Source organism: Aplidium turbinatum, chromosome 4 (genome assembly GCF_918807975.1).
Source record: "Aplidium turbinatum chromosome 4, kaAplTurb1.1, whole genome shotgun sequence".
Classification (NCBI taxonomy): domain Eukaryota; kingdom Metazoa; phylum Chordata; class Ascidiacea; order Aplousobranchia; family Polyclinidae; genus Aplidium; species Aplidium turbinatum.
The window spans coordinates 25,728,609-25,800,697 of NC_137475.1; the positions used below are offsets into that span (position 1 = coordinate 25,728,609).

General features: G+C 38.7%; 2 protein-coding genes and 1 pseudogene across 2 annotated transcripts; all 3 read right to left on the reverse strand.

Annotated features, from left to right (window-relative positions):
• Positions 1-10,351: 10,351 nt before the first annotated feature.
• Positions 10,352-38,665, reverse strand: LOC145769011 (P-selectin-like). The gene is made up of 14 exons (XM_082580610.1): positions 38,547-38,665; positions 30,111-30,293; positions 26,967-27,164; positions 26,559-26,612; positions 25,871-26,064; positions 23,738-23,963; positions 23,174-23,323; positions 22,355-22,565; positions 20,885-21,099; positions 19,584-19,778; positions 16,729-16,967; positions 11,343-11,565; positions 11,086-11,241; positions 10,352-10,618 (listed from the first exon to the last, which is right to left on the reverse strand). Exons 2-14 carry the CDS (start codon positions 30,211-30,213, stop codon positions 10,551-10,553), a joined length of 2,232 nt encoding a protein of 743 aa, XP_082436736.1. The 5' UTR covers positions 30,214-30,293; positions 38,547-38,665; the 3' UTR covers positions 10,352-10,550.
• On the reverse strand, positions 18,638-19,535 carry LOC145768248 (uncharacterized; annotated as a pseudogene).
• Positions 33,645-35,486, reverse strand: LOC145769012 (uncharacterized). The gene has a single exon (XM_082580611.1). The coding sequence runs from the start codon at positions 35,484-35,486 to the stop codon at positions 33,645-33,647; it is 1,842 nt and encodes a 613-aa protein (XP_082436737.1).
• Positions 38,666-72,089: the final 33,424 nt, after the last annotated feature.

The window sequence follows — 72,089 nt, forward strand, 5'->3', positions numbered from 1 at the left end:
TACATCAAGTTGAAATACAAAATCAAGTCTCATAAATGTTCAGCAACTACCTTCTCCTTTAGCTTGGGGTTGGAAACATAATGATGCAAATCAGCTTGTTCCGTTTTGTCAGTCTACTTGTGGCTCTCGATGTTCCTGTAAGAAAAAATCCATAAAATGCACAAGTCTTTGTTTATGCGAGTACGAAACATGCAATTCGACCACAAAATATCCAATCCTTTCTGATGTTTCATCTTCAATCCACATTGACGTTTCATCTCCAATCCACACTGATTGTTCCAGACAATTATTCACCAAATCAAACGTCATATAAAAACTGTTATGGTCTACTTAACCTAGCTGGCATTTTACGTCATGGAAATTGCTAGAAAATGTCCAAATATTGCACCATCGTTCGTAAGACCTGATGAAACGTTACATCACCACCTTTGAACACCTGTTTGAATTGCGTGACAATGTCTTTCATTATTGCGTCACAGTTACTGTTTACGTGAGTTTGAGATGTCGTAAAATTATTCTAGTCATTCGTAAGGTTGTTGCTTGAAAGTTGGTCGCATATTTAACTGTTTGCTTAGTGCTTGACAGCTGGACGAAAATTCCGTCTTTTATCCAAGTAATCTGTATTGCAGTGACAAGTTTTAGTGGCGTACCGTGTTGCGTCCCAATTTCGACAGCCGTGGGCTATTTTTTACAGAAATACAATTCTCGAATAGACGTTTCCTGAAGAGTGTTTCTTTTCGGTCATTACATACAGACGAACGGATCCGGGAACTTTATGTTACAATTTTCCCACGAAGAGATTATGGTTTACCGCTGTGACCACTGATCATTCAAGAAATGCTTTTAACTTTCTAAACTCTATCTTGTAACTTGAAAAAACTTGTCGTACACGAATTTTTTTAACATCAAATTACGTATGGTAGGAATTTAACATCGAAAACCGCTAGTTTTTTCATCTTGAATTAATAGTGTTAAGACTCTGACATTGCATCATCTGGGGTCGTGTATTAATTTGATTTGTAGATCATAATTAGGCCTACATATTATTTTAAATTTTAAAGTGGCATGACCAAAAGGGAAATTCACCCTTGGTAGCTGCTCTTCTGGTTATTCCCTTGATGACGTCGTTATTGCGTCATACTGTACTGGAATTATTGTTATTGCTTGCAATTGTAAAATTTTAAGCATTTGCAAAACTTATAATGAGAGTATTTGATCGCTTTTTTCGGAATAAACTTACCTTTGGTTCCTGAATTTGAAGTAACAACACTACATTTAACATTATAAAAACAAAAAACAACAAGCGAACGTTTTCGGCTAGTCATATAGCCCTTTTCAAGCCTATAAGAAAAAATACATTATTAAAAGAAATGCTAAAGAATCATATAGTATCACAGCAAAAACATGGTCAAATCTAAACATTTGAGAAACTGCCTCGCTCAAACAAAATGATAACTGAAAATTACACAGCACAACGGGTCAAGTATTTCAGAGGTAAAATTAATTGATTGTTCAGACAAGGACTCAGGCAGATTACGCAAGAAAGACAGAAGTACAAGAGATAGTGGCACAAAACAAAGTAATGCGAAAAGTACATGACGTGATAATTCAATCAAAAAACTGTTAAAAGGTAAGAAGCTCCGCAAGCAAATAATTGTCTGTTGAGCCCTGGGTTTAAAGATTTGATGATCAATGCCTCATGAATTTTGGTTTCGAATTTGGACAAACACTTACGTACAATTTTTAAAGACTGCAATGACGGTTTATTATTTGAGCTTTGAGCTATTATTTCAGTTAAAGTCCGAAACTCCTTTCCGCTTATGTTCGAACGTCGTGTATAAGTTCACTTGCTCGCATGATGCGAGATCGTCATACATTGATATGACCACGCGACATTTGGTGACGAGAGTGGGAGAGCATTTGAATTTAGCTAATTTTAGTAAAAACAGTGCAATTAAAGACCATGTTAGAAACTGCCAATCGTGCTCAAATAATAAACCGTCATTGCAGTTCAATCAAATTATTTTGTGTTTATTTTGTCTCACTTATTTGTATGTGCTTTTTAAGTTAAAATATACAAAAATCAAATATGTAATTGCACAAAAATGACGTAAAAAGAGCTGAAACGTGATTTCTGGGGAAATCCCCGATTTGGGGGTGATCACGTGACCCAAAAAGTTGCGGCACCCACTAAAATCAAAGTTGGGTTGATCAACTGCAAAAAAACAACGTGTAACACGTTTAGCCTAAAGATTCCCCTAAGGGCCTGAACTATTGGGTTTCCTGAGATTTCACTGATTCCACATCATCGTCACTTACAGTGTCTGGTGATACGTGTACAGATATATCACTTTCAGCTGCTGGAAGATACAGCTCTGGGTGTTTCACCCGCAGCTTTTTGCGACGGGAAAGACTAGTTTCTTTTTCTGGAATATTTGTAGCCTAATTACCGTATTGCCCTCTTGCATCTTATTTATGGGAACGTTTTCGAGCAACGTTAGCTTTAGGAAACGGTGTGATTGCGGTGAGAATTACTTCATCACATAATTCGTTTCAGATGGCTGGGCTTGTAGGTGTTATAGATGCAGACAGACCACCTGTCGATGGAACAGAGAACGAATCTTCATCTGCATTCCCATGAAAAGAAATATCCATAACAGCAGCAGGTAGAAGCACATTGTCAGTGAAGATGTCAAGATTGTAAGGGTAAATGTCGCTGGACTGGAGAAGTTATATTTTCGATAGTAAATGCTTTTTGAAAAACCTGGCCTGACAATTTTGCAACGTCATAAATGGAGCATGGTTTTCCTGGATTGGATGTCATCCATGAATCGCATAGTGTAGACTAGTAGTGTTTGAACGGCCCATACACATCAATATCAAGCGGTTGTAGCTTATGGCGGAAATGTAAGCACGCATAACTCGTTCTCTTTGGCCATGTCAATTGCATCCACAAAAGGTGACTGATGTGGTTATCCATTAGTAGCCTGGCACACCAGGGTTGGTTTTGCTTACCTTCATGAATTCAATAAAATGACCCAACGCTTTGAGAAAAAGTTCACTGGTCATCCAGATGGATAGGCTAAACCAAAGCTTCCTGAAGGAGCACCCTTCATCTGCCCCGATAGCTCAGTTGGTTAGCGCGTTGCTTCTGGAAGAAGCTTCTAGTTCAGTAGTTCTTAAACTGGGGGGCGCGTGAGGCTCAAAAGGGGGGCGCAAAAATTGAAAAACTCTGCATGAATTATGACTAAACAAAGTAAACATGTCTTCACAACTACGCTGGACAGTCGATTGTTGAAAATGAACTTTGTGTTAGTGGCACAGTGTTAGTACCCACCAGATTGATACCGCCATCAACGACGCACTGCGTACTGTGACTGGATGCCTGCGTCCCACTCCAACGGACTGCCTACCCATCTTAGCAGGCATCCAACCCGCTGAGCTACGCCGTAAAGGAGCCACGATTTCTCTCGCTCGCCGCGCTTTGGACCCCGGCCATCTCCTCCATGCAACATTCGGGCGACCACCACATATAAAGCAGCGGCTGAAATCAAGACGCCCCTTTGTGCCTGCCGCACAACAACTACTTAAGAACGCAGAAGAACTTGGTTTAAGTGCGGCACACTGGACGAACCACATGTGGAACACGGAGTGGCAAAATCACACCTCCACGCTCCGTGACTTCATACCCGACGCCGATCCCCGCCCACCAGGGATGTCCCTCACAAGGCTTGCCTGGGTCAGACTTAACCGCCTTCGAACTGGCGTCGGCCGCTTTTGTTCGGACATGCACAAGTGGGGCCTGGCTCCTTCATCAGAATGCAAGTGTGGTGCCACGGAACAGACCGCAGACCATGTCATCCACCACTGCCTAACCCACCGGCCTCCACACGGTGCGCATGGTCTGAGTGTCCTGGACGACGAGACTGCTGAGTGGCTGAAGATTTCCTGCCCTCCAATCTAGCCTGGAAAGATCGCTCATACGCCATCATCATCATCAGTGTTAGTAGAGCGTGTTGTTGTCACATCTCGCATTCTTTGTGATGTTTTAGACGTTGCTAAATTTTTGCGCGACACCTTAACTCTCGCAACACAACGATTTTCTGACACAGCAGCCTCGAGCTTTAGTTGTAATAATAATGACAACGACTGACCAACAAGTGACAGAGGCTAGAAGTACAACAGTATCCCCAACTCTACAATAGTACCATGAGTAAACTATTTTTTTTAATTTAAGCATTGATTTAGGTTTATTTTTAATTTATCAGTTCTATTGACATAAAATGAGTGGGGAAAAATAGAAAGTGTGACAAAAATTATCTGGAGTTTGGCTTTATAGATGCCACGGTAAATGACCAAGTTGTAGCCTACCACAATGCGTCATATGTTTTTAAAATCTGAGCAATAACGGTTTGAGACCAACTTGTTTGCAGCGTCATCTTGACCACCAACGTAAACCTTTAACTTTTTTTCCAATGCAAGAAAGACGCTTTAAAAAAAAATGAAGATTGCAAGTAGCGAGTGCTTTCACCAATCGCTGTCGGCGGAAATTGTAGAAGCGTCTTTCGGAATTTGGCATCGTCGAGTTGGTCTATCTCGTGGACATTTTCGAAGCCGTTAATAATTTTAATCTGCTCCTGCAGGGCAAGCATACTAATCGCATCAAACATGCCATCCATGCTTTCATAGCAGAACTGGGGCTGTGGCATCGTCGAGTTCAAAAAGGGAAACGCAGCTTCATTTTCCAATCTTGATACTGTCCTTGAGAAAAACCAAATTGAACTGAAGGGCGAGCTTTAGTTCGAAGTAGAGTGCCACGTTCAGTTTTGGAAAGAAGAATTTCAACGCTATTTTCCAGAATTTGGTGACACCGAACTTCCAGAATGGCACATGACAAGGAATCCCTTTCGTCTAAATAAGAAAATTCTTCCCAACAATTTACAAAAGGAATTCTTAAAGCTAAAATGAAATTCTACTGCAAGGGACAACCTTGAAGCAATGCCACTAACAGAGTTCTGGGAGAAATATGTGCACATTTACAAGAGTGTGGGTGCTGTGGCTATACGCACACTTCTTCCATTTTCATCCACTTAGTTGTGCGCAGGGCCCACAAGAGGGGGGGACAACCGGTGCATTGCACCGGGGCCCGGTGAGTTCAAGGGGGCCCGACAAAATGTCTAAATTCACGCGTTAAAATAGATTTCAACAATTTTGCATAAAATATTGTTTTTTATATTAGTTTCGTATGTCGATTGGGCCCCCTCATGTGTTTTTTAATTTTTTGGGTTCAAGGGGCCCGACAAAATGTTTAAATTTGCGTGCTCAGGTCGATTTTGCATAAAATATTGTTTTTTATGTTAGTTTTGTATTTCGATTGGGCCCCCTCATGGGTAGCCTATAGATGCCCTTTTTCAAAACTACAAAATTTTCAATTTTTCGAGTTCATGGGGCCCACAAAATGTTTAAATTTGCGTGCTCAGGTCGATTTTGCATAAAATATTGTTTTTTATATTAGTTTCGTGTTTCGATTGGGCCCCCTCATGGGTATGCCCTTTTTCAAAACTACAGAATTTTCAATTTTTTGAATTCAAAGGGCCCGACAAAATGTTTAAATTTGCGTGCTCAGGTCGATTTTGCATAAAATATTGTTTTTTATATTAGCGGTAGTGTCATATTTCAATTGGGCCCCCCTCATAGGTATGCCCTTTTTCAAAACTACAGAATTTTCAATTTTTTTAGTTGAAAGGGTCCGACAAAATGTTTAAATTTGCATGCTCAGGTCGATTTTCCATAAAATATTGTTTTTTATATTACCGGTAGTTTCATATTTTGATTGGGCCCCCTCATGAGTATGCCCTTTTTCAAAACTACAAAATTTTCAATTTGTTGAGTTCAAGGGGCCCGACAAAATGTTTAAATTTGCGTGCTCAGGTCGATTTTGCATTAAATATTGTTTTTTACTTCATATTATATTAGTTTCGTATTTTGATTGGGCCCCCTCATGGGTATGCTCTTTTTTACGACCACAGAATTTTCAATTTTTTACTTTCAGGGGGGCCTGAAAAAATGTTTAAATTTGCGTGCCAAGGTCGATTTTGCATGAAATATTATTTTTTATGTTAGTGTCGTATTTCGATTGGGCCCATCATGGGCATTCTTTTTTAAAAAACTCCAGAAAACCCATATAATATTGCAGTGTGAATGAATATTTCAGTTTATTTCAATGTTTTAATCTCAGTGTTAGTGTTTTAAGTTCAGTGCTGTTTTAATGTGAATATTTGGGTGTGTACGGTATGTTTTAATAAGCAATTGATTGATCAGGTTAGGTTACAGTCATTACACAGAAGGTATTCCATGCATTTATCTGACATCTTGTCAATTTATGACACAAGCAAGCAGTGACAGTTATGTGTAATCATGTTGAACTGGTACAATTTTAGTTGTAGATAATCTTGTTTAGTGTGATATTTTAAGAGTTCAGAAAATAGTAAAAAATACTGGTATTGAAAAGGAGTAAAAATAAGAAGCAGCCTATTGATCCTGAAATGAAGTTGGTATATATCATATATATATTTCTTAATGTCATGAACAATAGCAATGCATTCATCCAAGTTTGGTCTCCTAGTCTCTGCTGATTTTAAGGTCAGATATAATATTGTACGGTATGTTAATGTAAAGCTGTATGCACACATATGCAATGCTACATATGTATTAGTGATGCAAGCCGCGCCGCGCCGCGTACGCGGCCGCTTTTGACTTTTTCGCCGCGTGCCGCGCCGCGTGGAAGGTTGAAATGACAAAGCCGCGCCGCTTGCCGCGTAAACTTTCAAGAAATTAATTTTTCGTAAACGTAAACTTTCAAGAAATTAAACTTTCGTAAACGTAAACTTTCAACTTTTCAAGAATCAGCTATGAAACTTCAAATTTAAATTGGAAACACGGATCAGTTATTTTTCCCTTCGGAAACCCTAAGATGGAAAGCTATGCAAATGCAAATTGCAAATGGCTTGCAGTTGACAGGGTTTTAGGGCTTGCTTGTCAGGGAAGCTGTACGAATGTTTTTGGTTAGTAGCCTAGCTGATAAGCTCAGTTACCAGGCTATAGGCCTAGCGCAACTACCGCATTATTTACTATATCAGTTAGCCCAGTGAGTTCAGGCTATAAGTTTTACTCTTGTGTGTGTAGTTCATATAGCCACTGGCATTATAATTGCATTATTGCTTACAAAAAGTGTTCAAAAGTCCTGATACTGGATCCAGGAACATTCTATTTGTCTTAGTTTGTATTATGTCTTAGAACTTAGATGCATTGCTGATAAGAGAATATGATCTGGTTAGCCTGGCCAATTAGTGCACAACTGTATTGGTACTAGGTTACCAGTTATATGCCATGGATGCTTTTTCCTACAATTGACTTTCTAAACAATAACTCGTTAAAATATTTTTTTTAAATTTTGTAATTTGCGGTGTGCGGTGCGGTGCAGTGTCAAAGTTCCAGATAAATTGCGGTGTGCGGTGCGCGGATAGATGAGTCAGTTGCGGTGCGGTGTGCAGATAAAAATTTTGGGTTCGCTGCATCTCTAATATGTATGTCAGCCATGCCGGATAGTGTTGCCATTTTTATCTTCAAAGTGGATATTTTTACCCACTTTTTGCCATGGTTACAATCAGGTGTTGCCAGAGTTAGGATTAAAGTTAGGAAGGGTTAAGGTAAGGGTTTGAGTTAGGAATAAGGTTAGGGTTTTGATCTTTGCCCAGGACTAAAAAAAATTTCCAAAATATGATACCGTACAAGTTTTTGTTTTCAACAGCTATAAACTTTTCCTCAAATTTGGGCAGAATTCCTTATCTGGCAACACTATTGAGGCTATATTTACACTACATAGTGTAACTATAGCCACAGCCTTTTATCTTTGTGTATAACTAGTGTGTATCTGTGAATATAAAGTCATAAACACCAGTACAATACTGCATTCTTTGTGAAATGGTGGAGTGTTTATACTTTAACCTAATGTATTCTTTGTATTATTTTTTAAACAGGTCTGGTTTTAAAATAAAAACACTGTGCGGAACACCATGTATGCATTGGCCTTGTGGATTAACGCGCACCGCAAATTTTGCTTGTGATTAGTGAGATATCATGCGACATGTCGCGCTGGGGGGCCCGGCAGCAACATCTGCACCGGGGCCCGGCAGGGCTCTTGGAGGCCCTGGTTGTGCGAAAATGTTTTTTGTACTCTCGTTAACATTAAGACAAAATCTAGAAACAAACTTGAATGTGAAGCTGATCTGAGATGTGCATTATCTGCTACTAATCCCCAAATTAAATATTTGATATCCAAAAGAGTTACATCCAATCAATCATTAATCATTTTATATTTTGTCATTAACGCGTCAGGGACGAAAAAGATACTAACTACAAAAATCGATATAGACCTACCAGCACGTTAATGAATGGGAAAAGGTGGTAAAACCTTGAAAGGTTTAAAACGTGCCTGAATTAAAAATTATGTAGTAGGCTATATATCAGTAGTTAGCACAGCCACAAAACCCAAAACAAAAACAGAGAGAAGCACACATGTAGTAATGAATGACAGCCTAATGAATAGTGTTGTGGATTGAATTTACTTACCTGGAAATGAAATGCTGTTCTGCTTAATGTTTTTGATTTTGAAACTTGGTGGGGCGCGAATTTTATTAGAATTGTAAAAGGGAGGCGTGTCTCAAAAAGTTTAAGAACCACTGGTCTACACGTTAATGCAACAGCACATTGCCACCATCACTCCTCGTTCAGCTGACGAAATGCGCCCTATCTTATTTCATTCTCTTTTCTGCAAGGATTTTACGACGGTAAATATACCAGTCTCGTCAAAGTTCCAGATGTTTTGCGGTGATATAAGCTTTCTCAAAGAACAGCTTCTTTTAAGTTGCTAAAGAAGGTATTCACCTAAATCTTATTAATTTGGCCAGGCTTGTAGAGTAGATTTGAGCAGTTTGATGTAAGAATTATTCAGATTTAAACAATTTCATATTTTGTGCCTTACAACATTGATAAAATTTTGTTAGCATGTGGGAAACTGAATTGTGTCAATTCGGGAAGTTTCATTTAAGGACTAAGTTGATTCGAATAATTTCATAATTTGTGATTGTCCAAATCAACCAGTTGCAGTTGTATGAATAAACAAATTTGTTTTTTGGGCAACTGATGAATAATGTTGATTTGGAAAGTTTCATAAAAGGATTAATCAGATTGAAACATTTGCAAATGTTGCAGCTGCTCGAAACATGTCCCAGTTGCATGAGCAACGAATTAATAAAAAATGTTAGTTTTGGGGCGATTGGATTATGTCAATTGGGGCAGTTTCATTATTCAAATTAAGGACAGTGGAATACCGGAAGAACCCACTTCATTGATTTTTCTTGCGATATGGACAGCTGGAGGGTAACTGCAAAATTTAAAATTTGGCAGAAATGCAAAAATTTTTCTTTGCTTTTCCTTAAATTCATGATATCACGTATTTCCATAGATTTATTTTGGCAATATACACTTTGTTCACAGGGCATATACGCTGCACCTGAGTATGCAATATGTGGTGGAAGACTTCAAGCTGCAGTTACAGACTCTCCAGTGGTCCACCTTCTTTTGAAGTGACCAATCCCCTACTTTTACCATCCTAATTCCAATATTTTCATATTTTGTGAATGCAAAATTAACATGTAAGCTAGCAGTTGCATGAATAAAGCAAATTAATTTTGAAAAAACTGAACAATGTTGATATGGTCAGTTTCATAGAAGGATTAATCAGATTGAAATACATGTAAATCAATATTTTATGGCATATAGCTGCCCAAATCAACCTGTTCCAGTTACACAAATAAACAAAAATACTTCGTCGATCACTATTCCAATAACATGTCAATATCAGTGCGCAAACGAAAATTTTACGGTAGGATACATACTTGATGCAAGTTTTTATTTTTTTTTTTATTTAAAGACATAATTAAGACAATTAACGGTTTTCTATTTAGCAGTTACTTCCATGCCCCGTATCCCCTGCCTGAATGCAGTTTTCCAGTGTCAGCTCACAACAGTAGCACGTCGAAGCAATGGGAGCACACGCTATTTTTGATCTGGCGTAGCGGAAGCGCGCTATAATAGCGAATACCCACCTCTGGTAATCGAACATGGCCAATCATTAACCGTCCGTGTTGAAAAACATCAACCTGGGGGCATTGACAGCGGTGCCCTCTTCTGTAGCCCAAGTATGGTACGTGGAACAATCACACCGATTGGAACGTCGTTGATTGAATGGATATCTTACTTAGACAATTTTTTGTTAGTTTATTGCGAATCATTATGGAAACCCGTGAATAACAACATTTATTTTTTGTAAATTTAAGTCATAAAATCAAAGCTGGCCTACTGAAAATGATAGTTAGCCTACACAGTGTTAAAGGGAACTTAATAATTTTAAAGTACGACTAATTGGACACCTTCACAGTCAATCCGCCTTATGCCATATCGACATCGGTTCTTTGTTGAAGAGTTCTTCAAAGTGTCATGATGGGTCCGAGCAAAGTTATAAGAACGACACGGATCCAAGAGACGCAATGAAAGCCTGTTGAAACATTCAGACTAGAATAAACGCTGGTATTAATTGACAAAGTTGGTGTCACTTGCAAGCTATATGTGACGTTACTTAAAAGCGCTACACACCAGCATATTTGCGATCTGTCTTGCTACTTTTGTATCTGTGTATCTTTTTGTACCTAAATATCCAAACCGTACAGCTTACCACAATGATAAAAGAAGTTAGCCTACTAGGCTACCATGTAGGCCGAGCGCCTAAACAGATTTTTTTTAAATTAAAAACAGATTGGTTGAAAATTACAAAAAATCCTGAGCAGTAAATGTCTACATGTCAATTCAGTCCATGGTTCAGTTTGTTTTCATGTCAGATGTGAATGACCGAACAAACAACAACTAACAAGGCAAAACAACAAAACCACTGAGATGACAGCTGACGAATTACAGCAACTTATATCGAATCAAATTTTCAGCCTACTGAAAATAATAAAAACCAACCTGATGCCCCACCACGGATAGCGGCAGAGATCACAGGGTTGGCTTCGTGAAGATCGTCGTAGGAGTTGACGACCACGTACTTGCCAGTCGGGCCTGAGATGTCCCTCAATTTCACATCATTACTTCCTCCTACCCCAACCGGAATGACGACGATGTCTGAAGAATGAATATCAAAGATGCGTAAAATCTATAGCCTATTAGGCTACGTTGTAAAACACAAAGGAATATTTCTTTTGTTCAACTCAGTGGTGACTCACTGTTATCCCGCACGCACTTTGCCTCCACCACCACGTCATTAAGCAAAGTATTGTGAGTCACTAGCACGAGAATACGCCGAGCAAATTTTCTTCCTACAGCAAGCATGTATTGGGCCCCTCGCTTTAACCCATGTGCAGGGGTAGGGCATCCACTCATTTGCTTATATGAGTTAATTCGTGATTCAATAACATCGATATCACGAACACCCATTCCCATAATAATCTAAAAGAATAGGTATGAGGTAAAAGATTTGCTTCCGCTTTATTGATCAAGTGGGCTATCACTGCAAATAACCAAGATAAAGCGGTGGTGGTTCGTATCTCGGGTGTGCGCTTAAGCAACGCATTTCACGGGCTGCTCTCCATTCAGCGGGATCTAGTGGATGAAATAATTCTCCAACAATTGAAAACTTCACTCTGCCAATATCGGTAACCGCCCTGCGCCAATGTTTAAAGTCTCTACAAGTAGCCTATGCGAAACTGCCAAGAAAAACTCTGTCAATCCGAAAATAAAGATTCAAAACCAATCAACCCAGCCCACCTCATCTGCTTTAACAGCTTTACATAGGCTTTATCAGCAGCGACTTTTCATGATGAACTTTCTCGATTTTGTTCCAAGCTACGTTTTTTTTTTAATAATTCCGCCATTATTTTCAGCCATGTAATTTGCTAGGCGTTGTCAAAATATTTCATTTTTGTCGTCCTCAGTTCGTTTGCCTTGTGCCAATCCAGTTTCTAATGACTTGCTTCTTGCAAATGTCTGAAGTACCGTTATTTTCTGAGGTTGATGTTGTTAATTAGAATATGTGTGGGGTAATGTAGGGCGTAGGCTTATTATCATATATTCGTTCGATACCTGATTTATTTGTTTTTCTTCCCCCCAGCACCTATTCGCTATTGCCCAGAAGAATAAACAAGTTTCTACAGCATGTCTGCACACTAGTGCACAGTTAAATCCCTGTAATTTTTAACTAAGCATAGCCTGTACCGGTAATGTACTCATAAAGTTGAGTTTTGATCGTTTACGGAAATCTTTATCCTCGGTCTGAGAAAGTTTAATCTTGGCAATTTTGCATAGCTGCTTGTGGAAGCTTTAAACCACTGACGCGGACTCGATCACCGAGTTACATCAAAACTATTTGACACAAATATTTTATTGTCATTCATGCTCTTTTTGTGTGTGTTCTAATTTGTTTGTTGCTTCCACATGCCTATGGTTTACACCTCATGTGATCTGTTCCCCCCCCCTCGTATAATTTACTCGCAATCATTCTTGTATCACTTGTTTAGTTTGTGCTTGTCAGTCTAGACTCTAGAATGTTGTTACAGTTATAGGGCATAGTGAGATTTACCTTACAATTTTTATTTTATATATATACAGTCAGTGCTGTGTTAAACCCTTTGTGGGCCCCGGGGCCAAAATAATTTTGAGCCCTCTGTCGTCAAGCAGACCTATAGTATTGTGTATACTTCACTGTACTGATATGGAAATGTGGTTCACTTCAATAGACTTTCTCACCAGTTTAGAAAACAACACAAGTGTAAGTAACCGCAAACACAGGTCTATCATTTCTTAACTACACCTTTGCTCGGAATGAAAGCCAAAAGTGCTAACAATTTCTAATAAAAAAAATACTGGCAATGGAGTATAGTGATTAGTGACGACGCGGTAATACCACTGTACCGCGCAGAATTTTGACTGTTTGAACTTTGCGTCGCGGTACCGCGATAAAATTTGGGAATAAAACCAAAACTGAAGAAATTGTTAATTTTCATTCAGATTTGGTCATCTGGTCTGGTAACATTATTGTTTTTCACCATTTTTATGGTTTATCTGGCAACACTACTTGTTCAGTCAACCAAGGTAAAAACATTGTGATTGTAAATTTTAATTTTTAAACAAAAGCCAGTGTCAAGAGTTTTGAGAATCAGGTGTTTAATTATTTTTATTTAACATTATTTCATTCCAAGGCAAAGCTTTCATTATTTTATGCAGGCATTCACGTTAATTAAAGTTTTTAGGGTATGGTAGCCTTGGTTAGTGTCAAGAATAAACACTCAAACAGGTCACTTGTGAAAGAATGATTTTTATTTTGGATCAAAGCAATTTCAGTGGGCTTACTGGGCTACCATACAACATGTGATATACCAGGCCTATAAGGTATTTGAAGATAAGAGAAATTTTAAGTTACATGCATATACTGTATTCAGAAAAAAGTAAATACAGAAGAACGTTTCTGCTAAAAGTATCCAGCATTCAATAAAAAGCAACAGATGAGCTATAAAAGATGGATAACAAGTGGTGCAAGTTCCTCAATTGCCTAAATAGGCCCTAAATTTTTTCCAAAATTTGCTTTTGTTTAATAGATTCCCTTGCATTTGATGTGCACTTGCACAAGTGCACTCTTATTCTTCATGGTGCAGACTGCAGAGGCAGTATGACATTTCGAGATGTTTTGCGTTGTAGTGTACGGGAAGACATGTGCAGTGCGGCAGCGGACAGGTTTTTTCTGCTCGTGACATCACTAGTCAAGGATATTTATAATTACGGTAGTGTAAATGTTAAAAATGAAATGATAAATCATAAAATAAATTGAATATATAGGTATGTGAATTCACAAAGGGCCCAACTCCATTTTTTTTCATTTCACTTTTTGTGCTTTCCTATTTCTTTTAATCAAAAGAAATTGAATACTGGTATGTGAATTCACAAAGGGCCCTCTAGTATTTTTTTTCATTTTACTATTTGTGCTTTCCAATTTCTTTTAATGTCTTGTAAATTATACTAAAAAAACAGCCAAATTTTTCAAACATATCGGTAAACACATAAAAAATACCCTATCAATATTTCCATTGATTTTGAAATGGGCCCAACTACATCAATTACACTTCAACTTCTAAATAGTTTCTCAACAGAATCTTCACCGAGTGAACTTATTAGGTATGATGCTTCTTACCAGTAAGCATAAAATCATTATCGAAGTTTCACCACAAAAGTAAATGACCAAAATAATTAAAACGGTTGTGCAAAAACACTTTGTGGCAATTGGGCCCTTCTTGAATTCAATATTCAATTGCATCCCACCTGTTATATATATGTTAAATATATTTCTGCAGATCATGTTACCGGAACTAACATTGTCGCATTTTAACTTTTTTTAAAGATAGTAATGGTGCTTTTAGAGAAGTTTCAGTGTAGTAAGGGCCCAAATTTGAGATGTTTTAGTATAATAAGACCTAAATCATCTTTATAATGGACAAGTACATGCAGTAAACTTTAGAAAATCAAAAACAGTTCACTTAAACGCAAATGTCTGTTATTTGTGGGCCCCCTGAGATGGTGGGCCCGGGGGCCGGGCCCCCCTTGGCCCTCCCCTTAACACAGCACTGTATACAGTAGAATTCGCCTATAACGGCACCTGTAGGGGATTGCAAAAACGGATGTTATAGCCGAATTGACGTTATAGACGAACTACCGCAAACTATTCCAAAACTGTCTTTTGATTAAAGAAAGAGGTGTATAATCCAGTCAGGTTTACTGTGTACCACCAAACTGACAAAAGTCACGCAGAAAATACAGTAAACAAAGAAATTGTTTAAAAAAAAAACCTACAGTGAAAGGTACAAGTAATTTGCGCAATACGGCTCGTTATATACAGTAGTATATAACAAGATCTCTTTCGACAACTGTACTGTGTAACACTGCGGCTGCTAGTTTACATTATACAGTACTGCACGTACAACTGTTGCTTTGAGTTGTTTAACCCTCTGTCTACCGAAAAAAAAAATATGCAAGTTTTACCGTTGGGGTCCATTGGACCCCAAAGTTAAAAGTACCGTACTTGTTTTGAAGAAAAAAAATCAGCTCTGATGGTGAAATTAAAGCTCAATAGGAAAGGACGTAACAGACGACAAAAATCATAACTTATAAACACTGTAGAAAAATCAAAAATACTCGAAATTTAACAAACAAATCATACAGTAGCCCTTGCACAAAGCAAACTGATACGGAATTGGTCTATTCTTGAGCAATGGCCACACTACTGAGTGATTTGGCTAAAAAACGCATATTAGGCCTACATATTAGTTCACAAGAAATATTGTGAATTTATATATTATCGCATTTATTACAAATGAATTGCGAGTGTTCTTGGCAAACGTTGAGTTTGCAAGTAGCACAGAATTGTCTGCACTTTTGATGTTTGTAGGCCTATCTTTCGCAAAGATAGCATCTTGCCTTCTTTGATTTTAGCGCCTGATCTTCAACAGCTGTTTCTTTTATTTTTTTGCGGATTTAGATGTCTTGTTGATATTGAAGTCGAAGCTGGTAATCCAGCAAGCTCTTTTCCTAGTTGGATCTAAAAGTTTCTTCTCTTTCATGCATGCATGCTTGCTTCAGTGTTGTGCTGCTATTTTGGCCTTTCAATTGATGCCATATCACAAAGCATTGACAGCAGTGACATCGATTATATTGTAAAATAAAGCTATCGGCTATCTTCTCGTCATTATTTTGGAAGCGTATTTCCTAACCATTCTGTCAATAGTGTCGAGTACACTTTTAGTGCTGTTGTAATGCAAGATTACTTCGAATGCAGCAGGCTTGGGGTCCATTGGACCCCACGGTACAAGGTGCTAGTATTTTTTTCTAGGCTACCAATTTTTGCTTCAGATCAATAATTATTATATTGTCCTAAAGATCAAGCAAAGCTGTGAAAAGTCAAGGTATATCAATATCGCATCTGCTATATGTCTTGAGAAATCGCAGAACAAAATTTGTTTTGGGGTCCATTGGACCCCACGGTAGACAGAGGGTTAAAGGTCAGCTGTGGAGCTGCTTTTTGCATGTGATAGTTTTTCACGCGGGAAAAAGTTAATTCAGTTAATTAAAGTCCCTGCTGCGAACGACGCAGCAAAATAAAGGGAAGACATTTTGTAAGCAGCAGCGATAACTGGATTAAAAGACTGACCGTTCGTGGTGAAGGTGATGGCTTAAAGTGACGTTATAAACGAACAAAAGACGTCTGGGGACCAATAAAGGGTGCTGTTACATGCGAATTGACGTTATAGGCGATGCTGTTGTAGCCGAACTACAATGTACGTAAAAGATAGGAATTCTGCCGGGACCGAGCGAAATGTGACGTTATAGGCGAATTGACGTTATAAACGAAGCCGTTATAGGCGAATTCTACTGTATTGCAGATTTAAGTAATTCCTGATGAGGACACACGTATGTGTCGAAAACGTTTGGGTTGATTTTTTTAATTATGTTATATTTCTTTGTAAGAAAACATGTTAAACCCACTAAAGTTACTTTGTGTTGTTTGTCTATGGTTCAACAAAGTAAACTCTCTACCAAAGCTTTATCATTCATGTTTATTTCACATACATGAGTTAAAAACGAAACCTTTATTTCTTTCTTTATTTGTCCACTGTAACAAGTGACAGTCGCCCTTCCCCCGTACTGGATGAGACCTACGTTGGTGTTTCTCTGTTCAATACCACCCCGATGAAACTTGATCAGCGACAAGGACCACCTCAACGCTTTTCGGAATTGATCTGACGTCAAGCGGCCAGATCCATCGATGGCTATCAAGACATCCGCCTCACATGGTGTCGCGTTACAAGCTGCAAGCCAGTATCAGTTTAGAACTTGTAACGAGTTATGATCGCTACGTTCTTTCAACCCATGCATTTGATTAACTTTAACAATAGCCTAACTTTCATTGAATCAAGTAGAAAAAGATGGGTTTGAATAGTCTTTAGTTGGGCATTTCAAGCATTGTCAAGTTCGTCCTTATGTAACATTCTTTGAATTTTCGTATTAAGGAATTGAAAGTTTTGATGAAGGGCGCAAATAATAATGCTAATCTAGGTTATACCTTTAAAGCAGGTCACTATCATGACAAAAATCCTGTAGAGTTACTGCTTGGCAGTAGACGAAATATCTTCTGACAGGTGTCAAACCCACTAGCCTACAATGCTTGATATAAACGACTTAGTTACATGTCTTGTAATTCAAACAAATTTATTTTCACATGAGTCAGTTCAATCATAAACAGCTAAAAATCTATTTTGATCAGAATCATCTTCAGTTAAGCTTAAAGCAAACAGCACAAATAATGAAATAATAAAAATGCGAAAAAGTGAAAAACGTTCCACTCTTGCTACCTTAAAGAATTGATAGAAATGACCAACAGCCAATTTGTGCTGTTTGCTTTCAATGAACACACTCGTTTTTTTCGTGATTTCGTGTTTTTTTCTACAATTATCTGTATTTTTACTCCTACTAGACGGAGAGATATCTTGATGTGTCTTTGATGCCAATAGTCTAATTTTTTCTTAGTTACCGGCTCTCACCACAAGGAGGCTGAACTTAAGCCATCTATATACCGTCTCTCTCCATTTTGCTTCAAAGAAGGTCTTCATCCTGAAACATCAGAGGTCGACCAGTTGTCTGTGTGACTCCTCCATTTCTCTTCAGAGTTGGTGTTCTCAGTTTTTTTGTCAGATTACACTGGTCTACACGATTTTTGCTGAATAAACTTTGAAAACTGATTTAGAGTAGTTTTGGGGTGCTGAATCCGAATCTGACCTCAGATTTGGCTATCACGTCAGGTTTGTGAGATATGACAACAACAAATTGACACTTTTGTCAAAATTGAAAAATTTGACGTTGCGTTTATCATACGTACACATTGTGCTATGTCCAGAAATCCAGGCCATAAGGTGCATAATTATCTGAAATACACCCACAAACTACAATTTTGATACCAATTTGTTTTCTAAGCAACACTATTAACAAGGCAGTAATAACACGCTAAAAGTACAACTGACTCTCTCCCCCCATCAATGTTTTGCATGAAACCACAAAGATTTAAACAGGCCTGTGGCGATGGTTGTCCAGTAATTTTATTGAGCTGTTTTGGCTTGTCTTACACTAACTTTTCGTTATAGCACTGCATATGTTGGTAGTAAACGCAAAGCCAAATCTTTCACTTTTGGCAAAAATGAAGTATTTTTGTTATCATATCTCAAAAATTTGATGTGATAGTGAAAATCTGAGTTCCGATTCGGATTCAGCACCCCAAAATTACCTGAAATCAGTTGTCAAAGTCCAAACAGCAGAACAAAAATATTTTTTTGTAGACCAGTGTTATTCTTCACTGTATCTTCCTATGTTATCTTCAGTCTTCTTTTTCCGCCACCACTACCTTATTTCAAACTCGCATTGTTAAATTATTCTTATCTATTTGTTTAAGATATCCAACCCATCTAGAATGATGTCCACGCAATCCTCACTCTTTCAAGATATCATTTATAATTTTGTTGAGAAGTGTTTTGCCACACATCATTCGAACGATTCTTCTTTCTGTCGTTTGCATTCGCTTGATATACATCTTCTTCATCGCCCAGCATTCACCTCCAAAACACAACTCTTTTTACACACGCCTTGTATAACATTCCTTTTAATCTGCGAAAAAGCATTCTGCCACAAAGTGTCTCTGACAATTCTTTCCAACCTACACATATCCTTGCCTTAACTGCTCTGCTGGTGCAATTGTTTTCTACTAGTATATCCAAGGTAGCAAAACTCTGTAACAACTTCTATCTCATCAAATTCCAATTTCACATATTTCTCGTACGTTTTATCAACTACAATACCTTTACATCTTCCATACTCATATCGCATCCCACTCATCAATCTTCCATGAAACCTTGAACATATCTTGTGCACCCAACACTTGCATTTAATACAATGAATAGAATTAATCATTACTCTTCTGGAAAATATTGCGCATGGATCCATACTTCACAGTAGCCTACTGCGTCTTCGTGATTATACAGCAAAAACTGTAGGCAAATTTTAATAGATAGTCTTTCACAACCCGTTTGCCGAATTTAGAAAAATCAAGAATCCCTGGTTGAACTGCGCATTTGTCTTCATTTTTTTCCGTTATGAGTCGTTTTCGTGTTGTACGCACGAGCTTGCAAATAGACCAATTCAAAAAAGTGAAACTGGCAGATTTTATCACAATTGCATTTGTTGGATAATGGTTAAAATTTCGAATTTTGTAAGCTAAAAATTGTTTTTGGCTAAATTTTCAGGTTAAATATTTGTGCTTCTCGAGTGTCTCCTTCCCCAATCTTCCTCCTTCCCCAATCACGCTACGCCACCGATTCTAACCCTACCATAACCCTAATTATTACAAAAACTTCACAACAGCTAGAAACACTTCTTACCTACACAATGCGGGGCAATCGAATTCCAAGTCGCTCCCCCATCAGGCAAAGGAGTGTTGCACTTAATCTTCACACTGCTCAAAGCTAGGTATCCTCTGTTGCACGTGACTGTGCACTGGGTGTTGAAGTGGTTTCCATGAGGACAGCTAAGTGTTCCATGCTTTGGAGCAACCAACGGTGGAAAACAGAGAAGATCTGAAACGTACAGTCTCTACAAAACCAAAAGTTTAGTCTTTTTACAATTTACGTTTGATAGTTTTGTTCAATTTGGTTGCTTGAAGAACCGGAGTGGCCATGCATGATCCCGTCATTTAATGCTATTGATCACAGGTGTAAAATAATGGCAAAACTTGTCTGCCATATTGGATTACTACAACACATGACCTGGTCCTATGTGAAACATCAATTTGCGACTCTTCGGTATCACGACCATTTCAGGGCAGATCTAAATATTTTTCTAAAACACCATCTCAGACCACTTAATCTAACACAAACTTTCACCAGGTTTGTCACCGATCTGACCCACTGGGTAATGATATAATCTTCAGTGTACACCACTTGGCTGTCTATTATGTCAGCAAAGGAAAACCAGCTTATCACTACAAGCACTGAGTGGTCATTTTTGACAGTTTTTAATTTTCAAGTGAATAGTATTTTGTCCGTTTTAAAATCTACACTGAGAGTTTCCACGACTTACAATCAATATCATTGAAGTTTATGTTGGTAGGTTTACGCATACAAAACATATTAGACGGAATAAATAAAATCGGTATTTCGAAACAGCCCCAATAAGTGGCCGCTTGTATTTTTTATTTTATGAAAAGTATTGATATTAAACAAAAACGTGTTTTTAAAACAATTAAAAATGTCAGCTGAATCACTTGCTCGGTGCCATTGTGAAATTTCATTGGGAACAAAGTGCGACAATATCACATTGTGATTCACTTTGGTCTCAGTGAAGCGTATCACTCTATGTCTGTGCAATGTGCTTGCTATCCCAACTAGTAATCAATTTTTAAAATAAATTCATTTCGCTTACCGAGGACGTATTAGGACTCTATGCGCCGACAAGGGATCGGGATTACCAAATTAAACTATTGCCAAAACCCAAGTTTACCTCCATATCTTCAAACGATCATATAGTGCCGGTGTGGATCAAACACGAAGATTTATCATGTCGTTCTCATCATTAACATGCATCGATTAACTTTTAACTTAAAATTCAAATCATGCAATTGATTCATTGCAAATAATTTTCGAAAATACAAGTGTAAAAAAAAGCAAGGACAATAATAATTTACCTTTACTACAAACGGGAAAAGTTTTACTCCATTCTCCCTTTCCAATTCCAAAATCTTCGCACTCTGTTGTGTCCGGTCCGTGAAGAAACATTCCCTTGTTGCACCGGAACACACACGTCGAACCGATGAAATTTCCGTCGGAACAGGAGATAGTTCCATCTTCTAGTGGGGAAACTGGGCTGCATTGACCACCAATGCTAGCTGCTCTGCAAAATCAAAATCACTCAAGTACGATTGTACTTGCAGAATAAGAAGACAAATACAAGGTAAAGTTATAAATAAAACCTAAAGATCACTTTCAAGTTTGTTAGAAGCAATAGTATACATGTATAGAAGTAACTACTGTAATATACTCAACCCAATCAACAAATATGTTGCTCAGAAAAGGTCCACTTTCCATTGGGCCAGGACCCTTCTCTATTTTTTTTCAAACAATTGAGATAACGTGGGTAAGAGATATTTTCATTAACTGGCAGTCATTTATTGCATTTTTGTTCGGAGGCAAAACAAAACGCACATAAAGAAAACGAAAATACACAGTGCGCATCCCGAAAGAGAGCTCGAAAGACCGTAACTTCAAGGTAGACAGCACTCCAAAACTTCACTCTGTCAATCTCAGTGACCGACCTGTGTTGGTGGTTCAAAACCTCTACAGTCTACACTCTACAGTCTACAAGTATGCGAAACTACCAGAATTGAATGCTGTAGTAAGTGTAGCATCAGCCATGATTGAGTACACACATTCTTGAGATACAATAGGCTACTCGTTAAGCTAATTTCCTCAGTGATGGTAATATAAATTAATTCTGCAGTAATCGATATTGTTCTCAAAATGATTTTGAGAAGTATGACATTATCACACTGCTCAAACTTGTTATTTAAAAACTGACCTAAAAATAGGCTACACAATGATTCACTTTGTCAATTACTCTTCTGTCATAGCACAACTGCAGCTTGGTGCAGATTTACAACAGACGGTGAAGTAGCTGATCTGCCTATGGACGTATAAATTTATCTTTTAAAAATTTAATAAAAAAACAATTTTATTTTACAACTTTTTTATCTAATGCAGAGTGCAGATACGTCTTTCGACTCTTAGAAGTGGTTATAGGAAATAATCTCTTTTGCGCATTTTGACACCAGTTTTATCATTCTATAATATGTAGTTACTAAAATTCAAATAACTTCAAAGTTCATGCCCATATTTTTATGACGGCATAATGGCCTCACGTTTGTGTGGTCAGTTTTTACTAAAACCCCTTTATATGAGACTTCAGGCTTTTTAAAAATTAAAAATGATGAAAATATGAAACACCCCATCATCACTTATAGAAGAGAAGGTCAATTTATCAACTGAATCGGAAATTGAATCATCGTTGCTTGATCTTTTATTTCTCTGTTTACAAGCTTGAGGTGGGCAATGCATGCAGCTATCAGGGTGGCTAAGTTTGCCATCTGTATGAAAATTACACCAATAAAAAATACAGACTTTGGCACGAAGGAACGGGAAGCGTCCACTCTGTGGCTGACCGACCATCGACCTCCAGGCATCTTATTATGCGGCTCCCAACTAAGCTGAAGCCCTCCTTGCACGAAAATTCACAAACTGTGCCGCTACCTTTCATGTACCGGCATGCCGAAGTTCCGCGTCGAAAATTACTCACGTCTGAGCAGCCGATCGCTGTGAAAAGTGCCACTGTTATCAAGTTTCCCCAAGCAATTATTGTCAGTTTTTGTTTTTGAGGTCACAGCAGTTACAGACAGATATAACCAGGGTTGCCATCAACATGGAGCCCAAAATAAGGACAACCGAAAAATTAAATTTTCATACGAAACAAACGTTTTTGAACATATCTTGGCATCTATACGAGATATGACATATCACATGCCATATTTTTTTGCCAGAAACATGTGTTCCAACCACTTCTTGTTCATAAAAAATACTTCGTGCATCTCACAACTCATATCTAGGTTTACCTTTACTTGCAGCAAGGATCCCACTGTCATTTCACTAATCCTGTTCACTAATTGTTGAAAATAAAACAAAATAAGAACTCAAATCTAAAACAAGGACATTTCTTACAAACAAGAAAACTAATATTTTCTAAGATAAAGTTCTCCATAATAAGGACAACGTGGCAACCCTGGATATAACAGGCTACAGAAAAAGCATAATGTGAGTTGAAATAAAATAACACAAAAGACAGTCTCAACTAGTCAATGACAAATGTTATAAACTGAAACTAGCAATTGAGTTCTCTTGCATGACACTAGTACAAGCATCCCCACCTGGACAGCCAATATTTTTAAGGGTGCTTGCTATCTTGGAAGCTTGAGATTTCAACCCAGCAAAACTAGATGCCCCGAACGCGAGATGCTCATTCCCAGAAATCTTCGCAATTTGATCACTGTTTACGCCCAAAGCAACAATCTTGATTCCTGAAGCAGTTTCACAAAATTTGTTGATTTGTTAAAACAAATGTGTTAGGACTAAAATTAAACAATTAACTTAATGAACCTTTCGTATGAACAGTTGCCAACAAAAGCTACGGAATTTATAAACAGTAGATTCATGTTTGTTACTGCAGCACATATCACTGTACCGGTACGTTAACTTTTTACTTGCCTTGCGGGGCAAAACGAGCATTCGATATGTTACGCAAACTTTCAAAAACAATCCCCTTTGTTTTCCATCTTCTAAAACTATTGTGGTTGATCGTTCCACAATAAATATGGGAAAATCCAGCCGCACTTCGCGGCAACAAAAATAAAATCAAGACGAATTTTCACCAAGCTGAGCAAAAGATCTTGTTCAACATTAATTGTGAATTTGTGAAATCCAAATCCAAATACCTTGATCAAGAGTATTTTTGACCTGGACCAGTGCTTTATCATTGAACGGCGAGGTTACAAACACAACAAGCGTCTGCATGGCAAGCCTTCTGCCACGGGTGCTAATGTATACACGGCTTTTAAACAATGCTTCGTCAAGCTTGGAGCAGCTGCTTCCGTCCACAGACCACCCAGCGACCTCATCGTTGAACTTAGATACGTTTTGTGAGTTTAGTTCAATATGAATCTGCAACAGACATAACTTTGACAAAACGTTGAAATCATTCCGTGTGCTGGGGCTACAAATATGACAAATGACCAGACTACAATGGTTCCATCTGAATAACTTAAAAACTCCAAACAGCAGTGGCGTATATTCAAGGTGTTCACTGAAAACCAGCAAAAATCAATGCAATAAGCATTTGTATTTTGCTTATCCAACGTTGATTTTATGATCGTTTAAATCCCCTTTTCAAGCTGATTTAGCTTGATCTTGCGACGTCTTCACAAACTTGTTCTTTACGATTGACTAACTTCGGGTATTCTCTTTTGGAGTTCAAAGTGAAATATACTTTTCTCAACTCGAAATATTTTCATCTTTGTTTTTAATTTTAATAGGTTCGGTAAACATCGCAAAATAATAAATGAAGAAGCTTTAAAATAGATGAAAGTTGAAACAGCAAGAAGTGTGCACCTTGAAAATCGAATGAAGCTATTCACCAGGCATTTAGTTAAATAAAATCATGCTTCAGTAGAATGCATCATGGTATTTAAGTGTGCGCCTTATCACGGAGTTAGGCGTTCACGTGAGTGTTTATACAATCCATTAAAGGCACACTAAATGAAATTTTCAAACGGGAATTAAGCATTAAAATGCGTAAACTGAACACTCAAGAATACATTTCATAAAAAATTACTGAAAAAAAATTGTTTTCAATGGCGCTGGCAAAGCGCAAAGTCCAATGTTTCATCTATTTTCTATTTTTTGCAAAATGACCAAAAAGTGGAAACCCTGCTCGAGAATACGTCACCGGCGACTAGCAGCAGCACAGCAATATCAAGTGTTTTCGCGCGCTGGGTTGGAAAGTTCAGACCCGTTGCGTTCCAAGAATTTCACATTGATTCAAGGCCTAGACACGTTGAATCCATGTAAAAAATGGCGATTACTCCACGCCTGCTGAATTGCCTAGCTGAAATTGTATCACATGCCTTTGTGGAGTTTGCCTTCAAAAAATTGTTTTTTTACATTTTCTTTTTACATTAATTGAAGGCCTAAATACGTTGAATCTATGTAAAAGAGGCTGATTAACTGTTTGAAGAACAAGATCTGCTATTGGAAACTCACGCAGTAAAAAGTCTTGCCCAGTCAGCTGATTGCTAGTCGCTGGTGACGTAGACTGCATAATCGCACGCTTCGCTGCTCACGCCCATTTCCGTTTCGAAAGCTCTGACAAAAGCAAGCGCGCAATGGTGGTCAGACCGCAATGGGGTCAATTTTTTTTCAAAATCGTTTTATGATAACATGTTAAACACAAAGAACCTGGAAAATCGCCAAGTCAGGTTTTTCCTTAAGTAATTTCATTTGGCACAGTACTAGGCTAGTTGAAAAAAAAAGAAGTATTTTGGAATGTTGCTGTTGTAACTGTATATCAGAATTTTGAATTTAAAATTACTATCGAGTTTACAAACAAAAATCTATTCTGATTAGTGATTTCAAAGTGTGATATGTGCAAGATTTTTAAATTAATTGTGTGAAAGCGATTAGGCTTACAGTTTGCTATGTTGTACGGGTAAATCCAATATATTTGATGGCCAGACACGAAAGACAACCTGAGACATTTTTCATAATATATGTAGAAATTTTTTTACAATACAAATCATTATCATATAGGGCATAGGCTATGTTGAGAATCTCTCGTTCATATTCGGAAAAGTAACAGTGATTGAATGAATCAGCGCAAAAATTTATCTAGAAAAGTGCACCTTTACTCCTAATTAAAAAATTTAATAACAAATTGTCGACCACTGTAATTTATAGGAAAGTTGTCGTAGTAGGCTATTGAAAAAAAAATGAATTACCACATTGGAAGAACAACGTAAAAAAGTAAGATGACGTTTTGTGTATGATGAAGCAACTTGACAGAAGTATCCTACCTCGAAGTTTGGAATGTCTTTCACTCCACATGCTGTGCCAAATTGACCAACTCCAAGCCAGGTCTGCCCAGGATAGACAATGCCGCGGAGTTTTTCAGTTATTGTTGTTACAGTCGACTGCATTGCAGTGAAATCACTTGGTGCGACAGAACGGTCGAGAACAAACAATATGTCATTGAATGATCTTTCACAGCCTACAAATTAAAAAATTGAAAAAAAGTATCAAGTGTTTTCAGCAGGAAAACATGGTGTTAATAAGTATTTCCAACCATCAAGGTTGTCTTTAGCTAAAAATATCTTAAGTTTATTTTAGGTAGGCCTGTTCTTTTGAAAATTGTAAAGTTTGAAAAAAAGCAAACTAAGCTGCCGCAAAGGCATATATTTTAGGCAATGGCTTAGTAATTTTTTCAACCTACATATTTTTTGTGAAATTACAGCAGCACAAACATTCTAGATCTAGAATGCCAAGCATCTATGCCAAACAACAACAAAAAACACGTCCGCAAACTGTCAAAATACAGAAAATGAGCAAAACTGTAAGTTGCAAAACTGCATCCATCAACATAATGCGTCACTAAATGACTAGAGGCCTGAGTGCATAATTTCAAATAATCACAACCGTATGATAGGTCCTCAATACCAATATTTGTGTTGAAATTAAATACAAAGTATATTAAATTTAACCAACCCAAGTTGCCTAGCTCGTCGTCAATCAGGTCGTCCATCATCTCTCCACCTTCGCCTAAAAACCATAGTCATCAAGTCACTTATTCAAAAGCTTGTTAGGAAACCTCAATTATTGAATTATCATCAGTATTAAGAACTTCAACTGGAAAATTCAATGTTGACTGGGATGGTGCAAGGCAAACGAACAAAAGGACGACAAAATTGGAATATTTTGACAACATCAAGCAAATTACGGGAATAAAAAGCATGCCGGAGGCACTAACAAGACCAAAAGACAGAACAAAATGGAGGCAGTTCATATGGAGGATCACAGCTGATCAATCTGTTAAAGAAGAAGATTAAGAACATGCATCAAGGTTACAACTTCCACAAGTAACTTATTACAAAACCAAAACAAGATGTTTTAAACCTCTGCACGTAAACTTGGTTCTTGTCCAGATTCCACGCCCTTGACTATCTGGGTTTAAACAACGGAATGCCAATTTTCCTTTCAAATTAAAATCTTCGCAGGCGAGCTCACAAATCGATCCCAGCCTCTCACCATCAGTACAAGTGACATTACTTTGAAAAACAAAAGAAAGAGGGGGAAGGCACCTCACCATCGGTCCTATAATTGCAAAACATGCACTTTGAACAGTAGGTAGGCTACAAAGAACATTCTCTCAAAGCAAGCATATTTCAATTGTAAAACCAATACATACATTTAACTTTCAAATACGAGGCATTCAAAACTTTCATGAAATTTTGTTACTTTTTTATATTCATCATTTTAGGCCATCTGCAAACTTCTGTTGCCTGTGTTGCTTTATCTGTACAGTGTACAATTAGAATGAACAACTTTCAACTGTTCATTCAGCTACAACTACAAGTACGAAAAAATTGTGATGGGAAAAAGTCTGGGCTACAAGGTGGATGAGGCAGCAGTTTCCATCAAAATTTCCTTTGTTGCATATACGGAATGCGCTGAAGTTATAATTCAATTCAATTTATTATTCTTTGTTGGAACGCAAAAGAAATGATGCCGTGGAAATAAAACACAGAAACAAAACCAACAAAAGGAAAAGGTAACAAAACCGTAATGGTTTAAGACATGAGTGTGCAAGCTGTGGGGCAAATGCGGCCATCAAAGTAAAATGATGCGGCCTGCTGAGAAGTACCAAATTTGAATGGTGTGCGGCCCACAAAACGAGTTTTTAATTTATTCTGGTACATGAGAGCAATTGTTAATTTATCTTCTTTGCGTTGCAAAGCCCAGAGTCTACCTGAGTCCTATTTATTATCTACCTGAGTCCAGTTTATTATCTATATATATAAACATTAGGCTACCTGAGTCCAATTTATTATCTATATATACCTATGACGTAACAATGCTCTGACAGCTAGCTTGTGCAAAGTGAACAGTGTTGCCAACCTTGAATCTGAATCGTGGCGATTTTTACCGAAAACATCTCAACCCAGATTACTTTTCATATTTGAAAAAATTTATGGCTTTAAAAAGGCTTTTTTTGGCTCAACGTATTTGTGTAAACATTTTTTTAAATGGGCGTCATGAAATCCCCTATCGATCGATTCTAACAGACGAACACTTGAAAAATGAACTTCGAATTGTGAGCAATTCCATTAAAGCAAATTTGAAAAAAAGCCAGCCACAAATTTCTCACTGAATTCGTTTAAAGTCGGTGTGACAATAAATTTAAATAGTAGTTTTCTTCAGAAATTATGCGTTTTACTTTATTACTTTTGCAAGAAGATCCCCTAATAATGCCATAAGATCAATAACAAAAACAAACTATTTTTTGTCCTCCAAAATAAACGCGCGGCTCGCGGTTTCACCCAGTTATTTATATCTGGCACTCCTGTAATAAAGGTTGCATAGCATAGGCGCCGAGTTTTCAAAATAGCTGGGCGGACGAACACATATTGTCACGTCATAAAGGTTATTTTGTGCGTTTTTCAAAAGGGCGATTTTGCTAGGTTGTTGGGCTAGCCTAGTTTTACATTTAAGTTTATGTCTCCTCTAACACGATTTGGAAACAAGTAATAAATATAATTGGTACGCAACAACGTCTGGTCCTGGTGATTCAGTTCCGCATATTTTTTGTGATTGGTATGTGCGGGTTGCGGGACGAAAACTGCAATACTGTACTAGTTCCATAATTACATTACTATTGTTGATACAACACGACAACACACACACAATACATCGGTGGGTTCATAACGATAAGTCGCTCCTAGCGGGCACACAGATAAGATACAAGATGCAGTAATGCAACGCAGAAGCGATTTTACGGCAATTGAGCTCCCGAGAAGCCATCTAGCGATAAACTGCGCTATTAAACCGATCTTACATTGAATCTACAATTAGAGCAGTTATATAACGAAGGAGCTGAATTGCAACTAATGACAACCAACGGTTTCATCCGGGTAAACCAACAGGTGTGCACAGTTAAAATTTAAGTGACGTAGCAAACGCAACTGTGATGATTGAGACGACAAAATAGAGCATTTTGGCAGCAGAGTTAATTGATAACATCGTTTGAGAGAAAATTACTCCTTTGAAGAACAATGCTACAGTTTTTACACCGATTTAACATCTGGCGATGTTAAAACGATGTAAAAGCAGTGGAAATTGCGGTCAGACTTTTGCCACGAATGAAGTTCCTCGCAGATTTGCGCAATTTGCTTGATTTATAGCACTGGGCTACGAGTGGCAGAGTGGAGACAGACGGCGCGGCTGGACACTTTTGCTCGCTTAACGGCGAATCAACGTTGTTTAACGTTGCATGAATGTAACAATGGCAATAATTGACGAAAACTAATCGCTTAATTAGTAGGTCTAGTAGGGCCTATCATATGGCGACAAAACCCTGCGAATAAGGTAAGTAGGCTAGTATCAGAAGGTGGCAGATGGTTACAGAAATTTTGGGACTTATAATGGCATTAAATTTTTTTTTTAATTCCTGAAATGTCCGGCGGGCGTGGCGCGCCCGCCCGGGACTCGGCGTCGGTGTTGCATAGTGCACACCCTTGGTTGAAGACGTGCATGTACAAGATAATGCTCTACCTTGTAGTGCCTTGCCTGTCTGTGGTACAAAAAAGCGAACTCTCTCCCGAAACTATATTGTTGGATACCTTATAATCTTATTTATTTACAACTTGCAGCCATAATGTTGCATGCAATATATTTTTACCAATGATTTTATTTAAATACGTCAAAGTCGTTTACTTTTGTAAATATATCAACTGTGCAATAAAACTATTGTTCTCATAAATAACTTCAGTTTAATTCTATTTTAAATCTTAATATTTTATTATTTGATTTAGTTGTTGCGAATGTCCTGATGAAGTCATACTTGTGTGGCGAAAGCTCTGAAATAAGCCTAAACTTAAGTTTGTTAAATTAGTGTGATACTCGCTACTTTTCACATATCCAAACATTGGCTTTGTATTAACATTGAAATACAGAAACAAACTGTATAGGTTCATCAATATTGACACCCTTTTTTCGCTAAGTGGTTTCAATATAAGCAAAGTGTATAAAGTTATAAATTACCTCCAACAACACAAACTGGTGGCGGTTTATTCCACTGGCGGTTAGCAACACATTCTACAAGTTGACTGCCTTGTGCATGGTATCCTGGGTCACACTGAAACATGCATTTTGAGTTGAGACGTGATCCTTGTGTGCAGGTTACATTACCATGGTCAATTCCCTTGATGGTGTGACAGGATGTATCTTCACAAAAATATCATTAAAATTAGAAAAAATCGTAGCCTACAGTTTCTAAACTTCATAAAAACCAACCAATACAAAGACTTACTTCACAGTGTAGATTCTAACGTAGAATTCTAACGATTACTTCACTAACTAAAGATCATGCTGCTAAAAGCTAAACTCAATCAATTGCATAATACAAAGACTCATTACAATGAACAGACTTCCTAGAAATAAATTGAAGGCATTCAGTGTATTAAATGCTTTTTATTATACGATGCACTATTTTCTTCTTTTTCACATCTCCTGCAAGACTATTTTCCATTGAGCACGCCCCATCTTGTGCAGATATTTTTGTCTACCGGCAACACATTTCCATCATATCAATTTTAATATACATCATCATTCATCAGACTACCATAACTTACATTATTCAGTTTTTTTGACATGCAAAAAACGCGACATTAAAAAGTTAAAAAGTTTTGAAATGTGGTGTCACAGAAGACTATTACGCATCAGTTGGATGGAAAGAAAAACAAATGAATTTGTTTTCCAACAAATAGACGATAAAAGGAGTCTGATTACCAACATCAACCTCAGAAAATCGACAAATTTCGGACACATAGCAAGAAGCAACTCGTTGGAAAATTGAATGCTGACTGGGATGGTGTAAGGCAAACGAACAAAACGACGACAAAAAATGAAATATTTTGACAATATCAAGCAAATAAAAAGCATGCCGGAAGCACTAATAAAACAAAAGACAGAACAAAATGGAGACAGTTCATATGGGAGATCACTGTTGTGTCTGCCTAACCTGCTTTACATAACTTAATAAGTCATTTATATACTAGCACGTTACGGTTTCCAATACAGATTATGTAAATGCACAGACACTACATCTCTTTCCTTTTCAGAAGCAAACAATATTTCGAAATGTAGTCAACAGATCAAGAATTAAACATAACAGTTCTGGTTAAACACAACATAGTAAATTACATAACAAAGTCTTTAAACCGTTGCGGTGGTTTGATGTTGCGATGCGGCCTGGTTAGAATAACAGCGTCAGTAAGGTTATCAGGCGAAACATTTTGTTCAGGTATTACATCAGTTGAATCAGAGAAAGCCTCAGTCGAGACATTAAACTATTCTTTACATTGTATTTGCTTTATTAAAGCTTAAACTAACTTATAACGAAAGTCTAGAAAACAAAACATGAATTAAACCTCCATTTAACAAAGATACATAAACTAAGAAAACAGACAACCTGACGGTAGGTTGACTACAAGGCTACTGCTTGTTGTAACGTACAGTACAGTTTGTTGTAACAATGCAACAAACGGCTAGCAGCTACAGGCAAGATCACGTTGCATGCCGTACAATCACTTTAGGTATACTACATTCACCCCTCCTAAAAGAAAACACAAACACATAGAAAACACAAACACATATAGCCTACCGAAGAGTAACAGGTAGTTTACAATTTTACGGTTAAAGTGATCAATATTCCAAACAATAAGGTTCGCTTAAAATACAAAATATCGGCAAAATACAAGAACAATGTATTGACAATGATTGTTAAACATCTCCGTATCGTAGAGGAGGCACCCCTTTGTTGCAACGAGATGACCGTCTCGGATAACATTTTTCAACATCGTCTTCGTCATCATGACGGCCGGGCGATACAAGGGGCGGATCATTTATTTCAATTGGGTTTACAGTTGGTGCATCTACTTCCGAGATTTCAATTTCGTTATTTGAATGATGGTCAGTTGGAGGATCAGGAGTGCTTGGGCATGGAGCGATATCGCGAAGTGAGACAGTCGCTTCCCGACCATTGGAATAACGTACATTCGCATACGTTGGATTAACACCAAGCAATTCGACTTCGTCCACCAATGGAGCGCTCTTATCAGTGCGAACAAAACGTTTGAGATATACTTTTCCAGGAACAGTCATCCACGAGGGAAGCGATTCTCCAGTGCATGACCGTCGCTGAAACTTAAAAAAGCGTTCATGTGGAATAGCATTTGTGGATGTGCAAATAAGCGATCGAATAGAATGCAGGGCGTTGTCTAATACAGTTTCCCAGCGCGATAACGGAACTTGACCAGTTTTTAGAGCTAATTGGACGGTTTTCCACAATGTGCCTACAGTTCGTTCAACTTGCCCATTTCCAGACGGATGGTAGATGCTTGATTTACTCGATGCAATTCGGCGTTGTGTCAGATACTGTTTGAACTGCGTCGAGGTAAATGCCGATCCATTGTCGGAGTGAATGAATCCTGGTGTTCCACACAATGAAAATAAACTATCAAGCGCTCGTATCACAGAAGTTGTTGTCATGTCCTTACAGGGAAAGGCAAAAGGGAAGCGTGAATATTCGTCGATCACTACCAACAGGTACTTATTATTCGTTGCTGACAGTACCGGGCCTTTGAAGTCTATACTTAGTCGTTCCATTGGCTGGGTTGCCTTGATTAATGTTCCACGATTTTGGCGAAAAAAATGCGGTTTAACTTCTGCACATATTTTACATGCTGAGACCATTTTCTTTACGTCGTTTGTCGAGAAGGGCAAATTTTTGGATCGAACGAAGTGTAGCATCCTAGTCACTCCTGGGTGGCAAAGGCTGTCGTGTATGTCATGAAGTGTGCTTGAACAAGACAATGATGAGCAAAATGCTCTGGTGAAAGTGTCCGGGCCAACATTTCTCTGGCCGGGGCGATATTTCATTTCGTAAGAAAAAGAACCCATTTCCACCCGCCATTGCTGAATTTTATTAGCTTTTATTTTGGAACGGCGACGGCTGTCCAGCATAAAGGCAACAGACCTTTGGTCAGTAATCAGTGTGAACGTTTTTCTGGCCAACAAATGCGACCATTTCCTGACGGCCTCAATTACGGCTGTAGCTTCTTTCTCGTACGCGGGATAGTTTAGCTCACTCCCTTGTAAGGTCCGCGACATGAATGCAACAGGGCGGCCACCTTGATTAAGTGTAGCAGACAAAGCAATATTAGAAGCGTCACACTCAACGACAAAAGGTAGACGTTCGTCTATTGATTTCAGACCTGTATTTTCCAGTTCCAGTTTCAGCTGCAAAAACGCTTTCATAGCTTCATTTGAAAGGGGAAATTGCTTTGTGTGGGCAAGAGGCCGAATTTTGTCCGCAAAACAGTGTATCCACTTCGCATAATACGCAAACATCCCAAGCACGCGTTTTAGTGAAGCAGCGCTATTTGGCGGCGGAAAATCTTGTAAGGGACGCATGCGCTCAGGGTCTGGTTTTATGACATCGTTTCCTACCACGTATCCAAGAATCTGAATACTCGATACCGAGGAAATAGTTTTGGTCTCATTTAGAGTAAACTTTCATTTTCGGATCGCCTCTAGAAAAGCTTGCACATTTTTATCATGCTGTTCTTGATCACGTCCCGCCACGGTAACATTATCCAAATATGGAAATACGTCCTTTAACTGCTCTTCTTTGATAAATTCTGATATTTTTCGTTGAAATGCAGCAACGCCATTTTTTACTCCAAAGGGAATGCGGGTAAATTCATAAAGTTTGCCACAGGCTTCAAACGCAGTATATTTACTTTCGGACTCGATTATTTTTATTTGATGATAAGCGCTGCGTAAATCAAACGTCGAGAACACCTTGTATCTTGCAAGTTCATTTACCATATCATCTATGCGCGGTAATGGATATGCGTCAAGTTCCGTGAAAATGTTAATCGTTTGGGAATAGTCTATGCACAGTCGTTTTTTATGACGGTTAGTATCGTCTTTAACTACAACTACCTGAGCTCGCCAAGGGGATTGGCTCGGTTGAATGATTCCGTCTTTAAGAAGTTGTTCGACGTTTTCGTTTATGAAGGCTTTGTCTTCTTGACTGAAGCGTCGGGATTTTGTAGCAATGGGCTTGACGTTTGGCGACAAGTTTGAAAATAAGGATGCTTTGCTGGTCTCCGCTGCAGTTACGGCACAACTTAACTTGTTTGAAACAACAAGGTCCGGCGATACTCCTTGGAACTCGAAAATTAACTGTTTGTGTTGGCTTTGGAAGTCTAATCCAAGAATGACGTCACTACAGAGATTTTCAAGGATATTTAGTCTAGTCATGTCATACTTGGTTTGATTTATTTTCAAGTTAGCCAAGCAAAATCCGGTAGACTTCATTTTTACATTGGAAGCAGCCATTTGAACTTGCTGGGATGAAGGATAAACGCTTAACTGTAAGTTCTTGCACACTGTTGAGTCGATGTAACTTTCGGAGCTGCCGGTGTCCATTAGAGCGGTGAGGCATTTTCCATTTAGTGTGATAGGCAAACATGCACTCTGTAAGCTTCCAGGACATGACGCGGAAACTGAGGACTGCAACGACGTCGTAGCCAGGGATGTTGAGCTACTAATTTGACTCTCTTGCGTATAACTCTTGGAGGAAGACACTTTAGAACGGCACACCTTAGCGAAATGGCCTAGTTTCCCACATGTGAAGCACTGAGCGTGCTTAGCTGGACATCGCCGTCGATCGTGATATTTTTGACCACAGAAGTAGCAAGACTTAGATTTTGATATGGCTGCAGACATTTTCCAATTTCCCAAAGCGCTGTCTTGGTTAGGTTCATCATGGACGAGAGTTAGTACAGCGAGGTCATCCACTCTTGGCGTATAGGCTGCAGAGTTTGCCTGTGCCGTGCTTAAAGAGTTTGCGATATTAAAGGCAGCCTCAAGAGTCAGTTCCGTGCTTTCCAATAATCGCTGGCGGATATGGTTTGCAGCCAACCCATTTATAAAAGCATCTCGAATGAGTTCCTCACGGTACCTCTCGGCAGTGACATCCCTTAGTTTGCAGTCTTTACTAAGCGAATGTAATGCTCTCTTAAAATCATGGAGAGACTCCGCTGGCTGTTGTCTCCTTGTAGCTAACAGATGTCTTGCAAATATCGAATTTGGGGTCTTTATGTACACTCCATTTAGTTTCGAGATTGCTGCTTCGTAGCTAGGAGAGTCTTCTACCATTTCATAGACATCTGGGTTAATATTGGCGAACAACACGCTGAGCTTGTCTTCTTCTGCAATCTGGCATTTTTGTAAGAATAGGTTGAAGATGTTCAACCAATGCTTCCAGACCTTTGTTGCATTTTGCGCGTTAGGCTCTGCATCAAACCTTGCCGGCTTCAATATGTCTTTCAGCGTGCTAGTTGCCATAGTAAGTTATAAGTTAGTTTAATTGAAATGAAACTATTCTTTACATTGTATTTGCTTTATTAAAGCTTAAACTAACTTATAACGAAAGTCTAGAAAACAAAACATGAATTAAACCTCCATTTAACAAAGATACATAAACTAAGAAAACAGACAACCTGACGGTAGGTTGACTACAAGGCTACTGCTTGTTGTAACGTACAGTACAGTTTGTTGTAACAATGCAACAAACGGCTAGCAGCTACAGGCAAGATCACGTTGCATGCCGTACAATCACTTTAGGTATACTACAGTCTCGAAGACACATCAGTGGTTAGGTCATTGTTTGAATCATGAAATTTCTTAACATGGGTTACGCTTCTTTTATACTTTGCGTCATCAGTTTCAACAATCACACAATTTCCATACTTCTCTGTGACAATAAACCGATCATTACGAAAGGTAGTGGAGAGTTTGTCACGGCCATGTTGCTTCAATAGTACAGTATCACCTTGTTTAATATCAGCTTGAACCGCACCACGTCTAAGATCAGCATATAACTTTCCCTTCATTTCTGAATCTCTGTCACGAACAGATTGAAAATCATGGTCATAAGAACAATCAATGCATGGTAACTTCGTACGCAATTTTCGTTTGAACAACAAGTGTTCTACACTTTCTTCCTCTTTTTGAAATAGAGATCTAAATACATGGCGTTCATACAGGACATTGTTTAACGGCGTAAAATAATTAGTTAGTGCTTGAACAGCAGCTTCATAGCTGGTCAATTCCCCTTCATTCCAGCACAATGCAGCAGCAGAGCTCGCTTTCTAGAAACATTCGTGACATTCTTTCCTTCAGCATACAACTCAAAAGCTCGTTTCCATCTGGTCCATCGCGTACTTGCTCCAGGACTTTGACAGTCAAATGGTTGCAAATCAAACGTATAGGTATCTCCATTCTTTTCTTAATATTATCCTACTATCCTCGTCGCCAGAATTGTTGTGTCTGCCTAGCCTGCTTTACACAACTTGATAGTTCAGATTTAACTTACTTGTCATAGCACTTGCATTTGCGTGGGGGAACAAAGAAAACAAACAGCGAGACACGAGTCATTTATATACTTGCACGTTACGGGTTTCCAATACAGATTATGTAAATAAACAGACACTACAATCACAACTGATCAAACATGATCAATCTGTTGAAGAAGGCCTAAGCCATTACAATTAAAACAACGCAATTCTCTTCGGACCGAGCCTCTTGAAAACCATTTGTTTGTTATTAGTCTTTATCGCATAACAGCCCTTCGATCGTCAGCTTCTCATCATAAGCAACTAAATACTGTTCAGCCAAGTTTGCCACAAGTTTGTCAGATAAATGGTGGGATAGTTCAACTTGCTAGATTGAATCTTTATCTTCGGACTGGGAAAGCTTCTTGCAGAGCTTAATCCTGGCAGTTTCGCATACTTGTAGAGGCTTTAGATCACTGACGCAGGCCTGGTAGATTGACAGAGTAAGGTTTCTGATTGCTGAAGTCTTGTTGCGGGGAATTATTCCATCCATTAGATGCCGCTGAATGAAGAGCAGACCTTAACGTGCGTTGCTCAAGTGCACACCCCGAGAGTCGAACCAGCGCGCTTGATCTAGAAGCTTCTTCGTTCCAGAAGTCACGCACTAACCAGAAACCAACTGAGCTATCGGGGCGGACAAATAGATGAAATCCTTGAACTGACGAATGGTTCCCCACTTCCAACAAGTCATCATCAGTCGTTATCTCCGCCTACGGCAGATTGCGCATCAACATGGCTTATTTGCTTCCAAGAGTGGCGATTTTGAGCCAACTCGCCCAGTCTCGTCAAGTTGAGTCCGGTTCATAATTGGATGTTGTCTTGCCATCGTTTTGGTTGTCTGCCACGTTTTCTTTTTCCTTCTACTTTGCCTTCTGTGCAAACTTTGCTGATTCCGAATTGTGATCTTTTAGTGTGGTCGAACAGTTTTGAAACTTTTGATTTTATTGTTGCTGCAATTGGATGTAGTTTTGTCATAGTTAGAAGATCTTCTATTTTCGTGTGATCAAGTAACCTTTTGTTGGTCATGCTTCTCATGATGTGATTTTGGAAGGTAGTGAGTTTTTTCATTGTTGATGATGTCCAATTTACGCATTCAAGACCGTTCTAGTTCCAACAAGTAAAGAAATCAAATTCCGAGCAGCAAACGTATTTGTCAATTTCAAAATAAATATACACTATTACTTGCAACAGCTACTTTACAGTACAATTGGCAATAACTTTCACTTTTACAATCTATTCAATATTGGCTAGAACACTACAATCGTGTTCAATATACTTTTTGTTACAACTTCTAATCCCCGTAATACACAATCTCAACAAAACTGGAATAATAATTGCAATCAAATCATGCAGCTATTTATAACAGGTTTGCTTAGACCAAAAGCTTCCAGAGACTAGGGTAATACTATATCACAAAAACTCATTCTTCTGGTCAATAAGCCAAAGAAGTTTCCAGAATGTCATGAACACAAATTTTTGTAGAAACAGATTTCACAATAAAAGATTGCAAAACTAAAGATTACTATCAGTCAGTAATCGTCGAAGCACCACAGCAGAATTACAAAATAAAATAGTTCACCTAATTTAGAACAAAAATGTAGCCTGCAACGGGACTACGCATATTGATTGTGACAAAAGGCCACCGATAGAGTAAAAAAGAGATTATCGTAGGCCACCCTAAACTATTTGTCTGTACCACTATGCAAAAATGTGCATTATATAGTGATATTTAAACAGAATTGGGCTGAAACAAATCGTTTTATCTACACTTGTGGCATAAGTTACAATCATGCAGCTGAAAGTCAAACGATTTCATCAGATTTTAATCTATTATGTACAAATTAAAATAGAAATCTTCTACCTTTATCTAGACCTCTGCTATGTTTGGCATATATATATTGTTTTTCGTTGTGATGGTCAGAAATAAAAACAAACTGAAATGAAAATTACATGGCAATAAAATGAAACCTTTATTTTATGAATACAGAAAACTACTAAAAGCTAAAATTACATTTGCAGGTTGGTGGAAGGTTATCCCAGGCATTGTAGCTGCAAGTTGTGAAAGCATTCCCAATTAAAGTATAATGTTCTTCACATACATATGAACAAACGGAATTGGCTTTGTTGAGGTTGCTACACGATACATCTCCAAACATTATCTGAGGGATGTCAGGGCAATCGCACTGGATCAGTGTATCTGTAACATAAACATACTGAAACGCCAGCCACTGCTATGATGTGAAAAGTGTTTTCCCTGTCAATACAGCTACTTTTCTGCAGCTGCTGCCCAATTGTTATTTTATGAGTGTCAAGATTCCTACTCAAATATGCTTCCAATAGAAAACAGTTTGGTTAAACAACATACATATCATTACATCAAAAAATATAGTTGATCTAATTGGAACAACCAGTCTACTGAAGAAACTTGCTTTCCCCAATGTTGGTGTGTGTACTTGAGTGTACCATATGTGCAGCATATCTATCTCAGACAACTAGAACATTGTTGAAATCTATAAGTATTTACCATCATGAATGTTGTACAATCTTTTCAAAAGTCTTCTACACTTCAGAAAAAGTTTTGAGAAATCGGAATAAACATAGTAATTGTTTATCTTTTTTTCTTCTTTTTTTAAAGTATTTTTCTCTTGAATAGCCTACTTGATATTGAAATTTGTCTAAATTTTTTGTTTTATTTTAAATTTCTCAAGGTGTTGGAACCACGCCCAATCCTTGTATTTTGTAAATCACTTTGGTTTAGAACAGGCTTTAAAATGTTTGCGTTTTTTCATCTTACTCTTTTTAGACTTCTGTTATGTTATGGCAAGTAGTATTTTTCGCTTTGACAATTAGAAGTAAAAAATAAAACTTAACATGAGCTTAATTAGAAATTACACACCTTTCATTGTATTTTGATTAACAAACTAACAAACGCCAGGTCTCATCTACTGAAGATAATTTGATTCAATTTTACAAAACGCATTCAAACTACACTTCATGTTAGTTTCGTATCACAAAAAAGTTACCAAAGCAAAAATGTTAACAATAAATTAGCCTAGCAATTAGAACAAAACAATCATTGTCAATTGTTAATGGCTATACTATTGTGTTTATTAATCATCATTAAGATTTCATAATGAATTTTATTAAATTGATTGTTTTCTTAAATTCCAAACAAACTTACAGTAATATTGCATTAATACAAGAACAAGAAAAATGTTGGTCATGGTCGATCAGTGTCAAGAGTCAGTATAGCCAACGAGAAATGAGCAAATCTTCAGATTGAACTGTTTCTATAGACAAACCTTAATTTTCTGAAAAATTAACATGATCACATTTTGAAAGATTCAAAGCAAAAAATAATACAAACTGAAACAATCTGTTTTCCAAATATGAAATACATACCATATTATGACTTTGAGATGGACGTGGTTTTACTGCCCCTGTAACTGGTGATTGACAAACAAGTTAATTAAGATAAACACACGGCTAAAACAAGACCGGACCGCAAGGCATCCCGCCTTGTTGCCAGGGAAGTATCTGCCCTGTGGCGAGTGGAAACACCACAAGAGGAAGCAATCTCTGGGGACTTTACCCCAGAGGAATTCGCCACCGCCCTCCGCCTAGTGAAACCACACAAGTCTCCAGGGCCGGATAAGATCTGCCCTGAGCTTGTGGTCCATGCTGGCCAATGGCCATGCCTTAAAGTCCTGGTTACGTAGATTCCTCTCTTCCTGCCTGCACCACCTCACAATCCCAAAAATCTGGAGAAGAGCTTTAGTAGTTGCGATCCCTAAGCCTCACAAGCCACCAGAGGACCCAAGGAGTTATCGTCCGATATCCCTCCTCTGTGTTCTTATCAAGATCCTTACGCTTATGCGGACGACCTGGCAATTCTCCACTCCACAAAGTCGTGGGAAAATCTAGAAGACACCTTGAGCCAGGACATGAAAACTCTCTCAGCCTATCTCCAGAACTGGCGACTGAAACTCAGCGAAACCAAAACTGTGGCAGCAGCTTTCAACCTCCATAATCGGGAAGCTGATCGTGAGCTACACGTCCAGAACAACGGAAAATCTCTGTCCTTCTGCCCCGAACCAAGATATCTTCGGGTGACACTGGACAGATCGCTCACATACCGCCACCATTTGGTGTCACTGCGCAAGAAACTCACATCCCGCGCTGCACTACTCAAACGCCTGACAGGGCTGACGCTTTGCATATGGCACTCATAGCAGCCTTAGCCCTTGTCTACTCTTCAGCAGAGTAGGCTACTGTGCACCTGTTTGGTGCTGCAGTGCTCACTGCCATAACATCGACACTGCCATAAACAGCGCCCTGCGCAGTGACCAGATGCCTGCGTCCCACACCAAGTCAATCTCCCCATTCTCGCTGGCATCCAACCCGCTGAGCTTCGTCGCGAAGAAACCACTCTGTCCCTCGGTCGACGGGCACTGGAGCCTAACCACCTTTTCCACCACAAGATCTCTGCTCTCCCAAACGACCACCCCCGTCGACTGAAATCAAGACACCCATTCATGCCAGCCGCTCAACTTCTTATCAACTAAACTGATGTACGTACAAGACATCTCTGCGGCTGTGCGGCTGCTTGGGCGGACCATAAATGGAGTTCTGAATGGAAGTCAACCGCCACCAGACTCTATTCGTTCATCCCCGACGCCGACACACGCCCCATCGGTTTAACACACCAAGACAGGCATGGGTGCGCCTCAACCGTCTCCGTACGGGCGTCGGGCTTTTCCGCTCAACCATGCACCAATGGGGAATGGCCTCTTCCTCCTCTTGTGAATGAGGTGCCGAGGAATAAACCGCAGACCACATCATCAATGACTGCTCCATCTTCAAGCCACCTAGTCATGGATGATGATCATCATGGATGATGAAACCAAAGACTGGCTGCTCTCTAGTAGCCTTCCAGTGTAGTCCGGGAACATTGTAAATCTGGGGTGGTAAAAGGATAGACCCTCGGCCCCAGACGCTCACACGACGACGGCTAAAACAAACCGTTTTATCTGTTACAGTATCCATATCTTTAAACTACTTTTTGTTCTTGTGAGGTATTCTGTATATGAAGTCGTAGTAACTAGATTGAATTAGAATTTGAACAATTTTGAAACTTGTGACAATGGAATGGTTGAATTTTTGCTCCTTGTAAATCCAATGCTACCATTTCACTGGACAACAAAAGCTGCAGTGCTAAGTTTGAACTTAGAACATTATTTCAAAAGCAACTCAGTGAAAACAAAAGAGTGTCTCAAGCACAACAACATCTGAGAAATTGGGTGCAGGTATTAAAAAATAATCATGAAAATTCCTGCTCTCAAAATATCCCAAGAAAACTAAGGCTTCCAAAATGAAACCAACCATGAAAAGAATTGCTGTATTATAATTATATAAAAGTCTGCAAGAAAATGGCCATAGCCAAACCCATAAATGTAGGGAGAAAAAAGTACATTGGACATTTCTTAAACAAAATAATGTCAATTTGTTTTAACAAGATAGCTTAAACAAAACTTCTAGACCTCAGGACATGTGACCAGCCTTGACAATACAGTAAAATTTACACAATTAAAATATTATATTATACAATTATCAACAGCAATTTAGCCTGCCGTCTGGGAACTGCATATTGATCGTAAGAAAATGTTATTCATTTTTGTTGGCTGCACGTTAATAGGCACAACCTGTGTTTAACACGATAATGTGTGTACTTCAATGAGGTCTGCCTTCAGCCACTGCATCTGCCACTTGCGAAAACTAATGATAAAAACTTATATGCACAATTAACATTGCTATCCATACTTCAGCTATTCATTAGATACTTGAGTAGTGAATTTATTTACAATCTTGATAGGCTTAGAACAGAAACTAAATAAAAAAACAGAATAAACAATAACTACTAACGATATCCATTATTAAATATAAATAGCCTACACATAATTCATAAATATCAATTAATAAAACTTTTTTTCAGTTTTTTTTTAAAAAAACATTTTTACAAGATTTACCTGAGCAAAGCAGCATTTAGACTAGTGATTCTGAAAGTCGCCCTATTGGGGCATAGATGGGCCTAAGATGCTATATAAAAGAAAAAAACCCAGAGGGGAAATAGCGCATTCTCGAATAGTTAGAAGGATCACAAAACTTATTTTGTTTATCTGCTAGTTCTTGCACCTTTTGCATTGCATTAATAAAATTTTATAACACCACTGGTTTAGACTTCACATGTTTTTCTTGCGTAAGTGATACAACAAATCGCACCGCTCAATCCATTGCACATGAGTGTACTGTACTGTTCACACTGCGTGTGTATAATATGCAGTCAGAAGTCAATATTTGAAAACAACCGGTCTGAATGGGAATTGCCTTAAAGCATCCTAGGTTACGTCAGACTAAGATCAGTCTAAAGTATTTTTGCAAACAAACAATAAAGTAGGTAGTTTCTTGTTAGGTGATGACAGAAAACTAACTTTCCATAGCAAAAATAAGTTATTGGGAAGATTTTTAGCTAAAGTCAGATATTTTCACTAAGTTTTATTGCATTCTTAAGCAAGAGGTGATGATTTTTAAAGTTTCCAATAAAGTTTTTAATAAACTTAACTTAGTTTTCATTCATCTAGGTAATTTAGTCTACATTACTTCATTTCTGTGACACGTGACATTGGTGTGAGAGAATTTATTTGTAGTGAATATTTCAAATAGCATTATAAAAAAAATTAATGGAAGAGAATTTTTTGCTGAAATGATTTGCTGTTGTGAGTAACTGCTATCATATAGATTTGGTGACTAACAGCCATGCAAGTTGTCAACTATATATAATGGTTGGGTTTATTACTGACATTGCTATTACAAAAGATTTTTTATATATATACTGTATTCTTAATCGTTGTGACTGTGCAACTTTTTTATTAGGTTATTACTAAATTGTTGTGCTTCTGCTAAATTTGCAGCATCTACCATTTCCATTATCTGTGCTCATAGTAGCCTATATGCATTATGCAATCATACAGTACACTGGTAAACTGCAAATTTCCTATTTAAATTGTGTTGCCTTTTCCATATTTTCAATGGCTGGTCACAAATAAAATTGAAGTGTATTTGGTATTTTTTTCTAATCGTTAATATCATATAAAAGCAGAAAATAAACAACTATTAATCCTATAGATAGGCCTAGTCTATTATAATATGATTGTTTAGTTACATCATCACAGATGATAGTTGTCTGCAAGATTTGATACATCTTGTATATTTGATATATTCATCATAGATATGCATTGCTATCTGTGCTTTACAACGTCCAGCACACTTAATGCTAGTTGAAAAATAAGAAAGGTATTCATGCACAATGCACATTTTTATAAGGTTTTTTGATATAATTCCAAAAAGTAGGCTATCATCACAATGATTTTTACTTACCCAAATGCAGGCACTCTAACAACTACTGGTATGCCAATTATAATGTCCCAGTCTTGGTGTTGACCTACAAGTCACAAAGTTTATTTCGACACAAGACCTACTTGGTGTAGGTACATTGTTTTTTAAATTTTTAAAGCAATTGTGAACTACATATTATTTTATAAAATATATATGATATTTGTTGACTTCTCCATTTGCAATATAATAGTCCTAAAGCGTGTTTTACTTAATATATAGTTATACTGTGCTGATTGTTACAGGACTTGTAGGCTTGTTTGTTTCTGTGAAAATTATAACATTGTTAGTTGTGAACCATATATATATCAATAATGCACCCTACACATAACGAGGAGAAATTTCTTCGCCCAATGCTGCTAGGCTTAATGTCAGTGGCTTTGCCTATGGTAGGAAGTTTGTTTGAGAAGTTTGCTTTATCGGTACCCGGTCAATTGGTCGACAGGATGTTTGGTCGACAAGACATTTGGTCGACAGGACATTTGGTCGACAGACATTTGGTCGACAGGACGTTTGGTCGACAGACATTTGGTCGACAGGACATTTGGTCGACAAGACATTTGGTCGACAAGACATTTGGTCGACAGGACATTTGGTCGACAGAACGATTCATTTTAGGGTTAGGATTAACTAACCCTAACCTAACCTTTACCCCCTAACTCTAACCCAAATGTCCTGTCGACCAAACGTCTTGTCGACCAAACGTCTTGTCGACCAAACGTCTTGTCGACCAAACGTCTTGTCGACCAAACGTCTTGTAGACCAAACGTCTTGTCGACCAAACGTCTTGTCGACCAAACGTCTTGTCGACCAAACGTCTTGTCGACCAAACGTCTTGTCGACCAAACGTCCTGTCGACCAAATGTCTGTCGACCGAATGTCTGTCGATCAAACATCCTGTCGACCAAATGTTTGTCGACCAATCGACCGGCCACCGCTTTATCTACCTTGCTCTTCTTGATGAGCCAAATCAATTTTTATTTTGGTTTAATAATGCCACATATATACAAACAAATATGAAGAGTAAATAAGAAGTAAAAAGAATGCATTGTATGTTACAGCTGTTGGTTAGATTATGGCACAATCAGGATGGTAGTGAAAGACTCTAAGCATTCATATAGCTCAGTTGGTTAGAGAGTGACTTTGTGAACAAAGAAGCTTCATGATCAAGCACCGCTTGTTCGACTCTTGGGGTGTGCGCTTGAGCAACGCATTCTAAGGACTGCTCTCCATTCAGCAGCACCTAATGAATGGAATAATTTCACGGCAACAAGACTTCAACAATAGGAAACTTCACTCTGTCCATCTCAGTAACCGGCCCTGCATCAAAAGCCTCTACAAGTATGAGAAACTAACAGGAATAACCGATCAAGGCTTTGTCAGTCCGAGGATAAAGATTCAAACCAAACCAAAACCTAACATTCATACACACAGGTGTGCAAAGACAAGCACACCACTTTAATGAATAAAAGGGTTTAGCCACTGACATCAAGAAACAACTAGGGGAGACTAGTCAGAAAGTTGTTTTTTTTAAGTGGAATTTAAAACAATCGGTGCAAAGCCTGACAACTTGAAGCGCCTTAAATTATCACCTACGGTGGTGTCCTCTATTATACAACCAAAAACAAGTGTTGAGTCAATTTAGCTTTTAATGAAAATTTAAAATAAACAAACATACAATTGATTTTTCAACTAACTCCATGCCTGGGGTTAGTTGAAAAACGTCAGTTTACTGCTCACTAATTAACTGGATACTCTTTATTTAACCACCAAACATTTACATGGGGTTGTAAGCAAATATGTTTACTTGCTTTGAAATCAAAATGCAATGAATTCTACACCTAATCACCGTAAAAACATTTTTTAATAAACGCATTGTTAAAACTTGTGATACCGTATACATATCAGTTTCCAAGTTATTCAAATTAAAAGTTTACCACTATGTCTGCTTAAGTGCTTAACATTGAGTTAACAAGTACATTGGAGCTTATACTACTTACTATCATACCACGACGATATACTCGTATCATACTATATAGTTATACCGTTACCAAAACATTTTCCAACTAACCCCACCCACTATTTTCCAACTAGCCCCATTAGCATATATGACAAATTATTTTCCTAAAATATTCTATCATGGTGCATTTGACTAAAATTTGTTTATTTCTTAGTGTTGTAAAACACCTACTGCTGACACACACCAAAAAACTTCTACCTGTCTTAACAATATCAACGCATAAGATGTTTCTTAAAACACCAAAAATTTTACTTCGAAAGTAAGAAAATACAAAATTGTCAGCCAAATAGGCATATCTTGACTTAACAAATCGAAACTAACATGGATTATGTGTTTTTATGAACTACAGCACACGGTGGCAGTAAATATTTAAAAAACTTATCAAAAGTTTAAAAAATGATAATTTTTCAACTAGAGATGTACCGATATATCGGTATCGGTGATATCGGCCACTTTTTGAGTATCGGTATCGGCAAAATTTGGCCGATACTGTGGCCGATACTAAACATGTAAAAAAGGCGCTTGCTGCGGATTTTCCACAGAAGCAAAGATACAGATTTTTTAAAGTTGTAACTAACGTCACATTGATATAGAAAAATAACAACCTGTTCAAATTGCTGATATCTCACACTCCCATGACTTCTTGCGCGTGCCTTTTGGCATTGGTTGCTTGCAGTGATTCTTTCACTCAAACAAAACGTTTTGTTTCAGCAGTTTTGCGTTGTTCGATTCTTAAGTTGTGAAAGAGACTCAATTTCTCCAATATGTGTTTCTTTTTTACTCTCAGTATCAGTATAATCAGTATAAGCAGAGTGTAAAACTTGTAAAAGTTTTTCATCCATACAACGTCATAAATGAAATTATATCTCAAATCGGCGTAATGACGTGACATCATCTAAACATTTTATCGAATAATAAACTAACAAATTCGATCGTCACAAGTGGTTTGGTTGTGGTAAACAAATACGTTTTAACTTTGAAGTGCATTGAAACAAAATATCCATTACCTGTAATCGGTATGTAATATAGGCTATGTAGTTAAATTCCATATCAAGAATAAGTCCATATTTTTAAGGTTTACGTCAGCTCCAGAGATCAGTAGGCACAACAAGACCTTTTACTGATTGGTTCAGTGAGGATTCGTGGTCCCATTGCTCTCCTTTTTAGTGAATAGACTCGTTTTCAATTCATTCTTATAAGACATTACGTAATGAAAAAATATGCGATAACTGAGAGTGTAAGACATTACGTCATGTCTTTTCAATTCAAAATGAAGTTTAAAAATTATTCTTTTGTTCACAGTCGCAATCCACCTTCAAAGCGGTATTACAAAGAACAATTTTCGTTAAGGGGGGGCATCAAGAATAAGTCGACATGCCTTTTAAGGCTTACGTCGGCTCCGGAGATCAGTAACATATAAGGTTGTCCTCTTAGATGCAACAAGACTATTGATTGATTGGTTTAGTGAGGATTCGTAGTCCCATTGCTTTCATTTTGAATGATTATACTGATTTTCAATTTATTCCTACAAGACATTACATAATGAAAAAATATGTGATAACTAAGAATGGAAGACATTACGTCATGTCTTTTCAATTCAAAATGAAGTTTATTCATAGTCGTAATCCTCTTTCAAAGCGGTATTACAAAGAACAATGTTATGGCGCAACATGCAGCATTTCAATGAAGTTCGGGAACTGTTTTTTTTTCTTGTTTACCTGCGCTTTAAATACCAGTCATTTTCCATTGTTCATCCACTAAGCAGTTTAGATCAACTGTGGTTAGCCTGCTTGCAACAGGAGTTATACTGTACAGACAGTGGTGTAGCGTAACTATGGCGTGACTTATTTAATTATGGGGCACTCCAGAAGCAGAAATATTTAACTTGACATGAAAATTTAGCCTCGGGCGATTTTTGTTCTGTAGCCTAACATTCAAAATTTTACTTATTACCCTATTTATTATAGCCTACTCGAGTATAGTTCGAGATTTTCACCGCAAAAAGCCAGGTTTGACTTATACATTAGACAAGCTGTTTCCAGCTTGGCAGCCTTCAAAATTAACGCATTTTTGCTGTGACAAAATTGTTGCTGACCTAGAAAACTGAGTGTGAAACAGCGTCGGCCGAAGTAAAAGTTTTGAATCTGTTTATTTGCCGTGATTCAAACTTCATTTTCAAATTTAATGAGTTTTTGTCAATTCTAAACTTTATACACTTGTTGAACAATACGCAAAGCTCACGAGACAAAACAGCAAAAAGAGCTGATTTAAGCAATCATAATCGTTCCTATTACGTAACATTCCATGATCGTTAAAGTCGATTAGCGGCCGCATAAAACAATGATGTCAGGTTGGCTAGTAGGGTGGCTCGTTTTTGAACTTTTTCATTTAAATCTCTCGGGGTAGTGGGGAAATGGTGCCAATAAGTGAGAAAAAACTCATGACAAAATTTGAGATTTGAGAATGTGACGCAAATCGGCAACGTCACAAGACATAGATGTTCTTTGACTTGTCAGCAGCAAGTGGGGATAACTATGGGAGTTCGTTGCGCAGCGTACTTACTCTGCCATGACATTGTTTAAGCTTAATAATAATAATAACAATATTAAATCACAAGCTGATAGAACCAGCTTACTAGAAAAACAACCAAGTTACATGGGTTTTTTAAACGTTTAGTAACATAAAAAAGATGCAAAATTATACGTTTTTGCTACCTGGGTAGTCTTGGCCCGGCAAAAGCTTCTCAACCAAACTACATTGCACATTACTTGTCTAATAGTTTTTGTTTGACTACACAAATGACTTGGTTTACATCTTATTATGAATTATGATAGCCTATTTGGAGAGTTTACGCAAACCCTAAAATATTAATTTTTCAGAAACCCCAATTATGATGTAATGTTTCTTCTCTTAAACCCCAGTCCTCAATTATGGTAGCCTTTCATTACTAAAACCTACTATTATGACACAACAATGCGGTTGAGAATGAATTCTTGAATCTTTAATAAACTATGCCAATTCAAAGCTTTTTTTAATAGTTCTATATGCAAATAAGGTCAAACTTGGCGGTGGGATGGTGCAACGGATAAGGCGTTGGCTTTCTAATTATGCAACCCTGGTTCGACTCCCGGCTTTAGCTGGTTGTTGATAAACACCGCTCACCTATACCCAGGGTACAATAAATTGGGTGGGCATAGTTGCTAAAGTAAAGGCGGCCGAGAGAAAGGAACTGGCCACCCTACTCTCCTTAGTGCCGAAGGCTTAGTATAATGAGAACCTGATATCTTCTCATTCCCCAAAGCTCAGTATCTGAGTATGGGACCTTTAAAAAAAGGTCAAACTTAGCATTTGATACAATTCCTTGCAAATTCCAAAATTGCTTCTATTTGTAACACTAAACTAAAGCATCGGCCAAAATATCGGTATCGGCCTAAAAAAGTGATATCAGTATCGGCCAAAATATTGGTATCGGTACATCTCTATTTTCAACTAACCCCGCCTTCCAACTAACCCTACTCTCCCCTACTGTTGGTTTAGATCATCCTTAGACTGAAAAAGCCGAGGATAAAGATTGAAACCAGCTACTAAGATTTAACTAACAACAGAAAAAATTTGAAATCAATGAGCTCTTGTAGGAAGGGCGTTTAAGCTTTAGTGCAGCCAATTGTTAATTAAGAACTTCCATAAACAACATAAGCAAAACATTTTTAGTATCACAATTATAATCACTATTACAACAAAAATTATTGTTCGGTCATAAAATTGCCGACTAACTCTCCAAGTGACCAGTATATGATGAGCAAAATCAAATATATATACCAAGATTGTATCTTTCATTTTCAAGTTGATTATCATCACTTTTGGTACTGTACTATGGCTAACCAATATAGCAATTGTCTATTGTGTTTTTTTTTCATGCATTACTCTTTAACACCTGTTATTGGAAGCTTCTAAATATGTATTGTCAAGCATTATCAGTTTTGCAGGATGTTTTGAATAATATTCATCCTACTAAAGTTAGTTTGTTATTACAATCTTAAACAAAACTGCATTGTGCATAGGGATGGGCAAAATAGAATAATTAGCTATTCTAGAATATTCTAGAATACTGAAACCGAATATAGAATACAGATATCTATTCTAGAATAATTGATCGTTTTTACCATCAACGCATTTTAATGATTTTATAAAAGCAATGAACATCACAAATTGCTTATTGCAGTGTAACAAATTTAGGCTTTTTAAATGTTCATTGTTCACCAGTCAAACGGGATCTCATCTTGGTGGCAGTTAGTGTTGGCGATAACTCGTAACTTCAAAGTGCAAACCCTTACAAAAACGTTGCCGAGGCCAAACGGCAAAAGTTGAAATTGCCTCGGCAATTGCTTTGAACGTTTATTACGAAAAAAAGCGAGCAACGCGATACGCACGATGTTACGGTAATTCACGTTAAATAACTCACGGGGAGGAAAAGTAAGTTAATTTTGGGTTGATTCAACGTTCGAGTCAGCACAAATCGATTTAATCTTCCCGGCGGGTTATACAGACGAAATCGGTTAATAGTATACTGCTTAAACGTATCAATCGTTTATTTGAATCAAAACCTGAAATCCCAAACCAAATCCAATCTAATGTTAAGTAAAAACATCTGCTAAACGAATACCGCTTAAAAGAATAAGTCGGATAAAAGCATCAGGATTTGCTTCTAGTTTGCATACTTCATTCATTTAATCGTATAATTGTACCTGTTAGCGAAAAGAGAATGTCTCTTTTTTGCTTCGCATAATTGTCTGCAATGTTCAAAGGCGAAATGAAGCAGAGGTGAGACATACGCATGCGATCAAAACAAAAGACAAGTGTCTGTAATCCCAGGCCATAATCTAATAGACATCGCACTACAAAAAAAACAATTTTCGCACAGCTAGGCTTCATTAAAACAGAAGAGCAGACAAAAGGAATAATCACACTTCCCAATAAAGAAGTTTAAATGCTTTTGATGTCATCCGTCGGCGACTGGCTTTCCAAGGAATGGACAAGGTAAATTATTTCGGTTCGAGAGGGAAGTGTTGGAAAGCATGTCCAAAAGTTTAAACCAGAAAACTTTGGAGAATTTTTTTTTAAATTGCTGAAAAAAGCAGCCTACTGTTGTGAAATGCAGTGCGTAATTTGATTTGTGCAGTTTCGTTCAGTTGAAGAACATTGCAAATTAATTATTGTTCCAGACAGCGCAAAAGACTTGAAAAAAAAACCTTTGCGATTTCAAAACAAACAATGAGTGTGGGCCGTGTTTTTCTACCATACCACTATTTTCGTAGGCCACGTTCCATACTCAAAACTACACAGCTGGTATGGAGCTAAAAATAGCACGCTTGAATCAAAAACATCAACGTCAAAGTTCGCGTTGTGACGTCACACATATTGGTGAGATTAAAAGAAGTCCGATTGCCACAGTTTGCAGAAAAATGCTTTGATCGTAAATGCTCTCCCAGTCAGCAAAGCTGGTCTTTTTTACATTGTTTCAACGTCTGCAGATGAATATTCAATGTAAAAAGGACCAGTTTTGCTGGCTGGAACATACAGCACAGTGTTATGTAACACAAAACTAGTAAACTCTTTAAAATTTTCGTAGGCCATGTTCCATACTCAAAACTACACAGCTGGTATGGAGCTAAAAATAGCACGCTTGAATCAAAAACATCAACGTCAAAGTTCGCGTTGTGACATCACAGATATCGGTGAGATTAAAAGAAGTCCGATTGCCACAGTTTGCAGAAAAATGCTTTGATAATAAATGCTCTCCCAGTCAGCAAAGCTGGTCTTTTTTACATTGTTTCAACGTCTGCAGATGATAAATCAATGCAAAAAGGACCAGTTTTGCTGGCTGGAAAATACAGCATAGTGTTACGTAACACAGAACTAGTAAACTCTTTAAAGTTTAACCAGAATTGTAAACAGTTGTAGGAAGTATCAGTTGTAATGTGCGTTGCAGCTTAGTCAGCACAGACATCTCAACAATTACGCCCATTCACAATAAACCTTTTTTTTTAGTAAATTGGTTAAACGAATCAATCGGATAATCGTATCAAAACGTCTGGCAAATAGGTGATTCGATTAACCGATTTCGTCTGTATTGCGTAACAACAATGCCCAAAAAGAAATTTACGTTTGTTTTACATTAATTCGACATCTAGCAACGTTACATTATCATAAAATAACGTTAATTGCTCAACCAGGTACCGGTAACAAATTAATAGCTCCCTGCGAGAAGATTGCCTTGATTTATGTATGCACTAACATAATTTTGGCACAATTGGGATACTGTGAGCAACACAGAGTCTATTTGATAAAGAACTAGCTGTCAGAATGATCAGATGCTGTATCGGAGGATGAGGTTGTCGCGTCATCACTGGAATCAGACACATCAAGAGGCTCATCGCTTGGCTGTAAATCTACACTGTCTTCGCCGTTCGCAATGAAGCGTCCATGTTTTGCGACTTTCGTGCTTTGATATCCATCCACACGCCTCTTTCGCAGAGCTCCATCAGGGTGTTGACTAAGGAACAAATTATCTATGGCTGTGCCATAACGACTGGCGAGAATGTCTAACCCTAACCTTACAAGCGCTTGTGTGGCCTCGGCATTTTTATTGCCGACGCTAATTTCAAAGACTGAAAAACTCTTTTCTTAATTAAAACAAAAATATCGAAATATCGAGTATTTTTCAAATATCGTGTCGTTTTTTCAATGTCGTCTAACACTAGTGGCAGTTAAACCTGCACTTGAAACTCATCTCTCTGAAGAAGCAGATGTGGCAGTCACACAAAAATATTGCGCTTGACAAGAAAGATTTCTTTAATGGGAACAACAAAACTCATACGTTTTTCCTATGCCGGATTGCACTAAATCGATAAACAATTCTACTTTTGCTGCAGCGAATTTGTTGCGACCAGACGGAGCGGTATGGAGTCGATCGTTAAAGCGGTTTCAATTATCCGATTTCATATGGATTTTGAAACCGGTTAGGCTTCACAACCGGTTATTCTATATTCGGTATTCTATTTTAGACCAACTGGCAAGGGCAAATGGAGTAAGATGGTATGGACATGTGATAAGGAGGGAGGAAGGAAGTTTTCTTAGAAAGGCACTAGATCTAAAGGTGGATGGGAAGAGGAAACGCGGTCGTCCAAGAAGAACGTGGAAACAACAAGTGAAAGATGAATTTAAAAAAGTCGGACTGAAGGAGGAAGATGCAAGGGACAGGGTGAAATGGAGAAAAGGGATTAAAACAATTGCTGCGCGGAAACAATCGGCCACCCCCACTAGTGGGGAACAAACCAACGATGGATTATGATGATTTTGCCCATCCCTAATTGTGCATTTAAAACTTAATATTACACTGTAAATGCAAAACAAATGCAATACTGTGGATGCCATTTTATCGCTTTACTGTAGAATAGTAGGTTAACATGACATTCTTAGAAATATAGATTTATAGCATGTGATATAATATGAGCAAGAATACAAGCAACTATAAGATTAAGTCATGAAATAGACGCTAATTAGTAATTAATGTCATTCAACCCCTGTTCTGTTTCCTCGATGTGATTGAGGATAGAAAGCTATACAAGGATCCTTAATTTAAAATACAACTGAATGATTAGACATAATAAGTAAACAATATCAGTCAGGTTTGGAAACTTGTATATATAATTTATTGATAAAGCTTTTGCCACTGTAAACTAAAGGCACTTTGTTTAGCACTTTATTCACATTGAAAAAGAATATCAGAGATCACATATTTTTAAGAAATATGTTACACTATGGTTTTCAACCATGATTTAAATCTCTCTTCTGTCAACTGTCACTGTAGATATCAACAGTGGGTTGTGCGTCAACCAAGAGTTTCTGAATGCTTGAGAAATGAGAAGGACCTTTTTCATTTAAACTTTTAGAATTAGGCCTACATTCTAATCGAGATTTACTTCCAGTGTTACTCATTGCGTTTTTATGGCTGTCATCAATCAAAAAACACAAAGTTTTCTTAAAAGTGAGACCTCTTCGGCAGTAGCGTAGCCAGGAATTTTGAAAGGGGGGGTTTTGACCACCCAACGGCGGGGGGTCTGGGGGGCCTCCCCCAGAAAATTTTGAAAAATTACTTTGAATTTGGTGCATTCTGAGAGCATTTTCAACAAAAATGTGGGTACAAATTATCCTGTAAAAAAGGATAAGATCATGTTTTCTTCGGCATTTTTTGGAAAAAAAGCTAAGTCACTGTGTTTTTTTGTTGCTAATTCCTGGCTGAGATGTTTGAATGTTTGGTATTGGCAAAACTCGCTCTTTTAATGCAATTTTGTTTAAAATTAGGCAATTTTTTTTTAGACTGAAAGCATCATTCTCAATATTGTGACGTCACACGCGTGCCAAAGGGGGGGTTGTAACCCCCAAACCCCCCCCCCCTTGGCTACGCCACTGCTCTTCGGAGTTACACTGGTGAGCGGCGCCAGACCCATAGGATTACTTTCAAAACGATGCCATAAAAAATTCCCCTATGCCGAAACTTTGTGCTGTGTGAAGACTGTATGCTGAAACCAATAATTTGACCAATCAGATCGCTGATCAGTCTAGCATGATATTTTGTTCGCAAATAAACTCAATGAAGCGTGATGTCGATATTCAGTTCAGTTGTTTTTATTTCTGACCATCATATCAAAAACAATACACGACAACATAGCAAAGGCCGAGAAAAAGGTAGAAGCGACAATTCACAACGCAATCAAAGGAAAGTTAATAAAGTGTACTGTTGATTGATTGAACCTTTATCCTCGGACTCGGAAAGCTTTCTTTTAGCTTAATCCTGCCAGTTTCACATACTTGCAAAGGCTAACCATAGCGCAGGCACGGTTTCCAAAGAAGTTTTCCGATTGTTGAAGTGTTGTAGCCAAGGAAATATTCCATCCATTGGATGCCGCTGAATGGAAAGTAGCCTTTGAAATGCGTTACTCAAGCGCACACCCCGAGAGTCGAACCAGCACCGCTTAATCTTGAAGTTTCTTCAAATTATTGTATTTGTCAGTCGCTGCAGTAAAACCAAGTTTGTTTAATGTAGGCTATTGTTCCAGACAATTGTTCACCTAATCAAACGTCATATAAAAACCGTTCAAGTCTACTGAATATTACGTCATGGAAATTCCTAAAACATGTGCCAAAATTGCACCATCGTTCGTAAGACCTGTGTCAAACCTGTTTAAACCTGTTTCAGTTGAAACCTGTTTAAACATGAAATGTTGCGTCGCGCTAACTGCTGGCGTGCCTTTGAGTTATCACAAATTTTTCTGATTCATTCTCGAAGTTGTTTGTTGGAAGTCGGTCGCACATTTAACTGGTTTATTTGGTGCTTGCTAGCTGGACAAATTCTCCGTCTTTTATCCAAGTAATTTGTATCGTAGTGACAGTTTTAGAGGTGTAAGGCGTTGCATCTCGATTTCGATAGCCGCAGGCTAATTTTACAGGAATACACTTATTGAATAGACGTTTCAAGGAGTGTTTCTTTTTCGGTCACTACATGCAGACAAACGGATCCGGGAACTTTATGTTACAATTTTCCCACGAAGAGATTATGGTTTACCATAGGTGTACGAGCCGGGGGTGCAGGGGGTGCAATTGCACCCCCAATCTGTCGAGAATTTGGGCAATTTTTCATATTTGGGCAAGATTTCACACCTATCTATCCTCCTTATAGTCTTCAAAAGGAGAATTTTCGGAAGATAATGCCAACCAACAAAGCTTGAAGTTGATATCTAAATTCTACACCGTGGAACAGGATTTCCTGGAATCGGAATATCAACTTTTTCACCAACTCACTCGCAACAGAGAAATCAAAACTGCTGTACAATGTACAAAATTCCTAATTTCAAATGGATTAGATAAAACTATGCCCCACTTTGCCAAAGCTGCAAAAATTCTAGCAACAGTTCCTGCAACTTCATGTTCAGCTGAAAGTTTTTTTTCCGGATTACGACGATTGAAGACATATCTGAGATCAATAATGGGCCAAACACGACTGTCAAACTTAGCTTTGTTGCACTTCGAAAGAACAACAACAAATAAAATGGATGTCAATCGCATTGTAGATATATTTCGACAACGAAGTTGGCGAAACAAATACTTTTTTTTAAATTTGTGTAGCCTATACCACCCGTCTACCACAAATCAATACTTTCTAGTTCAGTTTTGCAGTTTTAGAGCCATGTAGCCTACCGGTAGTACTGCATTCTACTGGTTCGTTAGTGTAGTGTCAATTACTCCCTTCAATTGTCTTTTGATGAATTTGTTGTTTTGCAAATATGCATAGCCTAATGGTATACCGTACCGCATAGGCGTAGCCAGGGGGGGCGAAAGGGGTCATGGCCCCCCCAAATTTTCAAAGATTGCATTCCGAAGTTGAGCTCTTTGTTGAAAATATAATAAAATTTGTAGAAATTTATAAAGTTTTTCTAGACATCTGGCTATTAACACCCAAGGATTTGTTTTAGACACACAGAAAGACACCAATAAATTTTGCAAATCGTAAATCGCGCAAAATTTACGCAATTTACGCAATTTACGTTTCTTTTAACTAATTTGTCGATCAATTTCAGAATGGCTTACTCTGTTGGGTTTTTGTGTAGTTATTGAGTTTTTGTGTAGCTGAGTTTTTGGTGTTCTCTAATTTTAGCGCAGTTTTTGCCCGTTCGTGTGTAAGAGCTACCTTTAATAAGTTAATAGCTGTTTTTCTGCTAATAAATTTCATAGAAATATTACCCTAAAAGTGTTTCCAGAAAGCGCTATAATCCATTATTTGAGTTTAAATTTGCAAAAATGTTCCGGGGGAGCATGCCCCGGACTCCTCTAGAATACGCGTGCCTTCGGCACGCTCTAACCCTCCACCACTTTTATTGCTTCCCTTGCTCAACCCACCAGGATACGTCACTGCACATCAGGTGGCGATGGCTTAATCAAACACTTTGTCGTTCTCATCATTTCATCAAACATTTGCCCCCCCCAAAAAAAAATTCTGGCTACGCCACTACCGTAGCGTACTTATCATACCAGTGGCTTTGTGGAAGCCTTGTCAGTTGATGCCTTATGCTGTTTTTTTAAGGCTATATTATTGCTTTTTCTTACATGTGTAGTACTTTTGTTTAGGCCAGTTGATTATATTTGGGCAAGAATTCTTTTGCACCCCCAAAAAATATGCTTCCCGTACACCTATGTGGTTTACCGCTGTGACCATAAAAAATAAAAGACGAGTTCTTGTTAGCTGGTAGGCCAAGAAGCACTAGAAGCATAAAAAAAATAAAAGAAGATTTTTGTTAGCTGGTAGGCCAAGAAGCACTTGAAGGCATAAAAATAAACGACGTGTTTGTTGTCAGCTAGTGCAGAAGAACTACTTAGAAGTACAAGAAATAATAAAAGAAGATTTGTTGGTTGGTAGTCTACACTCTTACAGAAGCAAAGAAAAGTAAAGACATTTCTTCTCAGTTTGGTACTGAAGAAAAATAACTTTGACATTCATTGGCAAGAAAGAAGATTAAAAGACAATCCATCTGTGCTTGTAGATTCAAGTGGAAGAATCCAAGCAAGTTTTGTGGACTTTAGGACTTCATACCCGTACAGCTACGGTATCGTGCATTTAAATTCTTTTTTGTATTTTTTACGGTCTTGGCAGTTAAGTTTTTTATAACTACTGTAGCCTAATAATTTTGTGTGTTTGTGTAACTTAATTTTTTTAATTGTTAAATTTAGCCCCAACGTTTAATATGTCTACACTCGGTGGCGACAGGGACTCGACCGCCGTAGACTCGACTGAGTTTAAGCCTGAAGATGTTCTTTGCGGTCGGGCAGGCCATTCTGGGGAGGGACCCAGTAACGATGAGGCTAAGTCAGTTCGAGAGGCCCGGCATCTTAGACGGGATATTTTGACTCAAATTGGGGAACTTTCTGTAGCCCTAGGTTCTTTGAGTGATAAGCAGGAACTGTTAATTTTTAGATCTAAGTTATCTACTTTAGAAGAGGAATTACGGCATTTCCATGCTCTTTTGACTAAAATCTTTAACTCTGCAATCTTGGCAGAACTTCGTGATAGGGTAGATCCCGAATTTAACTCGTTAAAAAATAACTTTGAACAAAAAGAAAGTGAGTTCTCAGATATGTTGGATGCTGACATACATCCAGAGGATAGCGCCTCAAATGTAAGCACTAGGATGTCTAGGACTTCGTCTCGGATAGTGGCACAAATTAACCTGCAGCTAAGACGAGAGGAGCTCCAGATACAAGCTGAGGCCGAAGCGAGAGCTGCTGAGGCCGCCGCGAGAGCTGAGGCCATTCGAGCTGAGGCTGCCGCGAGAGCTGAGGCCGAAGCGAGAGCTGCTGAGGCTGCCGCGAGAGCTGAGGCCATTCGAGCTGAGGCTGCCGCGAGAGCTGAGGCCGAAGCGAGAGCAGCTGAGGCAGCCGCGAGAGCTGCTGAGTTCGCACTCAAAGACGCTCAGTTGAGGGCTGAACAACGTAAAGAGGTAGTTTTAGCTGAATATCGATCAGAGGTGGGCTCTCGGCGTAGCTCTAAGAATGGCTCTTCTAGGCATTCCAGAAATGAACATCAATCGCAGTTTAATTTACATAACCTTTTCCAAACGCCCGTTCAACCTGTGAGTGGACCAGGGCAATCCACACGTTTTCCAGCTGTTTCAGGAGGTCTCGGGGCCGCGGCTAAGGGTCTTCCGAATGCTGTAGAGCCAAGGTCTGCGAATTACAACCGAACTCCTCCCCCAGAGCATACAGGTCACGGGGCCGCCATTAGTAGTAATGCTTTGCCCCCTTCACAGTTTTCTGCGCCGCTAGGTTTTGATCTCCCAGCTACACGTAATTTGGGTGGTTGTGAGAGGCGTATCGCGTCTCCTGATTTTAACGTGTGTGAGGATCGTGATCGGGCTGTGCACGTGACTGAGCCCACTCAGCCCCTTAAGGGATATAGCTTGTCTTCTCCCGCTAAATCGAGTTCTCAACAGCAGGATTGCTTTTTTGAATACCAAAATAGTAGGACGTTTTTCGATAAGGCGGCCTTGATTGGTTACGATGGTAATAATATGCCATTTATCTTCTTTAAAAATCGTGTTACGGCCTTAATGGCAGCTTCGCCCTTTAAGGGGACTCGTTTGACTTTGTTACAAGCAGCTTGTGTTAGGACAGCTGCGCAAACGATTGCTAATTTGGTTTCTGACACCCCTGGCTTGTCAGAGGAAGACAGGATAGAAATGTCGTTAGCTCGCTTGTCCCAGCGTTTTGGGGTTCGTGGAGGTCTTTTTGCAGAACCGGAAATTAGAAAGTATCGCTATGGTAGCAAATTGACTTCGACCTCTTCCAGTGATCTGAAAGAGTTTAAAAGATGAATTATCGCAGTGTTTGCTTTACGCGCAAGCTTATGGTCAGCGTGACAAATTGGAAGGACGTTTTGTTTTGGATTTGGCTAAGCGACTCCCGTTTGACGTTAAGCAGCGTTATCTTGACTTTTTAGGTGATCAGTATGGTGGCACTGATGAGCCTACTTTTCAGAGTTTGTTTGAATTTGTAGTACGGGAAGAAACGCGTAAGTCGACTGATTTTAGCATTATGCTAATGGGCGATTCTGGTGAGTCGCAGCAATTTAAAAAGTTTGGCAAAGGAAAATTGCCTTCATGTCCGGTTAGGCAGACGTCCGTAAAACCCCATGATGATGTGATGTCAGGGAGTTCGCAGTACTCGACTGTTGTTGGCGCACCGCGCGGTGGTGAAGCCAGACGTAAAAACCTACCGGCATGCATTTGTTGTTCGTCACGTGGTCAAGTTGAATATCATTTTTTGTCTAATTGTAAAGAATTTTTGCGCTTGACACCTAAAGATCGGAGAGATGTCATTGTGAAAGCTGGCAAATGCTTGAATTGTTTGCGCCAGCATTTGGTTAGGGATTGCGTTCATGCAAATAACTGTCGTAAGTGTGGGCCTAACAACGATAGGAAACACTATTTTCTTCTGCATGATTTTTATGTGACGTCACGTGATTCTCTGGATTCGGTTGGGAAAGATGAGGCTCGTGCCAGAGTTCCTGTGCGTAATGTTAAGATTGGAAATGTTAAAGCAGCCTTTAACCGCGTGACTGCTGCTCGTGTTTTGAATCCAATGACTGGCAAATCGAAGTTATGGTGTATTGTCAGCATGATCCTGGTTTGCAGTTGACGTTTGTTTCGAGTGATTTGGTGTGTGAACTTGATCTTAAACCGTACGATAAAGCGTCGTTTAAAATGGATACCCTGGCTGGTCAGAAAGCTACTTGTGCTGACCTTGTCAAACTCAACATCCAGTCGTTAGAGACAGATGAACTGTTTTGTGATATAACTTCGGTGGTTAACCCAGTTTGGGCTGACGATGTTAAAACTTTACCGCATAAACAAGATTTAAATGGTTTCCGTCATTTTCATGACGTGAATATGTTTCATTTGAATGATTGTAGTACTGTAGATGTACTGATTGGCAACGACAACGCTTATTTGATGTGTGCAAAAAAAGAGCGTGTTGGTGAAAATCGTAGTGAACCACATGCTTTGCTCACTCCTCTCGGTTGGTTGGCTTGTGGTGGTAAGTCACCCTTAGATGAAAGCGTTGCTAAAGTGTGCAGAGTGCAGACGTCTTCAGAGTCGGATGTCATCTCTGGCTTTCAGCGTAAAATTGAGTCTCGCGATATGGAAATAGCAGACCTGAATAAAGTCATTCAGGATTTGACCTTGCAAAATGAAACCTGTGAATTGTCTCGCAATGACATTTTGGCTAGAGAACTTGTTGAACCGAATATTGAGTTGAAAGATGGTCGATTTGAGATACCTGTTCCGTTGAAGGAAGATATTGATCTACCTAACAATTTTGTGTTGGCGTCAGATAGAGTTGCTGCTTTAAGGAAGAAGGCTTTAAAACAACCTGAACTTCGTGATTTCCTTACTGACACCATGAAAGATCTTAAATCAAATAGCTATATTGAGCGTACTGGTGAAGCAGGAAATGTCAAGGGATTTGAATGGTATTTACCATACTTTGTTACGTCACAATTAAAAAAGCGCATTGTTTACGATGGCAAGTCTGAATTTCGAGGAACTTGTGTTAATGATGTAATGTTTTCGGGTCCTGACTTGTTAAACCCTCTGGTAGATGTCTTGGCTAGATTTCGGCTTGGTAGATTTGGTCTCATGGCTGATGTGACTAAATGCTTCTTTCAAATAAAGTTACCTGAGTCGCAAAGGGATTTGTTTCGTATATTGTGGTTTGAAGATGATGGCCTTGAAAATGGTAGGATGGTACCATTTCGTTTTTGTGTACACCCTTGGGGAATAAAGAGTAGCCCGTATATCGCTTGCTTGGCTATAAAGAAAATGATCGAGCAGAATCCCAGCAATGCTGGTGAATTGACTCTCTGCAATATTGCAAATAATATGTACATGGATGATTTTATATTTTCGGCTGATAATTTAGAGGAAGCTCAGCAAATCACTCATGAATCAATTGCTTTGTTTGATAGCCGTGGGTTTAAACTTGGTAAGTGGAGTGCTAACAAGGAGGCTATGATTGTCTTGTCAAATTTGGATAATGAGATGCTTTCACCTTTGATTCGTGACATTGACTTTCAGACTGAAAATATGACTTTGCCATCAGCGAAGACATTGGGTTGTGTGTGGCAAGCCGAGTCTGACGAGATGCGTATCGCATGTTCCTTAAAGCCCTTAGCTAAACACACGCGCCGAAGTATGCTCAGTCAGCTTGGACAAAATTTTGATCCGCTAGGCTTTGGAGCGCCATTTTTTCTAAAAGCACGCCTTATACTTCAGCAGTTGGCGATAGACAAGTTTGATTGGGACACCGAGGTCCCTGATAGCTTTGTTAAAGAGTGGGAGTCGTGGCTTCGCTCTTTGGACCTGCTTAAGGATTTTTCGTTACCGAGATGGTATTTTGCAAACTCTGGTGTGTGCAGTCCGGATGCTATTGTTTCATATCAATTGCATGGGTTTAGTGATGCTTCGAATCAAGCTTTCTCTTCTGTTGTTTACTTACGTAGACTGGTTAACGGAGTTCCGAGTGTGTCTTTCGTTCTGGGTAAATCTACCATTGTTGTAAAAAATCAGTTTTTTTGGCCGATAGCTAGGAAAGAGCTTGTTGCCGCTTTGAATACACCAAGACTCGTGAAGCAGGCCTACGAGGCATTGAAGATGCCCGACTGCCTTAAGTATTTTTGGTGTGATTCTCGTACTGTGTTGCAGTGGGTTAAAAACCCTGATTTACGTTTGAATAAGTTTATCACGCGTCGAGTTGAGCATATTTTATTGTTGTCTGGAGCCTAGGATTGGCGTTTTTGCCCTACCGATATGAACCCAGCTGATGTTGGCACAAGGCCAAATCTTATTACAAAGAAAGAATTTTGAGAGTTGTGGTTAAATGGTTCTAGTCTTCTCTACCAGTGTGAGGAAATTCCATCTGTAGAAAATGCCACTCCAGTACCTGTCCATAGCCTATATCTTCGTGACGAAGAGGAGTCGCTTGACGTTGGACAGGGTGGTCTTCACAGATTTATCGAGGCCGCACCTTCTTTGTATGTTATGAAAAAGAGAATCGCTTATTTGGTTGCTTTTGTTGAATTTTTGTGCTGTAAAACGAAAAAGCGTAGCTTTGTGAAGCCAAAACTGGATGCATCTTATCTTAACAGTGCTTCAGAGTTGGCTGTGAAGTTTGTTCAGAAGAGCGTGTATGGCGATGTGGTACATTTAATGACCAAACGATCGCCGAATGCCCTTGAGGAAGTGATAAAGCGAGGTAGTGTTGGCGCTTCGCAACGTGAGAAGGAACGCTTGAAAGAATTACGTTCACTTAAAAAGTACAGACCTTGTGTAGATGACGCTGGTGTAATCCGCATTGAAGGGCGCTTAAGTAATTCTCCCGAGATCTCTCTTGAAGCAAAGCATCCGATTGTTTTGCCTTCGAAGCACCCCTTCACTAGGCTTGTTGTACTGTCGCATCATAATGGAAATGCGCACTGTGGAGTACAGCACACTTTGTTGTCTACGCGACAGAAGTTTTGGATCGCTAATGGTAATGCCTCCGTGAAGAGGTATCTTAATGACTGTGGTGTATGCGCGATTGAGAAAGCTCGACCTATAAGGCAGCTCATGTCTGATTTACTTTTGTCTCGCACAACTGCGCATAGGAAACCCTTTTTTGATTGCGGCTTAGACTATCTTGGACCTTTAACTTTTGTTGAAGGTAGAAGTCACAAAAAAGCTTGGGGACTCTTGTTCACATGTATGGCATCTCGCGCTATTCATGTTGAGCTGGTTACGTCATTGTCGCTGAGTGATTTTTTACTTGCCTTTACAAGGTTTACAGATTTACGTGGGCAGGTTAATGCTATCTATTCCGACAATGGAAGTACCTTTCAGGCAGCATCTAAGAAGTTACCCGAGTTGATAGGATCAGCTGAATTTCACAACGCCCTGAGACAGAGAGAGATAAACTGGGAATTTATACCTCCGTATGCTCCGGCGCAAGGTGGCGCCTGGGAGGCAATGGTTAAACAATTTAAAAATGCATTTTTTCACATTTTGGACTCTTCAATACGTAAGCCCAGTTTTATTGAACTGCTTACGCACACCAGTAGTGCCGTTCGGATCGTGAACGAACGCCCTTTGGTACCTTTGAGTGACGACCCTAGGGATTTTACTGTCATCACCCCTGCCTCACTTTTGACCCCATACTTAGACCCATACTGTGCTGTTGGGCAACCACATGATCGTGACCAACTAAGAAGGGATTATCGGTTCAATTTGTCACTTTCTCAGCAGTTTTGGAGTAAATGGATCGATTTTTACTTGCCAGGTCTTCAGGGCCGGAAAAAATGGCTAAAAATGGCCGAGAATTTGGAGCCTGGTCAACTTGTAGTGGTTGGTTCTCTCCAAGACATTGGTAAACGTGGGAAGTATCAACTTGGGAGGGTGCATGAGGTAGTTCCACAAATTAGGAAAGGGAAGCCTGTGGTTCGTAGAGCTAAAGTTGCCGTCTGCAACTATGATGAGAGTACGGGGAAAGTGAAAGTAGACTATGTGTTGATAATTTCGTGCCTCGCCCCCGTAAAGAACACCTAAGTGTTAGGGTTTGAGCCTGGTTTTGTCTGCGGTGGCCGACACTTGTCTGAGCCCAGAACAGTCGGTTATTATCGCAACCATTGTATATAGCGTCATTTTTTGCGTGTACCTAATACCTATGGTACCAATTTCATGTATCGTCGTGTTTATTCTTATTGCTGTTCATTCTTTGCATGCCCTTTGTATTTGCGTATTAACTTAAACGTGAGTGATTCAAACAATTTGTGTATCATGTGTTTTTATTCATTGGCTCACAATTGTCGTCAATTCTTTTTTAGTTATGCCATGTCAGACTGTCATAACTAGGGGTCGCTATGTTCCAGACAATTGTTCACCTAATCAAACGTCATATAAAAACCGTTCAAGTCTACTGAATATTACGTCATGGAAATTCCTAAAACATGTGCCAAAATTGCACCATCGTTCGTAAGACCTGTGTCAAACCTGTTTAAACCTGTTTCAGTTGAAACCTGTTTAAACATGAAATGTTGCGTCGCGCTAACTGCTGGCGTGCCTTTGAGTTATCACAAATTTTTCTGATTCATTCTCGAAGTTGTTTGTTGGAGGTCGGTCGCACATTTAACTGGTTTATTTGGTGCTTGCTAGCTGGACAAATTCTCCGTCTTTTATCCAAGTAATTTGTATCGTAGTGACAGTTTTAGAGGTGTAAGGCGTTGCATCTCGATTTCGATAGCCGCGGGCTAATTTTACAGGAATACACTTATTGAATAGACGTTTCAAGGAGTGTTTCTTTTTCGGTCACTACATGCAGACAAACGGATCCGGGAACTTTATGTTACAATTTTCCCACGAAGAGATTATGGTTTACCGCTGTGACCAGCTATCTCGTTAAAAACTGCAACCGGTGGAAAATTTATTTATTTGCATCAGACACAAAGTCCATAGAATTCAAATTTTTAACAATCATCACACAAAATATCAGATTAACACAACACCATGCTGGCTACATCAAACAATATACAAAATACTGTTGTAGTGAATATAAAATGTAGAATTGAATTAGTATCCAGACGACATAACATTGCCCAAAAGTGGATTAATAGATCTTTTGCAGCGTTCTACAAATGCATAGCATTTTTTTCTAATTGGTGCATCAAAAATTGGAATGTCGTTTTGTAGGCCTACCTGATACACTCTACTCTAGTGGTCACAGCGGTAAACCATAATCTGTTCGTGGGAAAATTGTAACATAAGATTCCCGAATCCGTTCGTCTGTATGTAATGACCGAAAAGAAACACTCCTTTGAAAACGTCTATTCAAAATTTTATTTCTGTAAAATTAGCCACCTGGCTGTCGAAATTGGAGTGCAACTTGTCACTACAATACAAACTGCTTAGATAAAGACAGAATTTTCGTCCAGCTGGCAAGCACTAAGCAAACAGTTAAATATGCGACTAACTTTCAAGCAACAATTTTACAAATGACTAGAATACATTGCAATATTTCAAACTCACGTACGCAGTTACTGTGACGTCATAGTGAAACATTGTGAAGTAATTCTCAACAGGTGTGATACTGATACAAGTCTTACGAACGATGGTGCAATCTTGGCTCATTTTTTAGGAAAAATTCCATGACGTAATACGCTAAGATTCAGTAGACCTGAACGGTTTTATATGACATTTGATTTGGTGAACCATTGTCGGGAACATGCAGCACTATCGTATCTTGATAAATTGTGATTAATTCTGTACGTGTCGTTGTAAGCAACTCGTATGCGATTTAAAGTAGTCCTACAAGTTTTATACACCATAGCTTAGAATCATAGGCTACATTGGCATACAACAAATGATTGGTACATAACCGTACATTTTTAACTTCGGTAGAGCAATTTCCAAACTTGGACCTAAGCTGATTGGCAGCAACATAAAGAGATCGCACTTGCCTTTTAATGTCAGCGTCATTACTGATGGTATCGTCAATCAGTATTCCTAAATATTTGTGGGAACTTTGGAGTTGTGAGCAAGTGGTGGGTGTTACGTATTTTTTTGTATTTTTTAATGTTTGTGCTTTATCCGGCAACCCTGTCCCAGTCAGCAAAGGTTCGTGGGGCCCACTTGGGCTGCATGTGGGTTACCCACATTGTATTGCGTGGGCTCCAGTACCTATGTGTCCACGGTTTGCAGAAATGTCCCAAGTGGGCAGCCCACCTCCGTCTAATGGGTTATACTTGGGCTAACCCAAGTGGGCCCCAGTACCTATGTGTCCACGGTTTGCAAAAATGTCCCAAGTGGGCAGCCCACCTACGTCTAATGCGTTATACTTGGCAGGCCCAGATTTAGGGGGGGCAGAGGGGGCAGGTGCCCCGGGTCCCCCGACTTTTGAAGGGCCCCCCTACGTGGAAAAAATGTGATTTTGTGTTGTTTTTTCTTCCTTTCAGCCTTTGAAGTTTCTGCAAAATGCTGTTGCAGTGCTGGATTGATGGTACTATAGACGCAGAGGTGGTTTTTCGCGCCGTAGGCTTGAAAAAAAATTTTGCAGGGGGCCCCCCGATCTAAAAGTGCCCCGGGCACCCCATCAGCCAAATCCGGCCCTGATACTTGGGCTAACCCACGCGGCTACCACTGCCTACTTGCGTAGGCTAACCCATCTACTCGCAAAGGGCTATATTCACCGCCTTCATGTATTTTGATCTTTTCGACACTTGTCCTGTGCCCAACTTCATAACTATTTGTGAGATTTCGAAACTGTTGGAGCTGGATACAGAACAAAGCATCTAAAGGTTCAAAATATATTTGGTTGGATGATACCATCCGCCATCTGCAGCAAGGGCTAGGACGTTTAACGCCTGAAGGATGTGCTGTGAAGCTGCTTCTGCTTTTTGGACTGCATTGACCACCTTGAAGTATACGTACAACACTATATTAACAAGACAAGTTAGGAGGCGCAAAAAGTGCACTACAATTCGCACAATACTAGTGGAATCTGAAGAGACCACTGAAAAGTATATGGTGTCACACCGAAAAGTGTCACTCGTGGTCATCTTGAGCGTTTCTCTTTAAACCTTCTCTTTCGGCTCGTTTGGCGCGATTGCCACCTCTATCACGGCTTCCCACACACCACTTCGAAACAGCCCTTTCCAAATCTGCAAATCGTGTCCAATCTCTGCTTGGGTTTGTGCAACAGCTTACCAGCCGCGAGATTCCACTTTTTTGGCCCTTTGGCCAAAAACACTCATCTTTTTCTGCGGTTAGCCACGACACTGGTACAATGGAAACTTCCTTAAAACCATGCTCACTTTGTTTGACAAACTCCACCACAGCGTAAAGAAGCATACTTACAAAATACTTTCTCAATTTTCTTTGGAAAAATTTACAATTAGAAAAATTTTTGAATTTACTGGAAAGTAAATCACAATTTTTAGAATTAGGTTAAACAAGAAACCTCAGAAGAAAACACACTTTATCTGCTCCGAAAAGCATGTAAATGGTGAAAAAAACAAAAAAGAATTTTTTTTGGACAAAAATAGAGCCCAAAAAAAGCGTTTTTTTACAACACTAGTTTGGAGTCGTGCACATTTTCAGTAAAACCTACTCTAACAATTTCTTTCCACACCACAGAATTCCAAACCCTTTAATAACTTTGGTTACAACGCAGGGCAAGGTGGAAAAAATTATTTTGCTCCGAATACCATAAAATTTGGTCTCTTTATGTCTGAATTTGTAAAACAAATTTTCAGACATGAAAATAAGAGAGATTTTTTTCAACCTTTTTTCTGTATAATACTGTCTAAAGCAATCCACTTTTTCCCACCCTGTAACAAGGAATCAATTACATTGCCAATTTAGAAATAAAAATGGAGCCTTAGTTTTCATGATGGAAAAGTGGCAATGCAACAAAGTGCACAGCTGCAAAAGGCAATAAAACAAGTTTTTTACCAACTTTGCTCAGTGGCTTAATATACATTTTCGTTGACAGTTGTGAAACTTTGTGAATGTCTATTAAAGACGAAGCCTGAAAACTATTTTACATGACTGCAAATCATTGTGTCTTTTGCCAATTAACATAATGCTAGTACACTTACACCAGCAACGTCATCTCAAAACTAATGCCCAGCGTAGGTATGGTTTCATTGAAGCATAGACACTTTTGCCAAGCTAATAGTCAATTCAGATTACTGGTAATTAACTGATGAAGCCTATGGTTTGCATATCCTGAACAATAGCAGGTAGTAGGCTGGTAGACATTTGAAAATATAGGAATACCCAGTTTTGAAAGCATCGCTGTTAGCAAAAAATACTTGTGTGATCAAACCTTTTTGAAATGGTTATAAAGTGTGAAGCCTACCGTACTCTTGAAATTACTAGCTGTGTCATGACAACACTAGCACTTTCACACTAACAGCACAACATAGCACTTTCAAAAGAAACTACTCACTGTTTAACCTCGTGCGCTTAACGTAAATGGAAGCCTACTCTTAAAGTTACTAGCTGTGTCATAACAACACTAGCACTTTAAAAGCACAACATAGCACTTTCAACCAGGGATGGAGGAACCATTTTAAAAGTAGGTGGGCCCAGAGGCGCAGCAGTCAAAGTCAATCACACTTCTGGGAGGCTTCGCCCCCCCAGATCCCCCCATAACATTGTTGCATTCTTGATATTTGAAATTGTTTACACTAGGAGTCGGCAACCTACGGCCCGCCAAGAAAAATCATCCAGCCCGCCGCTCCTTTACAAATTATAATAACATGTGGCCAGGCCAGTGGTTTTTTACAGTATATTCGAATGGACGAACAAGTACTTTTCATTAATTATTTTAGTAGGCCCACGTCTTTGATTTGCAGCGTTTCTGTTTGTATAAACAAAAAACTCAACATAAAGCGCCATTATGATACAAAACATATTATTTTTTCCATGTTAAATGTTAATGGGTCAAACAAGGAACGGCAAAGTTAATCAACTCAAAAATAGCTTTAAAAAAGCAAATTCTTAATATCGTCAGACTAATAAAATAATGGCGTAACTCATTTTTTCTTGTTTTGAGATAATCGAAAAAAACTGTCTACACGGTTGTTTTTATCATATTTATTGTACAGTTAAAGGAAAATAGCATGTCGATGCAAGTACAATGAGCATGTATACTTTGATTTGCTTCATTTTGCATCCCATAATGTGCTGGCATGACTTAGGCCATTTTCTGAATGCACTGACATGACTTAGGCCATTTGATATTTTGACTTTATCAATATGAGTTTTTTAACGGTGACATAATAACAGTGATACTATGACTAGAATTAACAGGAAAATCCCTAATAGCAACTCCAATCTAACGATAGGAGTTATATTTCATGCTAGACTGCATATTTCGCCCAAAAACAGTTCACAGTTGGCAAGACAAGCTGAATAAATTATCAGTAATGAGGCAAATTATCAAAAAAGGAGTGGCACAATGTTGGCATAACATGTTTCATAGATTAGAGGTCATTGTATTTCCTCAATTTGATTGGAAGATGGCTTGAAAAAATAGGAATCCATGTAGTGTCGTCTAAGTTTGTTTGTGACCGCTGTGGCAGATCCTCCCATTGTGCAGCCTCACATAATGGGAACTTGTACAATGCCTTTTCACTGCTTTCATGATTTCGGCCTCTAAGATCATGAACAGTGGGATCTCCAGCTTTCTTTCCAGGCCTAATACTCAGCAAGCATCATCCATCGATTTTCATAAAATCACTGTGTTGCATCCTCTGTACATTGTTGGGATGCGGTCTGATCCTGGCATTCTGGATGATAATTTCGTAATCTCTCGTCGTAAAAATGTTGTTTACCAATTTTCGCTCGATAATACTGTGCATGCTATCGCACTCCATTTGAGTGAGACCAGCCACGAGGTCCTTCTGAGTAATAGTGATGTCATGCTTCCATGCAAGGGCACAGTAGGCACTAGAGACATTAGAGTTTTTATTTTGATATCCACACCCATCACTCCAAATAACTATCTCCTCCAGACCGGGGCTTTCACAAATTACCCATCCGAAATGATTAAACTGCAAGAAAGCGAATACTTCACAGCGAAAATCACTTTCTGTTTCATTCCAAATAGAGCAATAAGCATCTTTTGACTCAAGATTGAATAGTGTATAATTGTGTACTTGCAGCTTGGTTTTACAGTAGGCTACATAAATAGGCTACTGCTTGCCTTAGTTTTAGGACACATAAGTACAGCCTGTAAATCCATTGTCCATACGTATTTTACTGTGCTAGCGGACTCTTTGTCTTCGTCTTCTCATCTCAAGCTTCAATCTTCAACTTGATATGGTCATCGTATTGTTCCTTGGTAATAATACTGTATTTGAATGAAACACACACGTCGCACTGACCCTTACGTGGTATGAACAGAGCACCCGGCAGCCCGTTGCAACCAGTTCCCCTGAAGCTGCACGTTTCGATGTTATTGGGCCGCAGTGGACATGGAGCTGGCCAAGAGTGTGTGCGTGGCCCTCGCGTAGTTACGACCATCGTAAATAAACATACAAGCAAATGGCCTAAATTGTTTTAATTTGGACCTGGACCAAACAAAACCCAATGGCGATGATATCAATAACGGGGACAGGCTTGGTAGAGTTGGAAGCCTCCAGGCTGGTTTCACATATTGGCGGCGGATATATAATGATCGTCTCTCAGTGCCTTTTGCCCAAGTCTTTTCCATCACAGACTGGGCCTCTAAAGCCACATACGACATCACCATCCAAACTCAATTTGAAGCTCAACCAATGCTCGGACACGAGCTGGAGCCGACGATGAAAACGGAGAAGTTCTCATTATGAAATACTTCCCTAAAAAAGGCTGTGCTCAATGGTAGTATTCCTGATGATTCAGCAAGCTCTTTAGCTTGTGGATAAGAAATTCAGCTGCATGGAGATATGGGCCCAGGAATGGAACGAGCTGCCACATATCCTTCCCCAGTTTTCAGTTATACCAGCACTCTCCATCCCTCCTGAAGCAGACCTCTCAAGAAAGGCATGGGTCACATTGAACAGGATCAGATGTGACGTTGGATGCACTGGAGCTAATCTGCTTAGGTGGAGGCTGCATAATACGCCGATATGTGTCTGCGGAGCGGCAGAACAAACAATGCAGGGTTGAGAAAAACCCGGGTTTTTTTAAAAAAGCCCAACCCGCCCGGGTTTTTTTAAAAAAACCCGGGTTTTTTTGGGTTTTATTGGGTTTTTTTAAAAAAGATGCAAAAAAAGGTAGATTCATGCTTATTTCACCTCAAAACTACTTTTTACGAATGAAGTGCCTTTCACTCACAGTAGCCTACAATGCTTGCATAACTCAATAAAATAATGCACTAAGGCTGTTGTTGCTTGAATGTTGCATCATCCATTAATTTCAAGATCAAGTTGGATGTTGCATATCCACTGATTTCTATACCAAGTTGATGCTACCGTAGTAGAAATGACATTATTGCATCATTTGCTTTAGATTTGAAGGCAAGGAGCATTTATGCCATCATGTTTAAATATTTTTTATCATTTATAAATATATTATATATAGTAATGGATGAGCAATTGAGCGATTGCGTGGCCAATGGCCATTTAGGCAAATGCTCTGAAACAGCCAAGCGTTAGAATCCAGAATCTGCGGTCCACGACATTAAGGCGCGAACAAAACGGCGCAGACAAAACGGCGCCAAAGTCAACGTAACAAGCTTAGAACCTTTTCCTCATTTTGTTAACATGTTTTGGTCAATTCCTCTTTGTCATGAGTTGCCAAGGGTGGTGGGGGGGGACTTGTATACCAGCTCCAAAAATCCTTATTCACACATAAACTTTCGTTATGGTTGCAGAGTATTATCGTTCTATAAATTGAACTTGTTGTGTTGACTTTGGCGCCGTTATGTCTGCGCCGTTTTGCCTCTGCGCCATTTTGT

Excerpts from the sequence above, each read along its gene's own strand:
- LOC145769012 (XM_082580611.1), bottom strand. The coding sequence starts at position 35,486 with ATGGCAACTAGCACGCTGAAAGACATATTGAAGCCGGCAAGGTTTGAT.
- LOC145769011 (XM_082580610.1), bottom strand. The coding sequence starts at position 30,213 with ATGTTTCAGTGTGACCCAGGATACCATGCACAAGGCAGTCAACTTGTA. Across the intron at positions 23,324-23,737 it reads CAAAAATACTCTTGATCAAG|GAATCAAGATTGTTGCTTTG; the intron begins GTATTTGGATTT and ends AAACTGCTTCAG. Across the intron at positions 21,100-22,354 it reads AGTCTGTATTTTTTATTGGT|ATTTTGCAGAGCAGCTAGCA; the intron begins GTAATTTTCATA and ends TGAGTGATTTTG.